Source organism: Silene latifolia, chromosome X, assembly GCF_048544455.1.
Source record: "Silene latifolia isolate original U9 population chromosome X, ASM4854445v1, whole genome shotgun sequence".
Lineage (NCBI taxonomy): Eukaryota > Viridiplantae > Streptophyta > Magnoliopsida > Caryophyllales > Caryophyllaceae > Silene > Silene latifolia.
Genome location: NC_133537.1, coordinates 70,961,796 through 71,033,884, shown reverse-complemented (window position 1 = coordinate 71,033,884; position 72,089 = coordinate 70,961,796). Strand labels below are relative to the sequence as shown.

Below are 72,089 nucleotides of genomic sequence, written 5' to 3'. Positions count from 1 at the left end.
GTCCTGTATGGTGCTAGGACTACTCCAACAATGATCGAAATTAATAAAAATACAAGATAACAAGACACAAACTTCTTTTCATGAAACTTTGAAAGATAAAGAGGAGAGATGAGAAAACTTCACTTAAACTTAGGTGGGTGCCTCTCGCCCGCTCCACCTAGTGATGAAGTAGTCTTCTAGACATCGGCATCATCTCCCTCTATATCGCTATCCCAAATATCCTTGGAAGCATCACTCAAACTTGGGTCCATGAATTCGTCTTCCTCACTCTCAAGCTCCACCGTGTCACCTCCACAAGAATTGCCACTCTCCGCCTCTTGTCTACCGTTCGCCCCTTCATTAGCTCTCTCCGAGTTGGAGAAGAGCAAATCCATTTGAGCCCATGAGGGGAAAGCTCCTTCCTCACTAATCCGTCCTCTTCGAACCATCTCGTGATATTGAGGATAGAGGGCATAGTAAGTGTCCACGGAGGTCTCGTATTGACGGTAGTGTAGGTCTTGTAAGATTCCCGTGACAAAGTCATCACGGGGGAGGATGAAGGGATTTGGATGGTTATACGGTTGGTAGGGAAAGGGGTAGGGAGGCACTTTTACCTTCTCATTTTGAGTTTGTTGTTCTTGTTGTTGTGGTGGTGGATTTGGTGGTGGTGGTGCTTGCCTTGTTTGACTTGGGATGAGGTAGGATGGCATGGGAGACAAGTTTCCTCTTCTTGGGGAGATACGTGGTAGATCGGCCATTGGAAGATAAATCGGATCGCTTTCTTTTGTCAACCACTTTATCCGCTTATCAACCCCCTCAAGGGTTATCCAATGGTGTTGGACGAGAAGGAGATCTTCATTAATTCTCGTTTTCCCGTAAGTGCAGTGTACTCATTGTTCTCATTGAACCTTGGGTTGAAGTGCTTTGCAAGTCTAGTAATGAGTCCTCCATTCACTATGTGCTTCATTCCATCATCATCCCCATTTCTAAACTTTGCCCATTTCTCTAGCAAAACTAGAGGTGCATTGAAGTGGTACCCATTTCTCCCTTGAATGTTGAGGTAGGATTCCATAAACACAAGGTCTAATTGGTTCACGATGGCCGGATCTCGGCGGGCAAGTAGAGTGCCCGAAAGAAATCGATATGTAAGCCTCAAGATCGGGTTTTGGATATGAAAAGCAAGACATTCCTTGGTATGAATGAAATCCCGGCCCGTCATGGCCCTCCACAAAGGTTCAACACTATACTTTTTGGGTTTCGATGTTCGGGTAGGCGAAACATCAAGTCCAAACACATTTGCGAATTCTACAAGGGTCATCATCCTAGAAACATTCTCCAACCTAAACTCTATGCATATCACTTTGTTCAAGGTTGTAATCTTCAAAAAGCTCAAAAATTCAAGCATAAGGGACCGATAGGTTGGTTCATACATGCGAAAAAGGGTTGAAAGACCAAAAACCTCAAAGAGAGCTTCCACTTGGTGATAAATCCCAAGTTTCCTCAAGGTAGCATGACATAAAAACTTAGTGGGAAGAATATTCTTACTTAGAAGCCGGTGGAAGACTATTATTTGCACATCATTGAGAAATTCCACATTTGAGAAGTCATTAAGCCTTGTGAGATCCACAATCTCTTCATGCTCCCTTCTTAAAGTATTGATATGGGAGGTGGAAGAACTTCCCATCATCCTTGGTCTTCTCCCACTCCTAAAGGATGATCTCCTTGGCGCCATTCTTGATTCTTAAGTTGGATTCTTTTGATTTGTGAAAGGGTAAGGATGTTCCTTGTTGATTGAGTGTTGCCTTTGGAAACCCTAGAAAATTGGGGCTTTTTGATTTTGTGGGTTAAGAGAGTGATTTGGATATGTATGGGAGTCATAAGGAGGTGGGTTTTATAGTGCAAGTGGAAGGAGTAGTGATGTGGCACTATATGTGTGGTGGGGTGTAATTTAATTAGGAAAAATCGGGTCAAAACACCGTGGGGGGGACGAGCGGATTCGAGCTGAAGACGCTCGGATTCGTGCTCCTCGGGACGGGTGGATTCAGGGAAATACGCCCGGATTCTGTCACAGCGGAAAATTTCCAAAATTTGACATTTCAAAGACAGGCGTCCCGAGCATGAGACGCTCGGATTCTTGTACAATTGGACGGGCGTCTTCTTCGGAAGACGGACGGATTTCTTTACAGAAATTTTCCTTGAAATGCACAGGTAGAAAGACGGGCGTCTTTCTTCAAATCCGGTCGGGTTCAACAAGACGGGCGTTTTTCCCTCTGGGACGCTCGGATTCGACCTCAGTCCAATAAATCTTCAAATCCTCAGCGTAGCTAGACGGACGGATTCTTCTCAGAACTCCCGGATTCCAGCAAGACGGCCGGATTCAAGAGAATCCGCACGTGTTCGGGCTGTGAATTCTTCCTTTGACTATTTCTCCTCTCTTGGATGCGTCCCCACACTTGAGAATTCGTTTCTTCCTTCATTCAAAATTCATTAGTAACCCTCTCTCACTTACGCTCATGAAAAGAGTTCATGCTATTTATTAAAACAAATGCAACAAAACAATAAATACAAGTTAGAGGGTTAGTATATTTACAAGTGGTGGTTTAGGGAGGACTCCACCAAACTCTCCCTTAGATGGTCCTTTTAAGGGTGAGGAGGCCCGAGGTAGGTGACCTCGACCTCTCCAACAAACGCTCCTTCATAGTATGGCTTCAACCTTTGACCATTTACCTTGAACTTGCTTCCATCTTCCGCCTTGAGTTCGAAATCTCCATATTTTCCAACTTCGGTTATCACATAGGGACCCATCCATCTAGAGTTCAATTTTCCCGGAAAGAGTCGGTAGCGGGAATTGAATAGAAGGACTTTGTCTCCCTTGTGCAAGGCCTTTTGTCTAATTCTCTTATCATGAAGCAATTTCGTTCTTTCTTTGTAAATCTTTGCATTCTCGTAGGATTGTAGTCGGAATTCCTCCAACTCTTGGATTTGAATCATCCTTCTTTGACCGCTCATTGCTCGGATTGCCCAATAAGCTTTGTACTCCAATTCGATTGGCAAATGACATGCTTTTTCATAGACAAGCTTGTAAGGGGAGGCTCCTATGGGAGTCTTATAGGCCGTCCTATAAGCCCAAAGAGCATCATCAAGCTTTGTGCTCCAATCTTTCCGAGTCTTGTTCACAACTTTCTCAAGGATTTGTTTGATCTCTCTATTTGAAATCTCAACTTGACCGCTTGTTTGAGGATGATATCCTAAGCCGGTTCTATATTGGACACCATATTTGGTCAAAAGGGATGCAAGCTTCTTCTCATGGAAATGCGTTCCTCCATCACTAATGATCGCTCTAGGAACTCCAAATCTTGGGAAAATTATCTTCTTGAAAAGCTTGGTGACCGTTTTTGCATCATCATTTGGGGTGGCAATTGCCTCCACCCACTTTGAGACATAATCTACGGCCACAAGGATATACTTATTCCCATTGGATGTCACAAAGGGCCCTTGGTAGTCGATTCCCCAAACATCGAAGATCTCTACCTCTAGAATGCCCCTTTGTGGCATTTTGTTCCTCCACGAGATATTTCTCGTTCTTTGACAAGCGTCGCAATGAATGATGAATTCTCTTGTATCTTGAAACATTGTAGGCCAATAGAAGCCCGATTGGAGAATTTTTTCAACGGTTCTCCTTGCTCCATGGTGCCCACCGTAGGGCGATGAATGACATCCTTCCAAGATTCCTTGGATTTCCCATTGAAGGATGCATCTCCGGTAGAGCCCATCACTACACTCTTTGTAGAGGTTTGGGTCATCCCAAAAGTACCTCTTCACTTCGAATAGGAATCTCTTCCTTTGGTTGTGGTTCAAATTTGGAGGGAGCACTTTTCCAACAATATAGTTAGCATAATCGGCAAACCATGGGGTGATGTGCCTTTCAAGTTGTGTTTGAATGGCCATCAAAATGTCATCGGGAAATGAATCATTGATCGGGGTCTCTCCATTTTCATCATGAAACCGGGTCCTTGACAAGTGATCCGCCACTACATTCTCGGCTCCTTTCTTATCTCTTATTTCCAAGTCAAATTCTTGAAGAAGCAAAATCCATCTCAACAATCTTGGTTTTGCCTCCTTCTTTATCAAGAGATGTCGGAGAGCACGATGATCCGAAAATACAATCACCTTGGATCCAAGCAAGTAGGAACAGAATTTATCCAAAGCATATACAATGGCAAGAAGCTCCTTTTCGGGTGTGTCATAATTCACTTGGGTGGGGTCGAGGGTCTTGCTTATGTAATAGATGGCGTGAAGAGCTCTCCCTACCCGTTGGCCAAGAACCGCTCCAACGGCGTAGTTGCTAGCGTCACACATAATCTCGAAAGGTAACTCCCAATTCGGGGGTTGGATGATTGGTGCCGAGATTAGTGCTTCTTTGATCCTATTAAAAGCTTCAACACACTCATCAGTGAAGAGGAATTGGGCATCTTTAAACAAAAGTTGAGTGAGGGGTTTCGCTATTTTTGAAAAATCCTTTATGAAACGACGATAAAAACCCGCGTGACCGAGAAAACTTCTCACCCCTCTAACATTCACGGGAGGTGGGAGTTTCTCTATCACCTCAACTTTAGCTCTATTGACCTCGATGCCCTTTTCCGAAATCAAATGACCCAAGAAAATTCCTTCATTGACCATGAAGTGACACTTTTCCCAATTTAGAACAAGACTAACATCTTCACACTTTTGCAACACAAGAGAAAGATTATGCAAACATGAGTCAAAGTCCTTTCCATAAACACTAAAATCATCCATAAAGACTTCCATTATGGTCTCTATATAATCGGAGAAGACACTCATCATGCATCTTTGGAAAGTGGCGGGGGCATTACATAAACCAAAAGGCATCCTCCTATATGCAAAAGTGCCATAAGGGCATGTGAAGGTGGTCTTATGCTGGTCATCCGGGTGTATAGGGATTTGGAAGAATCCCGAATACCCGTCAAGGTAACAAAAGAATTTGTTGGAGGCTAACCTCTCAAGCATTTGGTCAATAAATGGTAAGGGGAAGTGATCCTTTCTTGTTGCGGAGTTTAATTTCCGGTAGTCAATGCACATACGCCAACCGGTGATCATTCTTGTGGGTATTAGTTCATTCTTCTCATTTGTCACTACCGTGGTACCTCCTTTCTTAGGTACCACATGGACGGGGCTAACCCACAAAGAATCCGATATGGGATATATGATTCCCGCATCAAGTAATTTCATGACTTCTCCTTTGACAACTTCTTGCATGTGGGGGTTCAATCTTCTTTGGGGTTGAATGGTAGGTCTATAGTCTTCCTCTAGATGAATTCTATGCATGTAAAAGTTGGGACTTATCCCCTTAAGGTCATCTAGACTATACCCTATAGCCTTCTCATGTTGTTTCAACACATCAAGCAATTTTCCCAATTGGTCATCATCAAGTCTATCATTAACAATCACGGGTTTGGTCTTTGATTCATCAAGGTAAGCATATTTCGAATTTGGGGGAAGGGGTTTCAAAGTAGGAGTTTGTACCTTACTTTACTCCTTTGGAGTTTCATTGAGAATTTGCTCCATCTCCATTAGACATTCCATTCTCATAGCATATTCAACTTCATTTTCGACCTCATCATATTCAAATTCCATGATGGGTTCCTCTTGCTCTTGAGTTTGTAAAATCTCTTCTAGGATGGATTGCTCATCCTCTATGGGTTGACATGCTTCCACTAGAATGTTATGCACTAATTCGGATTGTGCACAAGTAAGTTCCTTGTTAGCTAGAGCGGCCTCAAAAAGATCCACCTCCAATTCCCAATACATATTGTTAGCCTCACTTGCTTCCAAGGCTTCCAATGCTTGCATGGGATCCTTGAAGTAAGGTATACTCAAGTGGTCCTCTACAAAACAATCTATAAAATCCATCTCGCACAATATCGAACAACTTGAAAACAATTAGAACAAACCTTGAGGAGTTTTACTTCCCCAAGGCGAAGAAAGACACAACTAATAACAATAAATAGAAATCTAAATCAAACAAACACCGTCCCCGGCAACGGCGCCATTTTTGATCGTTCCGTTTCGTGTTCACAATTAAAGGTGTGGTCGTTGGGTCACGTCCGAATCAAAACACAATTTATAGCTTCACAAACAACTCTACAATTAGTAAAGAGGCAAGTAAAGGTCGGATCCCAAGGGACGGGTATTGAAATGAGATTTCTATTGAAACTAGTGGTGTCTTGGGGGTGTCACAAATTGGGTTGATGTAGAAGGTCACTAACTAAAATAGCAATGAAAATAAACTAGCAAGATGAATTAAAAGGGGTGTAAACAATTGATTAAAAAGCACTAGGGTGTCATGGGATCATAGGGGAATCATGGGAATTGATCATACAAACATGTTCTCAAATTATAAGCAAGCAATTATTGTTGTGATGGATTGAGTTGGGTTATATCTTACAATCCTAGGAAAGTTTGGGTCCCGGAGCCGAATCGATTAGATTGTACAACACCTACAAGTCGACTTAGTCTTCCCTACTCAACAACATGCATGGTCTAATGAGACTCGAGTTGGGTTATGTCTTACAAGTCTCATTGAAAAGATAGGAGATGGTGGTAAATGCAAGGATTCATAGGCTTAGCATTTCATCAAATATAACATGTGCATGAGTTGAGATCAAAACAAGCAAGCAAATAAAACATGAAAGCATATTAATTTAAGCATGAATCATTCCCCATGTTGGTTTCCCCTAATCACCCATTAACCCTAGCTAAAAGACTACTCACTCATTATCATGTTGATCATGCTAGCAAGGTTGTCAATCATACCAACAAAATGAAACATGATGAATAAATGAAAGTAATTAACAATAATTAAAAAGGGATTAAGAGAATTATACCTACTAATGATTCCAATAATAAAGCAAAGATAAAAGAAGTACTTGAATGCTTGATTGAGAGGTTGTCAATCTCCCAACAATAACCTAAATAATCTTCAATTACCCAAAATAAAGGATGAACAAAAGAGAGATTAAGGAAATAAAACTTGTATTAGAACTTGATTAATTGTTGATTACAATACTAAAGAGAGATTTTGATTGATATTAACTACTCTAATTATTGATAAGAAGAACATGCTCTCCTAATTAGACTAATGGGGTATTTATAGTGGAAATTAGGGAGGATGCATTAGGGTTAACTAAGGGCTAAACTAGTAATTACACTTTTTAGATTGAGCAGGGAGGAGCCGGTATTTTCCGAAGGAAGGGCTTCTTTCTTTTTAACTTGGAGAAGACGAAATCGCGCTGTGCTGGAATCCGTGCGTATTGGGGTCGGGACGGGCGGATTCTGGTGGTGCAATCCGAGCGTCTTTGGAGGAAACCGCTCGGATTGTGCTGTGAGGAGACGGGCGGATTCGAGGGAATCCGGGCGGATTATGGCGGTGTAATCCGAGCGTCTTTGGAGGAAACCGCTCGGATTGTGCTGTGAGGAGACGGGCGGATTGGAGACAATCCGCTCGGATTGTAGCTCAGCACAAATTCTTCTTCTTTTCTTCCCTTTTCTTCACGAAATCCTTGGGGACTCAAGGATCCTTTCCCAACATTACTCATCTACTATCATATGTACAAAGGCCTTCTAATCTTGTCTCTCCTTGATGCTTGGTCATTGAATTCGATCAATTTAGTCTTGTTTTGCCATGAAAATGCAAGATTCTTACTCCTTTCTTACCAAGGGATCAAAATCTCAAAGAATATGCAAAACAAAGAACTAAAGATAATAAATGACCCAAATATGCACTAAAAAGCATGGGAACAAGGCTAATTCGGGGGCTAAATATGCGCTAATTATGGTCACATCAGTAAGCTTAACTCACACGAGGTGATATTGCTTGCGGCGTATCTTAACCCCACCCGAGCTCAGAGGGTCTCCTTCAGTGCCCCGGCTATAGTGTGTGCTAGTTTAGCATTGATGGCCTCGTCTGATACCCGTTTCTTGAGTTGTGGTGCCATTGCCACGCGGTTGGCGCAGCGGCTGACCACTTTTGAGGCCTCCTCGGCCTATACACCTTTGACCCCGGCGGTGCCTACCTTGGACCGTGAGTACTTCCTCGACCAGAAATGGTTGAGAACCTTGGAGGGTGGTGAGTTAGCATGGAGAGTTTGGGGGATGAGTTGGATGAAGATACCCGACCCTGAGCACCTTCCCGTGACCGAGGCTTTACCGGCGGTGGTGGTGGCAGCCGATTCTGATGATGAGGAGGAGGTCCCTGAGAGGCAGTTCTACCTCATTGATGCTGACATTTTGGAGGTGATGCATGAGCCGACGAAGAGGGATCAGGCTAGATCCGAGGGTGTACAGCCTAGAGTGAGGAGGGGACCGCGACGGGTGAGAGAGAGGATGGCTGAGACCCAGCCAGAGCAGGTTGTACCTTCACAGCCCCAGGTTTCCAGCTACCCTTCCTTCTACAGCCCTGAGATGAGAGTGAGTGAGCTCACGGAGAGAGTGTCTGCTACCTTAACACTCTGGAACCTCCATGAGATGGCATATGTGTAGGACATTGGGACCGAGGCAGCTCATCCGGTGTGGTGGAGAGGTGTTGGGGATGACAGCGGAGTCTTTCATTCCTTTGGCGTGGAGCAGTCTACTTGGGGGGAGCCTATGAGTTACCCCTGTGGTTGCTTGGCACCATGGCGAGTGGGAGCCGATTCTGGCGTCGGCGGCATCGCGGGTGAGGATGCAGCTGGAGCAGGCACGTCCGGAGGTGGTGGTGGAGATGAGGTGATGGATGAGCAGGCTATCGAGTGATGATGCTCCTTTTTATTTCTATCTTGTTACATGGATTTATAGTCATTGCTACTTGTTTCGTTTCGTACTTTTGTTGGACCTTGGTATGTATTTTGGCCATAAGGCCGCTTTTTGGATGATTTTCAGACTTTTATGCAGGATGTTGGTGTGGGGGATACGTTTCCGACTCATATATTTGTTGCCTTGGACTTACAACGTGACGAATTGGGAGAATATTGACATGTGGCTACTCGATCGAGTGCCCCTCACTCGATCGAGTAATTGCAGGGATGACATATGGGGGGTATTCTAATCTCAGCCAACTCGATCGAGTAACTGATGAACTCGATCGAGTAAGTTCAGCTTGATCGAGTAGCTTACGAACTCGATCGAGTAACCCTGTAACAACTCTATTTCGTTCTAACCCTTGTTGGCATCGTCATGGCGATAATTGTTGTTATAATATTTCTTGCTGTGGGTATATTATATCGTAGTATTATCTCAAAGGTGGTTATACAGTGTGCATATTGGTATGTTTAAAAAAAAAAAAAAAAAAAAAAAAAAAAAAAAAAAAAAAAAACTTTCGGTGATGTTTATATAATTTTGTATCCTAAATCAAATTGTCTCAGGTAACGTCATGTTCAATGGTTATAATCCGCGTCGCATAATTTGAATGATTGTATAAGAACGTAATTGATGTCGTGGCTGCTAGTTGATGATAGTATATCTTGTTGTGTAGTTCACTTTCTCGATGGTTTCATATACATATGAGTCAGATTTGCGTAATGTCAAGAAAGTGTCGTGATTGACATGAGTTAAGGTATGCATTGTGGTTTGTAAGCAATGTCAATGTGGAATAATATGTATCAGCTTGTGTGACAGTAAGGTTGTTTTGTTGGTGAACTTCGGGGATGAAGTTCCTTTTAAGAGGGGAAGAGTAATGTCGCGTGGAAAAATGACGTACTTATAGCAATTTTATAGTATTTTATGATAATTTTGAAGTATTTAAAATGGTTGTTTGGATAATTTTATATTGGTTATTGTATAATTGAGTAGCAATTTATAATTGTTGAATAGAGTAGCACGATGTGATATCTTATTTATAATTAGTTGTCCTCTGTGTTGTAATCAAATTGGATGTTAGTAGCATATAGTAGAGTTGTTGTTAGTAGAATTGTGTTGTGTGGTTAAAGTAATAGAGTGGAATGAAGGATGTGTTGTTGCAAATCAGTAATAGGACCGTCGTTTTGAGTGTTTTGTAACTGATAGTCTGATAGTTGTGTTGGGTTACGTTTGAGTATTAACATGAGATGAGTGCAAGTGATAGTCGAGCTGGTTGTCCTTGTGTACAATGTGTGTTAGGTGATTCAATAGGAAGTTGATGATTCGACGGGGAGTCGTGTTGTGTAATATGTGCTAAGGTAGATGATGATGATGGCTGATAAACATGCATAGCGGGATGGTATTTCTAAATAATTGTGTTGACCTGTGTCGGATAAACAGTGGTGGTTACCTTGGTTCCTTTGTCAGGGTGTCGCGGGGGAGGATGAGTCGAACTTCGGGGATGAAGTTCTTTTAGGAGGGGGGGGAGACTGTAATACCCGTCCTTTAGGGACCCGTTGACCGACGTTGATTGACCTTAGACACCGATCTTGACCTTGGGAAACTTTACGAGTGATGACTTGTGACGTGGTGAGATTTGGTTTGTGTGGTACTCGATATAGCTGAGGCTACTCGATCGAGTAGCTTGGGAGCTCGATCGAGTAGAGGTCACTCGATCGAGTAAGTTAGTTACTCAATCGAGTAACGAGGTTGCAGCGGGGAATTATAAATCGTATATCGTGAACCCCAAATCATTTCCCCACTTCTTTTTCCTAAACCTAGATACCGTCACCTCCTTTCTCCTTCACCATAATCCCTTTCCTTGAGGCCTTTGAGGATGCTTACACTGTGGGGATGGGATGCTTGAGTCGGGTAGCGGTCTTGACGCCGGATTACTTTGTATAGGTATGTTATCGTCATCATCATCATCATCGTTGCTTTCAGTTAGGTTTGTAGTGGTAGTGATAGATGGTTGTACTTTTTGTATAGGTGGTTTGCTTGGTTGATTGGTATCTTGTGATCGGACGCGGAATCGCTGTGGTTTGCTAAAGGTAGGTTCGCCTACTCAGTACTGTTGATTGTCTAGAAAGTCTATTGGTGTTGTTTGGTTGGTGTCGGGTCAGTGTTGTTGTTTGGTTGTGGTAGTTATTAATGTTGTGTTGGTATAGTAGTTGGTGTTTGTTGTTGTACAGCTGATTGTGATTGTTTGTCTGTGGTTCTCGAGGTGCGCCCTCGGCTGAGTGGAGTCACTTACGGGAGTGGCTTCACGCCCTTAGTTCGTCCTCCGTGGAACCCGCCACGGGAGGGGATGTGCACATTAAGGAACGTGAGTTTATCGCTAAGATATATGAGCGGGGCTTAGGTGGGAACGGCTGCGGTCCTCCACTGGCAGGACTGGTCCTTCGGGCAGTCAGTGATGGTGGTTGGTTGGAGGATATGTGGTGTGTGTGTTGTTGTGCCTGTGTTATTTCTGCTTTTGTATGTTTGTCCCCTCAGATGCTGGCCTTGTGTGGTGTTGTTTTGTTGTTTGTTTCTGTTGTGTCTGTCGTGATCCACTATGGTGAGCAGTCGGTCTTAGCAGGTTATTGTTTGGATCTTAGTTGAGTGCTTGGAGGGATGAGTCTTCCACGAGTCACGACAGAAGTAGTCCACATAGTTGATAGTAGTTTGAGTTGTATCTTTCATATCGCCTGTTGTTGTAAATCACTTGTAATATAACTTAAACGTTCTTTTCACTATAACGAAAATGCGGGATACCGACGGAAAATTTAAGGCCATACTGACGGCTTTTCCGTCGGTATTTCCATTTACTGACGGAAATTCGGTCAGGAAACAGGGTCAGCTTATTTCGTCAATAAAAAACCTGTTCTGACGGAATTTCCGTCGGTATTTCAAAACACTGACGGATCACTGACGGGAATTCCGTCTTTATATCTATCTAGGAAGTGACGGATTTTCCGTCATATTTTTAGCATTACTGGCGGAAAATCCGTCGGTATTCCTTGACACGTGGCATTTCATGTGTTTTTCTGAAATCATATTAAAAGAATAGAACTGACGGAATTTCCGTCGTTTTTTTGCATTACTGACGGAAATTCCGTCGGTTTTTGCTGACACATGGCGTTTTCATGTGATTTCCGGAAAAATGGGGAAAATAGGTAGTGACGGAAAATCCGTCAGTTTTTACAAAATACTGACGGAAATTCCGTCGGTTTTAATAAAAACCAGGCCTGGAAACAGCAGCCTGCTGCCCAGCCATGATGCGTTTTTTGCATCGCTTCAAATACAGCCACGATGCCTATTTGGATCGTTTCCAATATAACCAAAACCTGCAAAACACATACAATCGTCGACCGCTAAGCGGGAATCCATTTTCACGTCGACCGCTTATGCGGGAATCCATTTTCACGTCGACCGCTAATGCGGGAATCAATAGACAACAAAAGAGAATTGAACGCAAAATGTTTTACATAAAAAGATAGTCAAATTCGTACATTGTCTTACTAATTAAACACGAAAGAGAATTGTCTTACCATGTTTTCCATACTCCCTACTAGACGACAATACTAACCAAATTAAAGGTTCTAACCTAAAGGCTCTAACTTATTATAGGCTCAATAAAACTACCACTACCTCCAAACCCTTCATCACCACCCCCAAAGTCATCCCGTCTATGTGGAGGAAATTGTGAACACGTGTTTGGGGGTTGAGATGCTTGCATATCAGCCCAAGCCTTTTTCATTGCCGCCATTTGTTCAGCATGTTCACGAACCTGTCTTTCAAGAGCAATTCGAGCGGCTCACTCATCATTCATTTGGGTGGAAAGCTGTGAAATCATGCTAGGAGCATAAGAGAAAGACCGTCGGCCAGCTTTGTTAGGAGGAAGATCATACCATATTTCGGCCCCTTTATCTCCGGTCCCAAACATCCGGTTCTTCTCGCCAAAGCCTCCTACGGCCTTGTAGTACGCCCGAATCTCGTCGGGAGACTGTCCAGGTGGCAATGGTTGACTCATCTCCTGTTGGAAATCACGCTGAAAAAAGAGAAAATCGTCAGAAATGATATATATATATATATATATATATATATATATATATATACCTATATTTATAAGAAAGATATTATCGTTCTTTGTAATAAAAATAAATATTAAATTGAATACAAAAACTTACCTCAATCTCAGCCGCTCGAGGGTTAACCCACTCGCCCTTCTTATTTTTCTTCGTCTTCGTGAACAACTTGTGGGCGGTGGCCTCTTGACCCTGAAATTAGTATGGAAACAAGTAAAATCAAGTATATATTTATCAATCATATATATTAACCACTTTTTAAAAGCAATATAAACAATACATACCAATTCCTTGAAAGCATCAGAGCAACTCTTCCGACCAAGAGTGTGGGTGCCCAATGCTTTCCCATCTTTACCACCCGACTTCCTATTTGCCGTGTTGATTTTCGAATGTTTGGCAAAAGTAGGATCTTGTGGCCTATTCTTAAGTTTCTCCCACCAAGTAACAGGCACCCACTTTGGCGGTTTCTTATTATATTTTAGTCCATTAATAAGAGTGGTAATCCGCCTCGTTACCCTCGACTGCCACTCAGGCACAGGATCATAGCCAGGATCGATGGATCTTACATGAGTCTGTTTCAAAAACAAGTCTGAAATTAGTTATATAAAACTTAAGAAAATTCTTATAAACTCAAGAAAATTCTTATAAACTTAAGAAAATTATTATTGAGATACATAATTACCGCAAAGTAATTCCACATCTTCTGACGTTGTGCGTTACTCGCTTCACCCCACCTAGTGAAGTACTCATCTCCTGTGTTACGGGTGAACGACCAAGTAACATATTTCTTGATTGGTTCGTCATCCCACCTGAAAAACACATAAATATTTGAAATTAAAACTGTAAATGTTAAGTTTTAAAAATAAAAAAAATTAACATAAACTTACCAAAAATGATCTCGCCGAACACGGGCCGATGAGAGAGTCACCTGCATCTCCTCCTGTCTCTGTGATGGAGGATTCGGATCCACCTCATCCTCAACCTCCTCGTCCTCCCGATCATGTTGAGATGCATTACTATTACTCCCAAAATAACGGCGAAAAATATTCGGCATAATCACTGCATGAAAACAATTCAAATTGTTAGTTCAAAGAAAAAATCGTTAGTTCAAAACAACCATTTCTGCAGGGTATATATAAACAATTGAAACAAACACTAACTATGGAAAACTGTGAACTAATTACCACTTGCCTCTTCTTTAATGTATTTTATTGGTTGAATTGAAAGGTTTCTTATAACCAAACCTTGGAAATTGAAACACACTATTGATGTTAAGCTAAAACGACATGTATAAAACAAAAAACCAAATAGGCTAGAACGACAAGTAATAAAAAACGGAGGGCAAATTTTATTGAATGTTTAAACTTTAAACTTTTTTACAAATGTATTAATAATTCTACAATTACAACTAGTCCTCCTCACTATCACTGTCACTACAAATCAAAACAGTTCATCCTCCAAAAAAGCACTCCCTCTCGCTTCCTCTGATTCCTCATTTTCGTATCTAATAAGTTCTTCAACTTCATCTTCATCCCCTTCTTCTCCGACGTCTCTGTCATATTCCCCTTGACCTCTTTCCACTACCACTTCGTACACATCTTCATCCTCTATATCTTCCAACAAAATCGGTGAAATTGAGTGATCATTCACAACCACATCTTCTTGAAAGACACTTTCTTCAATAGGAGCATCAACTTGTGATCTTGCCTTGGTTTTAAAAACCGCGGACCACTGTATACCGTGATTACCTTTCTTAATGGTTGGATAAGGAGCATAACAAACTTGATCGACTTGAAAAGATGCCACAAATGGGTTATGTCCACGAAGTTTCTTTTTCTCGTTTACATCTACAAGTCCATAAACCTTATGGATACTACGTCCTTGTGGGGAATTATCAAGCCAATCACATTTAAACAATATAACCCTATAAACCCTTTGCTCGGCATAATAAGAAAGCTCAATTACTTCATTTAGGGTTCCATAGTAGTCCAACCCTTCAGTTGAATTCACAGAAACCCCATTGCTTAACGTAGACTTCGAAACATCAACTCCCTCCTTAAAAGCTCGAAACTTATAGCCGTTGATGGAATACCGTCTCCAAGACTTGACCATGTTACTAGGACCCAATGCTAAAGCTATTATTAGATGATCCTTCAATCTATGAACCTATAAATAAAAAAATGTTAATTAAGTTGTTATATTTTTTTCAATATCTAATAAGAAATCTAAATGTGTAGTTCAATTTCAAAGAAAATGTATCATCACTTACTTGATTTCGAAACCATTTCGGAAAACTTTTGTCTTGTGATGCCCAAACATCATCAGAGGATGTGACATCAGGAAAATTGTTTTTGATATGTGTCTCAAATTCCCTATAAGTAGGGAAAGCATGTTTTAGTTATGTATTAATTACCTATAAATTCGATCTAATTTGATAATTAAAAAACAATTGAGTAATGATGAAGTGTTAACTTACTTTTCATAAGTCTCTAAAAAGTCTCCACAGTTCCTTAGCACATAAAAATAAGCTTCTTCATACTCTTTCTCAGTTAAGTACCTCTGTATACATTTCCCGGTTGTAGTTCTCATGTCATCATTGAATAACTCAGGTAACTTAGATTTCAACTGGTCATCGGAATTTACACCAACATCTAAGTCTTTTGCTTTTGTGTCAATGTGATCTTCGAAATAAAAAGAACAGAAATTTGAAATTTCCTCTAACAAAAAAGCGTTGCATATTGAACCCTCCAACCGAGCTTTGTTGCCAATCTTTTTTTTTTTAAATGATTAAGAAATCTCTCAAATGGATACATCCATCGATATTGAACAGGTCCTCCAACTTTCGCTTCATAAGGTAGGTGAAGAGGCAAATGCTCCATGGAATTGAAAAAAGACGAGGGAAATATCTTCTCTAACTTGCATATTATCTCCGCAATGTTTGACTCCAGACGTTCCATAGAATCAACTCTAATCGTAAAAGTACACAGGTCTCTAAAAAATTGGCTTATCTCAGTTATTGCATTCCAAGGACCTGTCGGGAGCAACTCTTTCAAGGCAACGAGGAGTAATCGTTCCATAAAAACATGACAATCATGACTTTTCATGGAATGTAACACCATCTTTCTATGGTCAACACACCGACTGAAATCTGAAGCATAACCATCCGGGAATTTTAAATTAGCAACGCAGTCACATAGAGCCTTTTTCTCCGCGGTTGATAAAACAAACCTAGATGATGTGGGCCGTTTATAGCAAAGTTCATTAAAGTCTTCTTTACCCTTAGGGTAAAATTTAGTTTTACCATGTACATCCATGATGGTGTTGATAAGTTGTTCAAAAAAAAATTTCTCAAAGTGCATAAACGTCCAAGTTGTGTCGAATCAACAACGTTTTCCAGTAGGGAAGTTCCCAGAATATGCTTTGTTTCCACCAACCTTCATTCTGATCTTTCAATCTTTTCAATTCTTGATCAGAAGCATCAACTATTTTAGGCAAGTCTTTTACGGATTCCCACACTTCATCACCCGTTAGTTTCGATGCGGCTATGTGATTCTCAGTTTTTCTGTTTTTAAGAAATTGCTTACAATTGTCGCGGAAAGGATGATCAGGTCTTAAGAACTCACGGTGACAATCAAACCAACAAACCTTTTTGCTATTTTTAAGCCAAAAAGATCTATGATCATTTTCTGGACAATAAGGACGGGCACGATATCCACTTGTGGACCAACCAGAAAGCATGCCATATGCCGGGAAATCGTTTTTGCATTTCTTACATGGACACCTCATTTCACCTAAATTCTTGTACTCACTACTTCCTTCCGCGAATTTAATAAACTCTTTCACCCCCTCTGCAAATGCTTTCTTGGGTTTCTTTTTTTCGTCTAATCTTTCATCCATCCATTGCCGTTCTACTCTTTTCATGTTATTATGTATCTACACATTTATATATGTCATTAAAAAATAACCTAACAACAATCAAAATCAAGAATAATACACAATAATTTAACATTTTAACCAATATAAATATTGTATTTCTTTGAATTGGGTCCTTATCACTCAAAGCTAAACCCATCAATGTACGTTTCAAGTCACTAGCAAACATGTACTTGTGATTTATTAATGAGGAAAAAAAATTCGGCAGCAATTCTCATCCGTTCTCCAAATACACAATGTAGAATAAATAATTACTCTACATATCCATTTAGAGAACATTAAAGGAATTGTCACCAAACTCTTTTCTCATTAACAAATCACAAGCACATGTTTACTACCTAAGTGACTTAAAACGTACAAAGACAGTCCCAAAACGGGGACTATTCAAAAATTACTCCTAGTGAGTAATTTTTGAACAGGTACTAGGTCAATATGAACAATAATTTTAACAATATTAAAAACAAAACATACAACAATGACTACTTTTTTCAATTAACATAAACTAACATGATTTATTTTTCATTTTACATATCATCTAGTCTAATTATCATTTTAAAAACTAACATGAATAATTTTTCAATTTACATATCTAGTCTAATTATCATTTTAAAAACATTAACATTTCACAAAATTTAACAATAATCTAATTAACAAAAAAAATTAGATGCATACATTAAAACCGTCACAATCAACATTTAAACAAAATTGGCTTGTATCCTAAGTCAACATGCATCAACATCAACAATAATTCAACAATAATTAAAACAATAACTAATATTCTAATTCAATTAAGATAATTAAACAAAAAAAAAATTAAAAGACAAATACCTAATTAGCTCCATAAAGAAAAAAAATGAAAAAGAAGGATGAGAAAGAGGAAAGGTGACGGCGGCAGGTGTGGCGGCGGCAGGAGGTGGCGGCGGGAGGCTATGGAGAAAAAAAAATAAAAACAATTAAAGGAAAAGGAAAAAGAGAAAGGAGAAAAGAAGAAAAACACAAAAAATTACCTTATAATGATGGCGACCGCGTGGTGGTGTTGTTGGTGGTGGTGGCGGCGCCGGAAATGGAGGAGGGTGGTGGTGGTATCGGGTTTTAAGGTGGTGGAGGAGGGTTTGGCGATTTGTAATTTTGGGGGAAAATTGGTAAAGTGATATTGAATGGATCCCGTGTTTGAGATAAAAGGAAGGACTGACGAAAATCCCGTCGCTTAAATAGATTCTCGACGGAAATTCCGTCGATTTCTAAAAACTCGATGAAATTCCGTCATAGGCGCACTTTACCAGACCAATAATGCATCAATTTTACACGTCATATAATTTAGACTACTGACGGAAATTCCGTCAGTTTTTTCAAAATCCTGACGGAATTTCCGTCACTGGGACAATTATTGTGACAGGTTGTCACGCACCTGTGTTCAAAAAAATAAAACATGTGACGGAAATTCCGTCAGTTTTTGTGTTTTACTGACGAAATTTCCGTCAGTTTTCCCAATTGCCATACACGCTTGTCATGCACATTGGTGGGTGTAAACCAATGACGGAAATTCCGTCAGTTTTTTGGAAATACTGACGGATATTCCGTCACATGTTTTTTAGCGCCATTGACTTTGTCAACGCGCCAATTACTCGTGACGGGGAATCCGTCAGTAATTGATACCGACGGAAATTCCGTCAAAAATCCGTCAGTATCCCGAGTTTTCTGACGGCTTGTTTTTTCCGTCGGTATGACCGTCACTATGCCGCGTTTTTGTTGTAGTGTTTATTGACATTTGATTATTACTGTCCTCGGGCAACCGAGATGGTAACACCCTTATCTGCTAGGGAAGGTCTTGTTAAGGCTCATTGGTAGATGGGGGTGTTACAAAAACACAAACCACAATCATGTTTTTCATAGAAGAAAAATCCTTGAGAGAAAGAAAAAATCCTTGAAAATTTAAATGCTTGATCCAAATCAAGGCCTCCCGCCGGAGGCTACCTCTGTTCCAGATCTGGCTCCTAATGAGCGGTTCCCTGTTGACGGTAATTCTGGATCATCATTCCCTCCACTTCCTAAGAACTCGAAGACAAAGACGATGCATATTAACACTTTTCGCGCTAATACATCGTATAATCCAATTTTGGTCGAATCCCCTCCGTCTGCAGCCAAAAAATGTCCCCTTGGAAAAGCCTCAAAGTTCATTATTCAACTATAAATAGAAAGTTCAAGGGTTTGGATCTGAGTTTGACTCTATGGACGATCTTTCACTTGACGATATTGATATTGATTCAGATGATGATGTTGAAGTTGGGGGAGATGAAGAAGATGCCCTCTGTTCTCGTATCTGTCTTACCAAAAAAGAAAAGGCTATTGTTCGAAAACCATGTCGCAATTCTCTTATCATCAAGATGTTCGATAAAAATATCGGATATCTATCTCTGATGAGAAAAGTAAATGTGAAATGGTCTATTAAGGGCAAGCTTACTTAACCGATTTCACCAACTCGTATTATGTGGCTCGATTCTCTTTCAAGTAAGATTATGATTTTGTCATGACACAGGGTCCTTGGATGATCAATGACCACTATTTAACAATAAGAAAATGGGTGTTAACGACCCGAGCCCGAGCTTGGCCTTGCTCAGCTTGTGCTCAAGAACCAAAACTCGAGTTCGATCCGATCTTAGAGCTTACCCGAGCTTGAAAAAATATGCTCGTTATCAAGTATGCGAATTTTTATGCGAGCTCGAGCTCAAATGGAGCCTATATATAATTGTTAATTTTTTTGATTTTTTTTCTTCCGATATTTTCAATAAGAAGGCTTGAAGGTTGTATGTAAAAATATTTGGCAAATTAGTGAGACATTTGATATGTGTGATACAAATACATAATCATGGTAAAATATTTTATAATATATGAGTAATATCTTATCCAATCACACAAGTTCGAACCGTTTGCGAGCTTTTCGAGTCGAGTCAGCGTTTGCTCGGCTTGACCCGTTAAGCTCTCGAGTCAAGCCTGAGCTCGAGTCAAAGTTGAGCTAGCACGAGCTTTGACTGAGCCGATCTCGAGTTATACTGGGTCGGGTCAAGAATGACTCTTTAGTTTGGATGTCGGGTTGGATACAAGTCGGGTTATTCAAGTCTGATCATTCGAATCGCGACAATTTTACCGGCCTTAAATTCATATTACCCTTTCTCTCAAGAAACCGCATTAAGTAAAATGCAAATGATTTCATAGTCAGCTCTAGGTATCTATTAGTCCCTCTATTACACGTTTGTCAATGCAAATATCTTTAGTTTTACATTATGAGAAAATAGTCAATCTTTAGGATTTGCTTGTATTAAGGGGAAAAGGATGGAAAAAAATAAGAGAGTAATAATTTGGGGTCATTTTAATGAGTTTGGTATGATGGTGATTATTCATATAGGCAACTCATTACTCCTATATAGAGATAATGTATTACCAACCCTCCTCCATGAGTAACTATTGCTGGAGTAATGCACTCATTACACTTGTAACAAACCCGAAAATAGATTACTCCACTAATAATTCTCTTAACGTTCCAAACTTGCAAATAAGTAACATGTTACTCCCCGGCAATTATTTCCCTTAAAACATTAGCCCATTAATTATTTCTTTCATTCCAGGCGAGCCCTAAATATGAATCAATAAGATACTACCTGACCAAATTTTTTCTTATAAATCACGAGAAATTGTAAAATTTCTCTCCAAAAAGAAAAAAAAAAAATTTGTTACTCCGTAGTATTTTTGGATTGAATTGAGAGGGAATAGCAAAAATGATCATTTATGGCTAAAAAGAACCTGCAAAATTGCAGAAAAGAGTAGAAATTGAAAGCAGGAGAGGAGTTCATCGAGTGACTTGAACGAACCAACAATCAATCAATGGCTTTCAACCAATCAGAAAATCAAAACGAAGATAATAATAACTCAATGATTTTTCAAAAAAAAGAACTCATGATTTCTCTTACAGATGATTCAATTCCAACATTTAGAAAAGCTCATTTCCTTAAACCCTTACTTAACACCACAAGTAATCAATCACTCCCAAAACCCCCAATTTCTCTCTTCAAATCCCAACATTTTGGATAAACTCATCCCAAAAATCAATTTCAAAGGTATAAAATGTCCAAGAATGAGTTGGAATACATGGGTAGAGAAATTAGAGAAAACCCATAAAAGCATTTGGAAGAAAGTCGGGATCTTTGATGCAATTAAGGCTTCTACTTACACCATTAACATAGATATTGAGTTAATCATGCATTTAGCTCAAAAATTCTGTGTTGAAACTAACACATTCATTTTTCCATGGGGTGAATGCTCCATAACTTTAGAGGATGTCATGATTTTGGGTGGTTTTTCTATTTTTGGGGATTCTGTTCTTAGTCCTGCAGAAAACAAGAATTCTGAAGAAATTAAAATGTTGGGTATATTGGAAAAAAGTTGTGTTGCAATAAGAAGGAAATGTTTTGGGCAATTAGCTGTGTATGGATGGGTGAGTTACTTTGAGGGAAAGGGTGGTGAATTGGAGCATGTAGCACTTCTTGTTCTGTGGTTGTCTTGGTATGTTTTCCCTACTGATTTAACTGAGATTGATACTAATGTTTTCGCTCTCGCGATTCGTCTAGTTAAGGGCACTAGTATTGCTTTAGCTTCTGCTGTTTTAGCTTCTGTATATAGAGATTTAAGATTGTTGAAAGGAAAAATTGTTGCTGTTAATAATGAGGATGGAGTTCATGGGTCGAGTCTTGATCTTTGGTCACCATTGCAATTTGTTCAGGTTTGGGCTTGGGAGAGGTTTCCAACAATGAGTCCGAAACCCTTGGCTTTAGTCTGTGGTAAGCCAAGAATTGCTCGTTGGCACAATGTACATACACTGAAAAACGATAGCTCGAGATTAAACATGGATTTTGCTGGGGAATTGTTTTTATGGAGACCTTATGGTTTGTACTTGAAAAATTGGGAATTTCCTAAGTTTTATAGTGATGAGGAGTTGTGGGTGGTGATAAATTCTGAAGTAGATGAGGAGGTTTTGTCATTTGCAAGGTGTTTGAGAGATTGTGAATTAGTGGGTCTGGATTGTGTGGAGCCATACCAACCACATAGAGTTGGGATGCAATTTGGATTGGATCAAGACATTCCTGATTTTGTTCTCAGGAAGACTTCGAACTTGGAACTTGAAGGTATTAGGTGTTATGTACCTCCTCGATTACTCGAGGGAGATATCACAGTCCGGTATTTAAAGTGGTGGAGGGGAGCATCAATTTCAGGCGATGAAGCACTGTTGGCTAGTCCTATTCAGAAAAGCCACTTGAATAAACGGAATATATTGTTCAAAGCCATGCGACCTCACATTTATCCATCTCGGCCAGGTCATGAGTCAATGGTGGCTGATTCAATGGGCTATAAGGAGATTTCTAAGGGAGAGTTAGCACCTTTTGAGAACATGGCATCTCAAAGTTATGCAAATTCGATTCCTGAGGATGTGATTGAGGACAGAAGAAACAGGGAACATTATGCTATTAGTGAATGCAGTCCAGTAACAGATGTTAAAAGCGATTGTTTTGAGATTAATCATTCTCATATTAGCTCATTAGTTTTTGTCCAAGATGCTGTTCTAGTGAATGAATTGCTCCCGGGGTCTGAAACTGACAAATTGGCCGAAGTGGTTGTCGCTACAGAAGAGAAGAGTGATGATAATCCAATAGAGTCACTATGTAAGGAGTTTGAAGAAAGGATTAGGCAGCTTGAGAGAATGGTTTTGACACTAATGGCAGCGAAATTCGGGTCCAAGTAAGATGCATTTTCTGTCACATAGTAGTATTGAACACAAGAATGCTGCTTAGCCATAGAAGTATAGATTAGGGCCAGCAGTAGAGATTATGGTTATATTATGGTATTTCAATGTTGAACTGTTGAAGCCATTAACAGTTAAGATGATAATTCATACTAGAATGTTAACTGTGATTGAAACAGGCTTCAACATGTGTTCAATGGTCTACTGGTACATGCTCAGTAAAAATGGCCTCTAAATACACGAGTCAAACTGGTCAAACGATTTTGGTTAAAAAACGAATTGATATCAAACTAGTATAGATCCTGCGCTAATGCGCGGTTTTTAAAGTTCGGTATAATTCAGTTGTAGATATAATATAATGAAACCCAATTACATGATATAATAAAAGCCAATTATATCAAAATTCATTTAGGCGGGAAAATTTTAGAGAGCTCTTATTCTTTTAGTATAAGTTTAGTATAGGAGGGGGATTTGAATCATATTTATGACGTGCAAATATCAAATTTATCAATAATATGATGATTCCATTGGGTCGGATTTCGAGAGGTTTGGGTCGGGTTTCTCTAAGAGGAGAAGGATGATAGAGGATACGTTGGTTGAGAAAGGGAGGACAGACCTCCATGAAGTGCAGATGGCTCTGAAAGGGTGTATAACTCAATGCGCATTTCGAGGCGTTTTCCGATCAATTCTAGGATTTCTGGTGCCCAATTGTGGCTGCTGCCGTTGCTCATGATTTCGCCCTACTTTTCGGATGGATGTTTTTTGCGTAAAACAGTAGTTGTGTGATTTCGCCCTACTTTTCGGATGGATGTTAATCTTATATAGGACTTGAAAGTCAACGTGGACTTGCACTAATTCAGAGTTTTCCGCTTATCTTCTACTACTAGTATAAGACGTACCTGGAGTAAAACAGCCCAATAAAAAGTTACAACCACCCCAATTTCTTAATCTATTATCCTAGTATAAGACGGACCTGGAGTTTTCCGTTATTCTAGTTGTTGAATCCGTAATTGTTCATCTTACCAAATACAACCACCACCTTTGGCATAATTATTTGGGCCAAATTACCAAATTGGTAAAAAAAGTGGAGGGTTGTTGCCAAATTGGTAAAAAAAGTTTCACATGTGACAAATTGGTAAAAAAACTAATAAAATGTGACAAATTGGCCAAAAAAAATTTACTTTTAACACATAATCTATTATTGCAACTAGATTTGACAAAACTACCCTTGTCGAGTTAGTAAACTAAAAAACCATTATCCAAGACTCGTCATTCGCAACTATGACTCAAAACTTAAAATTAACAAACCTAACCCAAATTCGATCTAACGTTGTTAAATACGTTTTTTCTCTTACTTGAATAATTTGAAAAAAAAAAACGATTAGATCCATAATCATTTATATCCATAAATATTTAGATAAAAAAATACTCATAAATATTGATTTTTAATATTTCACCTCAGATAGATATATAAATTAATGAAATATTAAATAAGAAAAATAATCCGATTTTCATTTTCGAGCCTAGTAGGGCTTAGTTTTGGGCCTCAATATTAAAATAGGTCGACCAACAGTCTTCGGGTCGCGTGCGGGTTCTTAAGATGATAGGACGCCCAAACCGCGAAAAAAGTCAAGTTAGTTCGGGTTTACCTTGTAAGTAGACGTGGAAAAACCGACCTGACCCGATTAACTCAACTCGAAAAGGCTAACCCAAAATCCAAAATTGACCCGAACTACAACTCCCAAATTTGACCCAAAGCCCGATTGACCCGACGCGACCCGAACATTGTTGACTAGGAACTGTCCCGACTCGAAATGACCAAATTTGAAACCCCGACCCGAAAATGAGGCGAAAAATTTAACTCTCATTGAACAAATAAATGACTAATTTAAAAGCACACTAATTATAATTTACGTTAAAATAAAGAATTAATTATCAAAATTAAACTAAAAATAAGTAATAATATTAAACGTACTTTTTTTCTCTTAACCATTGACCCAAATATGATTTTGGCCCGAAATATCTCGACCCGCTTGATTTGAAACTTACCCGACCAACATGGTAACATACCCGAAAAGCACCAAAAACAACTCAACTCTACCCAACCCGAACTAACCCGATAATATGATAAGCTGAAATGACCCAACCCGAATTTGTCCGACCCAAACCCGACTCGATTGACCCGTTTATCAGGTCTAGTTGTAAACTTCATTTGGTCATCTATTCTTATGGTTTTCGGTTAGATTTCGTGAGTCGTTGGTTGACTTTAGTAAGGGTATTTTAGTCAAATTGTTCTAGGTATAACAAATTAAATAAAGTAATAGAGTTTTTTTGCCAATTTGTCACATTTCCTTAAGTTTTTTTACCTATTTGTCACAAATGAGACTTTTTTTACCAATTTGACAACTACTCTCCACTTTTTTTACCAATTTGGTTATTTGGCCTAATTATTTGTATGTGTTTTATCGGAATTGGGTTTAAAGTGGAAATTGACATATAATTCCTAACAAATAACGACGTGCGCCAAAGGTCGTTATTTCTATCGTTTTCTCTTTCCATTCAGGTTGTTATTGAATTAAATCTTGAAGCTTGGCTTAGATTGTTCGACGGTTAGGTTGTTTAATCCCGCTTTTAGAATCAAATAATACTACTATTAAGGAGGCAACATTTGGTTTGCATTAATATCTCATAGTCAAATTGAAGGTTTCTCGTCTTTTATTTCTCCCTATGTCAGACTTGATATATTCGGATGTACTATGTATCATTATTATTTTATGTTATAAAAAAGATTTGTTATTCCAAGCAAACACAAACACAAATTCTTGTTTCTTGTTTCCGTTTTAAGTATGGTAAAAACATAAATAGATTGTTATTTCACAACGGTACTCTAGTCCTAATACACAACTGAACCGCCCCATGTTAGGAAAAATCAGTAGTAGAGCCAAAATGAGTGAGAAAGGAAGCACAAAAATGGAGCAATGATTGGGCGTGCTTAATCTTTTAGCTTACTTTTAGCAATGAGATAATCTTTGGTACTTGAAATGTGGACATAAATCCCAAGACACAATCACCATCTTCCCCCTCACTCCTATAAACCATAATCATTCCCTTACAATTTTGAATTTGAACTTCTAGTCTTATACAATGATCATCTATAAAAACCAGCAAGCAGCAAACTTTAATTTATACACAACCCACCAAAATGTCTACATTTCGAAAGATAGGAGTCATCAACTATAGCCCGACTCGAACCCCACTGTCAGGCCACCGGCGTATGACTCTAGCGACGCTCCTACATAATTCCAAAAGCACTGACAGAAAAAAACAACCGGCTCCAAGTTCCCTGAGGCAGCGTATCATTAACAATGAACCGACAGTCGGCAGGAGTACTTTGGTAGATTTGCTATCTTCAAGCTTATTGGATATGAAGAAAAATGATGATGATGATGATCATCATCAACAAGTTTCTTCTGCAAATGCAATAATGAAGGAAAGTAAGAGTAGTGGTAGTAGGAGAGGTAGAAGGGTGGTTAGCAAGGTTTCTGTTTCGCCAGGTGTTCGTTTTCGGTTTATAAAGCGACCATGGCGTCCCATGCTTGTAGCCATTCCTGAAGGAAAACTATTGGAACAATATTAGAACATTTATACATACGACTGATACAATGCTATTTGTGTTATATCCTGTTTTGACTCTTCTGTTGGACCAATTGTTGTTGTTTCAAGCAAAATGCATTTGATTAAACTATGTTGTACTGGCACTATTTCTTTTTTGGTGACACTAGCTATTTTCGGTGGAGTCTAGTCAGTTCGACTTGTGTTTACGCTTTTACCTCGGTTTTGCCATAAGTTTTGGCTTATGTCAAGTGTCAATTTTATTTAGCTTAAGCGATTTATTTTACTTTTATGTTATTTGTGGATCGGTGCTTCCACGTGAGAAATTAGGGTGAATATCCAAATACAACTATACAAGTAGGCAAAGACTACCAACTCAACTGATCGAGTCAACTATCAGGTCCAGATGATAAGTTATGGTCTTGTGGAGTACCTCAAGTCAACTTATCAAAGTCCTAACTATACCTTAAACATTACCCCTCTTACTCTATACATCTTCTTCAATTATATTGTATCTTGTTCCATTTACTAGTTTTAGAAATGATCAGATTATGTTGTTTCTCAAACTGTAATAACTTGATGTTCAAGCTAACATTTTTCTTGCAGCTCAAACTTTACTTTTCTTTATCAGCCAATCATTTTGGAGATTGTATACCCAAAAAATGTGGTAATTTAAATATAAGTTATCCTTTTTATATGATTGATAAGCAATATTCATATTGTGGGTACCCTGGTTTTGAGTGTAGGCGGTATCACTATTACGAAAACAATGAACGGTAAAACTTACAGAACCAGCAGAGATAGAAGTCGTGGCGTGATGAGAATCACTGCCCTAAAGTTGAATTTGCCCCGCTCGATACACACGGCCTCTTGGCAACCAACCCCCAGGGTTACACGACTTCCGAGCCTAAGGTGTACGACAAAGACTCGGATTGAGGAGTAGTAATGTGAACGTTGCCCAAAATCAGCTATGGAATTATATTGTATAGAGACAGATAGAGAGAAGAGAGAAAAGTTGTGTTGTGTGTTCTGAGAAGGTAGAGAAAGGTAGTATATATAGTAGATGTAGGAAGGATCCAGAACCGCATTAAAGTGTCTCGTAAATAGCTTTTCGAAGACTGCAAAATCAGTATTGTAAAGCACGAAAGTCAGCCATAGAAGACTGCACTTTCAGTTTAGAAAAGACGCAAAAATTCTCTAAAAGACTGAGTAATCAATTTCGGAATTAGTGCAAAAATATTATAGAGAATAAGTGATCGTACTTCCAAAAACGGCCTACGGCTCGCACCGCAGGTGCTCTACCAGAGCCCAGAGCCCCGTGCCCGTGCCCGTGCCCGTGCCCGTGCCCGTGCCCGTGCCCGAGCCCGAGCCCGAGCCCGAGCCCGAGCCCGAGCCCGGCCCGGCATGGCGTGGCGTGCGCGCGCGCGTGTGTGGCTGTACGGGCCCTTTACCACTACATATCTAGTAGTCCAATATAACAGATCACTTATAAACTATAATACTCCAACATATTTTATCAATGTGGGATTCTTTTGAAGCATAACTAAGTAATATTTCCAACAATCCCCCACATGATTCAAAAGAAGAAGAAGAGAAATAGCTGATTAGGGCAACGGAACGTAAGTCTTAAGATGACAATGTTCCTGAGGAATTGAATTGTCACCCAGTGCATACAATTACCTGCTACAGCCGTATTGAGTTGCTCTCGGCATTGGACTCTCCACGGTGGTTTGTAACGGATAACTGCGCACAAACCTGCATTCAAATCTGTGTTCGTCCTCGCGAAATGTCATAAAAGGTGCCCCTCACATGCCTGGGTTCTCGTGAACGCTCTAGAGGTCTTAAAGCCTAAAGACCTCATAGGGGGTAGGGCATTTCCCCCACATTCACATAGGTAAGTCCATCAGGTTTAACTGTCACAAACCATCCTTAAACAAGGACTATGGACTTATTAAGAGCTTAGCTCAACCTTCCTCACTTGACAGAAATAATCACAATATAAAAGAATACTACATCACTTTTATTAAAATGGAATGGTAGTAGTATTACAACATGAGATCCTCGTGACTTCGTTTGACCCATTGAACTTGGTAAACCCAAGTGGGGGAGCCCCATCACGATTCACTCCCAATAGGCTTTAGACCCATTCCTCGTGCTGACTCCGGCACTAATTTTCTGCAGAGGCCTTTCGTGAGAGGATCCGCAATATTCCTCTCCGATTTTACATAATCCAGGTGATATCACATTATTTCGATCGATTCCTCACTATAGCATGTCTCAAGCGTATATGCCTCCTCTTTCCGTTGTAAGCTTGATTGCCCGCCACACCAATGGTCGCTTGAGAATCGCAATGCATTGAAACCGATGGAGCCGGTCTCCCCACAATGGAATGTCCGCAACAAAGTTCCTTAGCCACTCGGCTTCGACCGCCAATTCTAAAGCAATAAACTCATATTCCATTGTTGATTTTGCAATACAACTCTGTTTAGAAGATTTCCAAGAGATAGCACCACTAGCCAAAGTAAACACATATCCACTAGTAGAATGAATCTCATCATTATCAGACACCCAATTAGCATCACAATATCCTTCTAAAACACATGGTGATTTGGAATAGTGCAAACCCCAATCCATTGTTCCCCTAAGATATTTTAGAAGTCGATATAAAGCATTCCAGTGTGACTGATTTGGACTATGTGTATACCTGCTAAGACGACTTACCGTATAAGCAATGTCTGGTCTTGTATAATTCATTAAAAACATGACACTGCCAATTATCTTAGCATATTCTTCTTGGTTCACACTGACACCCTCATTCTTTTTTAGGTGTATACTAGGATCATATGGGGTTTTGACTGGTGCACAATCAAAACAAATAAATCTTTTAAGAATTTTCTCAACATAATGTGACTGATCCAGACTCAAACCCCATTTGGTCCTAGAAATTTTTATACCAAGAATAACATTGGCTTCACCTAGGTCTTTCATGTCAAAACGAGAGCTTAAGAAGGCTTTGGTGTCATTGATAACTTTCATATTAGTCCCAAAAATGAGCATGTCATCAACATACGTACACACAATGACACAACCATCTTTGTCACTTTTAGCATATACGCAGGCATCCGAATCATTTACATGAAAACCATAAGATGTAATAGTTTGATGAAATTTGTCATACCATTGCTTCGGAGCTTGCTTTAGACCATATAATGATCTAACCAGTTTACATACCTTGTCTTCTTGTCCTGAAATTACACAACCCTCTGGTTGCTTCATGTATATTTCTTCGTTCAAGTCTCCGTTCAAAAAGTCATCTTAACGTCCATTTGATGCACAAATAGATCATGTATAGAAGCTAGTGCAATTAAAGCCCTAATAGTAGCAACTTTAGTAACAGGAGAATAAGTGTCAAAGAAATCCAAACCTTTGGTTTGTCGATTACCACATACAACCAATCTAGCTTTATATTTGTCGATAGATCCATCGGGATTGAGTTTCTTCTTGAACACCCATTTGTTGCTTAGAGGTTTACACCCTCTAGGCAGATCGGTGAGAATCCAAGTGTTATTACCTTTGATAGAATCTATCTCACTGTTGATAGCTTCCAGCCAGAAAGTAGAATCGATGGAATTCATGGCCTCCTTGTAAGTTCTCGGATCATTTTCTAGAACATAGGCACGAATGTCCTCCTCATCAAGAAATTCTTTTTCTGCCAAACTTGTCTCAAAGTCTGGGCCAAAATCTTTTGCTATTCTAGCCCTCTTGCTTCTTCTAGGTTCAGTCACTGCATCTGCATTAGTTACTGCACTAGTAGAAGCATTATCAACATTATTGGAAACAAGTGGTAAACGAGGTTCAGGGTTAGTTTTCATCGGAAAAATATTCTCAAAAAATACAACATCTCTAGATTCTTTAATAGAACCAAAACCTGAACCATCCTTTAGAATAAACCTGTAGGCCGCGCTGTTGGAAGCATAACCAATGAATATACCGTCGATTGTTTTTGGTCCAATTTTGCTTCTTTGGCATACAGGTATTCCAATTTTTCCCAAGCACCCCCACACTTTGAGGTAGTTAAGATTAGGCTTGTGGCCTTTCCAGAGCTCATAAGGAGTAGTTTCCAATTTTTTGTGTGGAACTCTGTTAGGTACAAAACAAGCAGAAAGAATGGCCTCGCCCCACATGTTAGTAGGCATACCAGAACTAATAAGCATAGCATTCATCATGTCTTTCAAAGACCGATTTTTCCTTTCGGCTATTCCGTTTTGTTGAGGTGTGAATGGGGCGGTGATCTCATGGATAATGCCATTTTCTTCACAATATTTTTTAAGTGGATAACCATCATATTCACCGCCCCTATCAGACCTAACACGTTTGATTTTAAGGTCTAATTGATTCTCAACTTGACTTTATAGATCATGAATTTTTGTTCTGCTTCATCTTTTGTACTTAACAAATACACTTTTGTATATCTAGAAAAATCATCTACAAAGGTGATATAGTAACGCTTACCTCCTCGGCTCATTGTGTTTCTGAAATCCCCCAAGTCCGAATGGATTAATTCAAGAAGAGTTGAGGCACGATGGACTTGTCTATTAAATGGTGTCCTGGAATGTTTAGCCTCTACACATATCTCACATTTGTCAAAAGCCGTATTACTAAAGCTAGGTATAAGGTCAAGATGTTTCAATTTTTTAACATAATCAACATTTATATGACCTAATCTAGCATGCCATAAAGTAATAGACTCAAAGAAGATAAACGAAGTGGTGGAGTTTTTATTAATAGTCACCACATCGAGCACAAAAAGCCCGCCATTACAAAAACCTTTTCCAACAATATTATTGTTTCTAGTGAGTACAAGTTTGTCGGATTCAAAAGTGAGTTTTATACCGGCCTTGTTAAGTAAAGACCCTGAAATAAGGTTCCTACGAATTTCTGGAACGTGAAGAACATTATTAAGTTCAAGAATTTTACCGGAAGTTAGCTTCAGTTGTACCTTTCCCTTACCAATAACGCGTGTAGTGCAAGAATTGCCCATGAACACGCATTGTCCGTTAGTTTCTGGCACATATTCTTTGAATGCTTCTTTGTCACAACATATGTGACTCGTAGCTCCGGTGTCCAAAACCCATTCTCGTGATGTTGCTTACCGATTTACCTCGGATACAACGGCAGCAATGACTTCATCTGTTTCGGTGAGATGAGCTTGATGCTTGTTTTTTGACTTTCCTTGGGATCCTTGCGGACAGAATTTTGCGGAATGACCCGTTTCACCACAAGTGAAGCATTCTCCTTTGAACGGCCTTTTGGGTTTGAAATCTGTTTGCTTTTTCACTCCGTGGATCTGGTTTGGTCCTTTGTTGTTGTGGTTGTTGTTGTTATTACGTCTAGGACCCTTGTTGCGATTTTTTGTCTCAACAAGATTGGCATTGGAAGAGGAATGATCAACTTGTTTACCTCTTAACTGGATTCGATTTTGCTCTTCAATCTTGATGTGTGACACTAACTCAAGAAGAGTGAAATCCTTTTGTTTGTGTTTCATAGAGTGCACATAATTCTGCCAAGACAAAGGAAGTTTCTCGAGTAGACAATTAGCTTGAAAAGTTTCACATATTTTCATACCCTCCGCGATAATGTCAGCACATAAAGTCTCATACTCATGAACTTGATCTAACACAGGTTTATCATCAGTTATACGGAAATTTAACCATCTATTGCAAGCGTATTTTTTAGTGCCAAAATCATCTGTTCCATATTTTATTTTAAGAGCGTCCCAGATGTCTTTAGCGGTTTCAAGCTTGCTATATATTAAAAATAAAGGTTCCGTCATATAGTGCAGTAAAATGCCACGACAAGTTTTACTATCTGCATAGAAAAATCCCGTTCAACATTTTTACGGTGCTTGATTTTGGTTAAAGTATAATCTATCTTTAACTGGCTTAAAAGAAAATCAAGTTTTTCTGACCAAATCCTATAGTTTTTACCATTAAGTAAATCCAATTTTGACATATCAGGGATAAAAACTGTAGGCATAAGAGTCGGATTAAGAGAAGCGGCGAGAAATTGGCATAGCCATATCGCCTACGATAAAAATTTTAACGAGCAAGTAAAAAATTTTTAAAATTCAACTTTAGACTCAGTAGGCGTATCACTATTACGAAAACAATGAACGGTAAAACTTACAGAACCAGCGAGAGATAGAAGCGTGGCGTGATGAGAATCACTGCCCCTAAAGTTGAATTTGCCCCGCTCGATACACACGGCCTCTTGGCAACCAACCCCCAGGGTTACACGACTTCCGAGCCTAAGGTGTACGACAAAGACTCGGATTGAGGAGTAGTAACAGAACGTTGCCCAAAATCAGCTATGGAATTATATTGTATAGAGACAGATAGAGAGAAGAGAGAAAAGTTGTGTTGTGTGTTCTGAGAAGGTAGAGAAAGGTAGTATATATAGTAGATGTAGGAAGGATCCAGAACCGCATTAAAGTGTCTCGTAAATAGCTTTTCGAAGACTGCAAAATCAGTATTGTAAAGCACGAAAGTCAGCCATAGAAGACTGCACTTTCAGTTTAGAAAAGACGCAAAAATTCTCTAAAAGACTGAGTAATCAATTTCGGAATTAGTGCAAAAATATTATAGAGAATAAGTGATCGTACTTCCAAAAACGGCCTACGGCTCGCACCGCAGGTGCTCTACCAGAGCCCAGAGCCCAGAGCCCCGTGCCCGTGCCCGTGCCCGTGCCCGTGCCCGTGCCCGAGCCCGAGCCCGAGCCCGAGCCCGAGCCCAGCCCGGCGTGGCGTGGCGTGCGCGCGCGCGTGTGTGGCTGTACGGGCCCTTTACCACTACATATCTAGTAGTCCAATATAACAGATCACTTATAAACTATAATACTCCAACATATTTTATCAATGTGGGATTCTTTTGAAGCATAACTAAGTAATATTTCCAACAATCCCCCACATGATTCAAAAGAAGAAGAAGAGAAATAGCTGATTAGGGCAACGGAACGTAAGTCTTAAGATGACAATGTTCCTGAGGAATTGAATTGTCACCCAGTGCATACAATTACCTGCTACAGCCGTATTGAGTTGCTCTCGGCATTGGACTCTCCACGGTGGTTTGTAACGGATAACTGCGCACAAACCTGCATTCAAATCTGTGTTCGTCCTCGCGAAATGTCATAAAAGGTGCCCCTCACATGCCTGGGTTCTCGTGAACGCTCTAGAGGTCTTAAAGCCTAAAGACCTCATAGGGGGTAGGGCATTTCCCCCACATTCACATAGGTAAGTCCATCAGGTTTAACTGTCACAAACCATCCTTAAACAAGGACTATGGACTTATTAAGAGCTTAGCTCAACCTTCCTCACTTGACAGAAATAATCACAATATAAAAGAATACTACATCACTTTTATTAAAATGGAATGGTAGTAGTATTACAACATGAGATCCTCGTGACTTCGTTTGACCCATTGAACTTGGTAAACCCAAGTGGGGGAGCCCCATCACGATTCACTCCCAATAGGCTTTAGACCCATTCCTCGTGCTGACTCCAGCACTAATTTTCTGCAGAGGCCTTTCGTGAGAGGATCCGCAATATTCCTCTCCGATTTTACATAATCCAGTGATATCACATTATTTCGATCGATTCCTCACTATAGCATGTCTCAAGCGTATATGCCTCCTCTTTCCGTTGTAAGCTTGATTGCCCTCCACACCAATGGTCGCTTGAGAATCGCAATGCATTGAAACTGATGGAGCCGGTCTCCCCCACAATGGAATGTCTGCTAACAGGTTCCTTAGCCACTCGGCTTCCTGACCTGCCAATTCTAAAGCAATAAACTCAGATTCCATTGTTGATTTTGCAATACAACTCTGTTTAGAAGATTTCCAAGAGATAGCACCACTAGCCAAAGTAAACACATATCCACTAGTAGAATGAATCTCATCATTATCAGACACCCAATTAGCATCACAATATCCTTCTAAAACACATGGTGATTTGGAATAGTGCAAACCTCAATCCATTGTTCCCCTAAGGTATTTTAGAAGTCTATATAAAGCATTCAAGTGTGACTGATTTGGACTATGTGTATACCTGCTAAGACGACTTACCGTATAAGCAATGTCTGGTCTTGTATAATTCATTAAAAACATGACACTGCCAATTATCTTAGCATATTCTTCTTGGTTCACACTGACACCCTCATTCTTTTTTAGGTGTATACTAGGATCATATGGGGTTTTGACTGGTGCACAATCAAAACAGTCAAATCTTTTAAGAATTTTCTCAACATAATGTGACTGATCCAGACTCAAACCCCATTTGGTCCTAGAAATTTTTATACCAAGAATAACATTGGCTTCACCTAGGTCTTTCATGTCAAAACGAGAGCTTAAGAAGGCTTTGGTGTCATTGATAACTTTCATATTAGTCCCAAAAATGAGCATGTCATCAACATACAGACACACAATGACACAACCATCTTTGTCACTTTTAGCATATACGCAGGCATCCGAATCATTTACATGAAAACCATAAGATGTAATAGTTTGATGAAATTTGTCATACCATTGCTTCGGAGCTTGCTTTAGACCATATAATGATCTAACCAGTTTACATACCTTGTCTTCTTGTCCTGAAATTACACAACCCTCTGGTTGCTTCATGTATATTTCTTCGTTCAAGTCTCCGTTCAAAAAAGCTGTCTTAACGTCCATTTGATGCACAAATAGATCATGTATAGAAGCTAGTGCAATTAAAGCCCTAATAGTAGCAACTTTAGTAACAGGAGAATAAGTGTCAAAGAAATCCAAACCTTTGGTTTGTCGATTACCACATACAACCAATCTAGCTTTATATTTGTCGATAGATCCATCGGGATTGAGTTTCTTCTTGAACACCCATTTGTTGCTTAGAGGTTTACACCCTCTAGGCAGATCGGTGAGAATCCAAGTGTTATTACCTTTGATAGAATCTATCTCACTGTTGATAGCTTCCAGCCAGAAAGTAGAATCGATGGAATTCATGGCCTCCTTGTAAGTTCTCGGATCATTTTCTAGAACATAGGCACGAATGTCCTCCTCATCAAGAAATTCTTTTTCTGCCAAACTTGTCTCAAAGTCTGGGCCAAAATCTTTTGCTATTCTAGCCCTCTTGCTTCTTCTAGGTTCAGTCACTGCATCTGCATTAGTTACTGCACTAGTAGAAGCATTATCAACATTATTGGAAACAAGTGGTAAACGAGGTTCAGGGTTAGTTTTCATCGGAAAAATATTCTCAAAAAATACAACATCTCTAGATTCTTTAATAGAACCAAAACCTGAACCATCCTTTAGAATAAACCTGTAGGCCGCGCTGTTGGAAGCATAACCAATGAATATACCGTCGATTGTTTTTGGTCCAATTTTGCTTCTTTGGCATACAGGTATTCCAATTTTTCCCAAGCACCCCCACACTTTGAGGTAGTTAAGATTAGGCTTGTGGCCTTTCCAGAGCTCATAAGGAGTAGTTTCCAATTTTTTGTGTGGAACTCTGTTAGGTACAAAACAAGCAGAAAGAATGGCCTCGCCCCACATGTTAGTAGGCATACCAGAACTAATAAGCATAGCATTCATCATGTCTTTCAAAGACCGATTTTTCCTTTCGGCTATTCCGTTTTGTTGAGGTGTGAATGGGGCGGTGATCTCATGGATAATGCCATTTTCTTCACAATATTTTTTAAGTGGATAACCATCATATTCACCGCCCCTATCAGACCTAACACGTTTGATTTTAAGGTCTAATTGATTCTCAACTTCAGCTTTATAGATCATGAATTTTTGTTCTGCTTCATCTTTTGTACTTAACAAATACACTTTTGTATATCTAGAAAAATCATCTACAAAGGTGATATAGTAACGCTTACCTCCTCGGCTCATTGTGTTTCTGAAATCCCCCAAGTCCGAATGGATTAATTCAAGAAGAGTTGAGGCACGATGGACTTGTCTATTAAATGGTGTCCTGGAATGTTTAGCCTCTACACATATCTCACATTTGTCAAAAGCCGTATTACTAAAGCTAGGTATAAGGTCAAGATGTTTCAATTTTTTAACATAATCAACATTTATATGACCTAATCTAGCATGCCATAAAGTAATAGACTCAAGAAGAGATAAACAGAAGTGGTGGAGTTTTTATTAATAGTCACCACATCGAGCACAAAAAGCCCGCCATTACAAAAACCTTTTCCAACAATATTATTGTTTCTAGTGAGTACAAGTTTGTCGGATTCAAAAGTGAGTTTTATACCGGCCTTGTTAAGTAAAGACCCCAAATAAGGTTCCTACGAATTTCTGGAACGTGAAGAACATTATTAAGTTCAAGAATTTTACCGGAAGTTAGCTTCAGTTGTACCTTTCCCTTACCAATAACGCGTGTAGTGCAAGAATTGCCCATGAACACGCATTGTCCGTTAGTTTCTGGCACATATTCTTTGAATGCTTCTTTGTCACAACATATGTGACTCGTAGCTCCGGTGTCCAAAACCCATTCTGTGATGTTGCTTACCAGATTTACCTCGATACAACGGCAAAGAATGACTTCATCTGTTTCGGTGAGATGAGCTTGATGCTTGTTTTTGACTTTCCTTGGGATCCTTGCGGACGAGAATTGCGGAATGACCCGTTTCACCACAAGTGAAGCATTCTCCTTTGAACGGCCTTTTGGGTTTGAAATCTGTTTGCTTTTTCACTCCGTGGATCTGGTTTGGTCCTTTGTTGTTGTGGTTGTTGTTGTTATTACGTCTAGGACCCTTGTTGCGATTTTTTGTCTCAACAAGATTGGCATTGGAAGAGGAATGATCAACTTGTTTACCTCTTAACTGGATTCGATTTTGCTCTTCAATCTTGATGTGTGACACTAACTCAAGAAGAGTGAAATCCTTTTGTTTGTGTTTCATAGAGTGCACATAATTCTGCCAAGACAAAGGAAGTTTCTCGAGTAGACAATTAGCTTGAAAAGTTTCACATATTTTCATACCCTCCGCGATAATGTCAGCACATAAAGTCTCATACTCATGAACTTGATCTAACACAGGTTTATCATCAGTTATACGGAAATTTAACCATCTATTGCAAGCGTATTTTTTAGTGCCAAAATCATCTGTTCCATATTTTATTTTAAGAGCGTCCCAGATGTCTTTAGCGGTTTCAAGCTTGCTATATATTAAAAATAAAGGTTCCGTCATATAGTGCAGTAAAATGCCACGACAAGTTTTACTATCTGCAGGAAAATCCCGTTCACTGTTTTCTGGTGCTTCAGTTTTGGTTAAAGTATAATCTATCTTTAACTGGCTTAAAAGAAAATCAAGTTTTTCTGACCAAATCCTATAGTTTTTACCATCAAGTAAATCCAATTTTGACATATCAGGGATAAAAACTGTAGGCATAAGAGTCGGATTAAGAGAAGCAGCAGAAATTGGCATAGCCATATCGCCTACGATAAAAATTTTAACGAGCAAGTAAAAAATTTTTAAAATTCAACTTTAGACTGTAGGCGGTATCACTATTACGAAAACAATGAACGGTAAAACTTACAGAACCAGCAGAGATAGAAGTCGTGGCGTGATGAGAATCACTGCCCTAAAGTTGAATTTGCCCCGCTCGATACACACGGCCTCTTGGCAACCAACCCCCAGGGTTACACGACTTCCGAGCCTAAGGTGTACGACAAAGACTCGGATTGAGGAGTAGTAACAGAACGTTGCCCAAAATCAGCTATGGAATTATATTGTATAGAGACAGATAGAGAGAAGAGAGAAAAGTTGTGTTGTGTGTTCTGAGAAGGTAGAGAAAGGTAGTATATATAGTAGATGTAGGAAGGATCCAGAACCGCATTAAAGTGTCTCGTAAATAGCTTTTCGAAGACTGCAAAATCAGTATTGTAAAGCACGAAAGTCAGCCATAGAAGACTGCACTTTCAGTTTAGAAAAGACGCAAAAATTCTCTAAAAGACTGAGTAATCAATTTCGGAATTAGTGCAAAAATATTATAGAGAATAAGTGATCGTACTTCCAAAAACGGCCTACGGCTCGCACCGCAGGTGCTCTACCAGAGCCCAGAGCCCGTGCCCGTGCCCGTGCCCGTGCCCGTGCCCGTGCCCGTGCCCGTGCCCGTGCCCGTGCCCGTGCCCGTGCCCGTGCCCGTGCCCGTGCCCGTGCCCGTGCCCGTGCCCGTGCCCGTGCCCGGCCCGGCGTGGCGTGGCGTGCGCGCGCGCGTGTGTGGCTGTACGGGCCCTTTACCACTACATATCTAGTAGTCCAATATAACAGATCACTTATAAACTATAATACTCCAACATATTTTATCAATGTGGGATTCTTTTGAAGCATAACTAAGTAATATTTCCAACATTGAGGTCTCTTGTAAAGATGACAACTTTCCATATATCAACATTTCTGCAGGAGAATTCGCCGAATTGGGTGCTTTGTGAAGCTGTAGGAGTGTATCAGAATGAGTCAAGATTGAAAGATTTGAAAGGGAAGTGTAATGGGGTGGTTTCAGTACCTTATGAAAGTGAAGGAATGAAATTTGGAAAGCTAAACGACATGTTAAATGAGGGTTTTTCTCTGAAATGGATGGCTAATAATTGCAGTGCTTGTCATGAGTCAGGAGGGCAGTGTGGTTATGATCACACTATCAGTGAGTTTAGTTGCTTTTGCCCTGATAGGACTCCTGCTCATATGTGTCTTCCTCCTACAGTCAAAAAGAGTAAGTTTCTTATTTATCTTGATCGATTTCGCAGTCTTTTAATTGATTATTATTGCTGTTGTGGAAGGTCTTAATATGAAGATTGTCACTATATGGAGATTGAATGTCCTAATTTGAGTTATTATTAATTTATGTGAAGGGAGCGACAAGGGTAATTGATATATTGATATGTAAAAACTAGGTTGTCGTTATTACTAGAATTAACTATCAAATTAACAATTTATAAAACCAAACTCAACTCTACACTATGCAATTAAGAATAGTAGTATAGCATAAGTAAGGGTCGAACCCAAGAGAAGGTCTAATAACTAAAACTTGAATGGTAGACTACTTAAGACACTAATGACAATTTAGACTAAACAAATTAAGATAATCACAAACAATGGATATTAACAATGTTCAACTTATAGGAAACATAGATGGAAAAGGCATTTGATTGGAAACAAGCATAACAAAACTAAAGATGTGAACTTTTCTAAGAGACAAATCAACAAACACTTGATATGCAAAGATTCAATATTAGGGAGAACTTGGTGTAACTTGGTCAAACACTACTCCTTAAGCCACAAAGACACCCTTTTTCTTTCTTCAATAACCACCCAATACTACTTTCATAAGATGGTAAGAATATCCTTCCTAAGCTAGAAGAAAACAATTCTACTCATGTATTTTCCCAAATGAAGACCACACAAAGGATAACACATAAGAGCATTAAGAACAAAGCCAAATGAAAGAGCTAAGATTAACTTGTGAAAGTTTAAAACAACTAACCCAAGGCTAACTTTCAAACCTTACTCACAAAGTTACAAACTTTACAACAACTTCATAACAAAACAAGTTTGCTTCATATATTTCTAGAGATGTGAAAACAAAACTAGAAATTGCAATAGTTAGATGAATAACATGCAAGGTTAGCTACTCCCAACACACAAACATCAAACATAAACAAGTAAACAAAAGGAAATGAAATAATTATTGAAGAAAGATTAAGGAGTTCTTACAAAACTTAAAGGAAGTACAGAATTCCAAATTACACCAAGCTTAAAGGTCTAGCCTTCCATAACCATAGATGAATCCAAGGTTAATAGAAAGATTGACATCAAAATCCAACCAAAGATTACAATTTTCCCCAAAATACTAAGTCTTTCTTTCATACAAGTTTTTGAGATTATTCAATAATGAGATGATAATTTAGGTCTTCATAACATGAACTATATATAGGGCTGCACTCCCCTCTAGGTTAAATATGATTTTGGGCTTCCACGAAATGATTAAAGAGGGATGATCAATGCTCCAAGGCTGAGGAGGACGCAGGCTGCGTCATCCACCGCAGGCCTGCGTCATACGGCGCAGGCTGCGTCAACAGAAGCAGGCTGCGTCGTGGACTGATCTCCGCTCCAAAATTGCTTCTTCTTTTCACAATCCTTTCATCATTTGGCCTCCATGCTTTTCACCAAGGGATGTCAACTCCTATGCTAGCTCGTGTGGAACCGTCTTCACTTGATTGCTTTCTTAGGAGTGTGGCTAGAGGCTCTTGCTCGGGATTCCGAACTCTCCTCTCAAAACAATACTCCACACATGCATTAAAACTCATTAATCATGACAAACAATGGGACGGGAAGACTAGCTCATTATTCTGACAAAAAGACCCTTAAATTAAACCAAACTAGGCCTAAGAAGGCCTTATTAACTCGACACTTTTGACTCTATCAAACTCCCCCACACTTAGACTTTTGCTCGTCCCGAGTAAAACTCAAGGAAGGCATTTGGGTAAGTCTAAAGGTGAGTATAGGGGTGAACGATCACTCTTCCCTTTCCACATCCAACTTATGTCTCCCTCATACACAATCCACCAATTAAATGAAAATCTAGACTCAAAGTTTTTGACACTCACTCTTCACTCACTCCCCCTTCTTATATCTCCCTAATACAAAGACACAATATTCCACCAACTCCGACTCATTCCAACTCCACCCTTCTTATGTCACCAACAAGAGAAGGCCACTCTCACCTTATCCCAAGGTGATACCAAAGTATCCTAGACAACTCCTAACTCATCACATTACTCCACTTATATCGCCCCCTTATCACTCTAAGCAAAGTGTGATCATGCTACTTGGTTGGCCACACACCTACAAAAATCAACAACACAAGTAGCCAAAGCAAAATCCACCAATTTAGAATAAGTTATTGTGACTCAAAAATAAATTAAATCCTAATCTAGCCTCCTTCCAAGACCCTCCTTATCACTCCCTTCTTATCCCTCCATCTTTTTGGTGTTACATTTTCTCAATTTTTTAATTTTTTTGTTGAAAATTTTGCCTAAGGTGCCATTTTGGGTTTTCACCTTAGCTTTCATTTCCTCTCATGGTGGCTCACAACTCTATTTTTCATTTTACCCGGAATGCCCTTTCGGGTTTTTATTCCGTCCTCGACCACCTTCCCAATCTTGCCTTAGGCGCCCACCCTTGTGGGTTTTCACCTAGCCGGAATTTTCGTTTTTTTTTCAATGCATCAAAGACTAAGTATATACAATCATCTCACTCCCCCACACATTGTCCTCAATGTGGAGGAGTACCATCACCTTCTCAAGCTTAATTGTTGAAGGGACCCGAGCCTTCTCCTTGCTCATATGTCCCTTGGTTCCTTCTTCTTCTCTCCCTTGCTTCTCTTACTCTTCTTGCCCTCTCATAGCCTTCATCAACTTGTTGCTCATTAATGGTGGGTTGGTAGTTGGGATCATTGTGGTGGAGTGTCATGCCAAAGAGGCCTCGGATGAGGCCAAAGGAATCTTCTTGTGTTTGGGCATCTTGGTAGGAGTCCTCAATGTATTGGTGGTGCCTTTCATTTTGCACCCCAAATTGGTGGCTCACTTGCTCTCTCCATTCATTTTGAGCCTTCCACAAGGCTTGATTATCTTCCTATTGCTTGGCTTGTTGTTGTTGCCAAGCATAGGATTCCTCTTGTCGTTTTGCAATTCCTTCAAGCATTCTCATTTGAGCCAATTTGGATTCATCATCAAAAGCATTCTTGCTTCCATTGTTCTAAGCTCTCCAACCTTGGCCCATGTTGTTGTTGCCAAGTGTGTGAGCTCTCAACCCTCCCACTAATAACTTGTAAAGTTCCCGGGTGTCCTCAAAGTACTTGAATATTTGATGTTGCCAAGGTTCCAAGGTTTGAGTGGTGGAACCTCCGGCTTCATGCATAGGAGTGTCATGCACAAAAGTGGAGTGCACACCCGAAATTCTTCCAGTTTTTTTGGCCCCAGATTGGTCAGTTGGTTACGTCGGCTCTTCTTCGCTTCCTTAATACGGGTGTTATGTTGAAAGAATGGAATAATACCCAAATTATTCTTATTCCTAAAGTGGAGAAACCAGAGCTGATCTCTCAGTATCGTCCTATTAGTCTATGCAATGTCGTCTACCGCCTGGCTTCCAAGTGCCTTGCCAATCGACTCAAACTTGTTATCTCTTCTGTGGTTTCGGACTCCCAGCAGGCTTTTGTTCCTTCACGGCTTATGTCGGTGTTGGAGCTGTGTCCTCCAGTTAGTGCGGATAACGTCATTGCACATACACTTGTACGGACAAGTGGGAGCTTGTTGGGGCTGGTGTCCTTAACAGTTAGTGCAATGACTTATAAATCTCTAAAAGGATCAAAGGGCATACTTTTGGTATTATTATCAGTTGATCCACGTTTATCAATAACGGTTGGCTTGCTAGATAAGTTTGACGTTATTGTCATACAGATGGCGGTGATCAACTGGTCCCTAAAAGTCACACCTATAGGATACGTTTGAGAGATGTGACAAAGATGAAAATACAAATCATGTTGATGCCAATTTTGACTAACCAGTTAGTCCGAGTTATTGACTAGTAATTAGTCAAACGTGATGTTGAGATATTTTATTTAATACGGATTAAATAAAATGGGCTAAGGCGAATTAAGCAGTTAATTCGTAAATTGAATGTAAACGATTTATATTCGATTAATGTATATTGAATAAATTAATTATACAATATCGTCTTTGTCGGACATGTATTATTACTTCAACTAACCCGTGTTATTAGTTGACATTTTAATAGCCGATAACCGATGACGATTTATAATAAAAACCGCGTCATATACATTTTAGCGAGACGAGTCGGATCACGAGTTAAATGAGGAGAAAGTGGAAAGCCCACTCCCTCCTCTAGTGACCCGCGGACCGAGGCAACAAAAGGAGAGCCTTCTCTCCTTTTGAAACCTAATTCATTTTGACAACAAAATTAGGGTTTTGGAGATCATTTTCTCTCCGAAACCTAGATCTCACATCCGTAAAAACTCACATCAAGTTCTCTCAATATTGCAAGGCAATTAGAGAACACATTTCTAGCACAAGGGCATATTCTCAGACGTTCTTGGGTGCAACAATTAGAAGGAGGTCTACTTTGATCTCTCATTGCCGAATTGCACTAGGACCGAAGGTTAATTCTTGTGCTTTATCGTTTTTCATTGTTTTTCGTTTATGACCATATTTCACATGTTAAATTTACGTTATAGTCCTAAATTTAAAGGGTCTTATACGGATATTACCCCACAAGTGGTATCAGAGCGAGGCCACGTAAATTTTCATTGTGATTTCTCATAAAACGATTTTGAAACGATTGTTTTGTCTCGAAAACCGTGCCATGTATACACGGGTGTTTCGTTTTTTTATTGAAACCGTGACATGTTTTTACACGGTTGATTTATCTTATTTTCGATTTGTTCTTTTACATAATGTTATTTTATACGGAGATTATAGCAATATGTCAAGTTTTGTCAGATTGTAAATTTGTTTTGATGCGGTTTTGATCAAAATTGAGATGTTTTTGTTTCGTCAAAACTGTCTTTACGAGGGTTTCATGTTTTCAGAATGTTTTTGCCCTCGATCGAGCATGTTTCTACTCGATCGAGAGCCCTTCCTTGTTGTTTTTGCTCGATCGAGTAATTGCGATACTCGATCGACCTGCTTTTAAAACCCCCCGCTCGATCGAGAAGTCCTCGTACTCGATCGAGCGATTTGCTTGATAAAAGCCCTCGATCGACCTCCAGATCGTCGATCGAGTACTTTCGATTAGCATACCTCTCGATCGACTAGCGATTCACCGATCGAGCCCTTTGTTCCTCGATCGAGCACTTTTGTCCCCGGATCGAGGGATTTTTGTTCGCACTTTGAAAATTTATTCTTTTTGTTTTAAATTTTCTTTTGGCCTTAATATGTACTTTATACGGATATTGTACACTCGCTATGATTGTGAAACGGTTCACACACGTACCATTGAGTTATTTTAAAGCGTATTTAAAGTAACGGATTGTAATAGATTAAAATTAAACTGATAGAAGCAGTTTTATCACATAAATTTTAATCGTTAAAAGGTGGTTTGGATAAATTTAACATAATTACGGAATTATGTCACGAATAAATTTGTTTTAGTTGATGCATTTTATTTATCGTTAATTTTGAATGCTTTTATTACGTATTTATTTATTTTACAATCGGTTGTAACATAGTGTGGCCTTAGTAGAACGTGTTACCGTAATGATGGAACACGGTCTTGGTTGTATTTTGAGATCTCGTATCTCCGTTTTGGATTTTTCACTTGTAATTACAGTTTTTTTGTATTTAGAATGTAAATAGGTTTATATTTGTAAATTTTAATTGTAATTTTGAGAAGACCAAAGATGGAGATCGGATGCTCACTCCTGCTGCAAGGTTAAAGATGGAACATCAAGACAAGCTTTTCGGGTCCAACGGTGGATTCCAAAGTTGTATTATGTTTTTTTTTCTAGGATAGGCCACACTAGGAATTTTATTTACGTATTGCATTCTTTTATTTATTTTTCGTAACGATAATTTGCATCATATTCCGCCTAAAACCAAACCACCTAATTATTGCATGAAAACTGACACATATAGAGGTCACGAGTTAGTTTTCTTTGACATTCTCATGTCACACGATCTATGCTAAGCCATCACCTAAATTAATTCATTCACGCAGACGCTAGTTATTTGTTCACTTAAAATGAATTAAAATTAAGTTGATGGGATCTTCCTCGTACAAACAAAATTGAGAACGGTCTTTATAGGTCAAACTCCAATGAGTCCCTTCTTCGTCGGTAGGCATAATATGACCCCTTCTACGTCGGGTAAGTTGGAACCGATTGACCTATTTTATCTCAACACTATGGTCACTCGTACGATCCCGTGATCATGGTGGACTATAGATAGGATTTACGTAAATCTATCGACCAAGAGTTCTTACGGAAGAATTAGCTAAACAGTTGGCTTATCAATTTACGGAAATTGAGTCTTGGGATCACTTGTATCATTCTTGAGGAAGATCAATTATGCAAGTGCTTGAGTCTACACGTTAAAATACATTTTAAATAGACTTAAATCACCTCGATGAGTTGCTTATTTCGTTTTTGTTTTTCTTTCTTTTTCATTGTAGAACACGAATTTTTAAACTGCTATAACGAAATGGCTGGTCCAACTAACGACCCAATGCCAAGTGCCACATTGGACCGTGAGTCCTGGCTTCGGATCTTCATGAATCGGATGAATCGTCTACTCGATCAAGAATGATGGATCAAACTTCGCGGACCGGGAGGCGGCATTACGGAATGCTGCGCGCCGGCGACGGAAGCTCAAATATCTAATTGAGCCCATCCCGCCAAACCCAGGTCCCACGGCTAGAGCTAATGAGATCGCCAAGTTTAACGATTTCTGTATGGAAGCGGGTGCGATTAAAAACGTACTCATTTTTGCAATGGAACCCAATTTGCAGAAACGCTTCATAGCCCAAGGTGCAAACAAGATTTTCACCACGCTCACTAAGGAATTCTCGAAAGCACCGAGAATCGTGACCTATGAGCATAAAGTGGTGGAGCTGGGGGGGCTAGCAGGGGCGGTCGCCCCCCTTGGCGGATGAAATTTTCGAAATTTTTAGTTAAATTTTTCGAAAACTTTTCGGGAGTGCCTTATGAAATTAGTCGTTCGCCCCCCCTAAAATTTTTCGCCCCCCCTAAGTTCAAATCCTGGCTCCGCCACTGTGAGCATACCACTCGCTTCTTTGATGCGAGACTCCAGAAGGGCCAACCAGTTAGCCCACACATTCTCAGCATGATTGAGAATGTCGAGAAGCTGGAGACGCTTGATTGTAAGATCAGCGAGAACATTGTTATTGACCGCATGCTTCATTCACTCCACGATGGTTTTGCGCTCTTTAGAGCGAATTACTATATGAATGATTTGAAGAAAAGTCCCCATGAACTGCACTCTCTTCTCGTACAGACCGAGAAGGACATGAAGTTCAGTGGGAGCATGAAACAGGATGTTCTCGTTGTGTCAAACAAGGGCAAGGGTAAGGGCAAAGTTAAAGCAGACCTAGCAGTAGGTAAGGCGAAGTTTAAGAAGTCAGGTTCAGGCAAGAGTGGGCCTGGTGAGTCGAACACCTCATCAGGCGCGACAAAGAGCAAGAATGAAAACATGGAATGGACCGTTGGGGTTGAAGAGGGAGTTGGGATCGACAACGTCGCCGACCTGGACCTTGCCTTTGATGTTCTCTTCGGCACGCCCCCGAGAACCCGTGCTTGAGCCGCCGCCTGATCCAGTGCCTTCAGCTGCTTGTCCATAAGTTCGTTGGGGGCCAATCTACGATCATGCGCGTCAGCCTGAGGGTGCCGCTCAACGACGTTCCCGTCCTTATCAAGCCCTAACCTCTTCAAGGTCTCCTCAGACAGATCCTGGCCAAACCGGTCTGCAAGAAACCAGACAAGAGTTATATAAAAGAAGTAAAACAAAGCTCTAAAAACAGGAGCGTAATAGGCAAAGATGGGCCTCACACCGACCTTACTCACCCTGGTTGAGGGCCGGTATGTCTTCTTCTTCTACTTTTATTCATATGATTGAGATTAACCACGCAAGTTACGGAACTAGGATACTAGATACTGGTTGTGGTTCTCATCTGTGTAATCATGTGCAGGGGCTCCGAAACATCGAACCCCTCGTAAAGGGTGAGGTGGAACTGCGTGTCGGGAATGGAGCACGAGTGGCTGCCGTCTCGAGGGGAACATATGTGATCCAGCTTCCTAGCGGATTTGAGTTATCTTTATATAACTGCTATTATGTACCCAGTCTTTCTAAAAACATTATTTCAGTTTCTGCACTTGACAAACTTGGTTTTTCATTTGTAATAGAGAATAATTCTTGCATTTTCTCATTACACAATATGATTTATGGCAAGGCAGTCTCCATGAACGGAATTTATGTTTTAGATCAGACCACCGAAATATTACACGTAATGAATAAAAAGTTAAAGGTTGGTGACAAAGATCAAACATATCTATGGCACTGCCGTATGGGACACATTAATGAGAAACGCGTAAAACAGCTCATCAAAAATGGAGCTATCTCGGCCTTTGATTTTCAATCATTTGGCACGTGTGAATCATGTCTCATCGGTAAGATGACTCGGATTTCCTTCAAAGGTGTTGGAATGCGCGCTGCTGACCTATTAGGACTCATACATACGGATGTGTGTGGGCCTATGTCAATCACCGCACGAGAAGGCTATAGGTATTTCATCACTTTCACGGACGATTTAAGTAGATATGGCTATGTCTACTTAATGAAGCACAAAAGTGAATCCTTTGAGAAATTCAAGGAATACCGGGGTGGGTACGTAACCTCACCGGGTAGAAAGATTAAAACACTGCGTTCAGATCGTGGTGGCGAGTATCTTTCTCACGAGTTTGATCAACACCTTAAGGACTGTGGGATTGCCTTACAGTTAACTCCACCTGGAACACCTCAGTTGAATGGTGTGTCCGAACGGAGAAATCGAACTCTACTTGATATGGTTCGATCCATGATGAGTCACACGGTATTACCTGATTCATTATGGGGTTATGCTCTTCTCGTCACCGCTTTGCTCTAATACTTAACCGAAGTCCGTCTAAAGCTGTTGACAAGACTCCATATGAACTATGGAAGGGAACGGTCCCTAACTTGTCCTTTATATGGGTTTGGGGCTGCGAGGCTTATGTCAAGTGGAGACACGAGGATAAGCTCGGCCCGCGATCGGTCAAGACATACTTTATAGGTTATCCTAAAGGAACACTTGGTCATTACTTCTATTCGCCAACCGAACAACGTGTTTTTGTTGCGGCTAGTGCGACATTCTTAGAGAAGGAATTTCTCGAGAATGCAAAGAGTGATAGAACCTTCGAGCTATTGGAGGTTCCAGAACCAAATACCGAGCAACCATTGGAGGAACCAATTCCTTCAATCCCGGCTGCGGTTAATATTCCTGAGGAACCTAGGAGGTCGGGAAGAGTCTCTATTCCTCCGGACAGATACATTGGTATGGTCGAGGAACATGACATAGATGACATTCTACTCTTAATGAGTAGTGAACCCGCAACCTATAAAGGTGCCATGACTAGTTCTGACTCAAAGCTATGGCTTGAGGCCATGCAATCCGAAATGGACTCCATGTATAAGAACAACGTGTGGGATCTTGTTGACTTACCTGCCAAGGTTCGTCCCCTTCAATGCAAATGGCTTTACAAGATAAAGCATTCTGTGGAAGGTCAACAAGATATCTATAAAGCACGACTAGTTGCTAAAGGTTTCACCCAAGTGCCAGGTTTGCACTATGATGAGATCTTTGCACCCGTAGTCATGCTGCGTTCCATTCGGATTATCTTAGCGATTGCCGCTTTTCATGACTATGAAATTTGGCAAATGGACGTGAAAACCGCCTTCTTAAACGGTTTTTTGGAGGAAGAGTTGTACATGGTACAATCCGAAGGTTTCATCGATCCACAACATCCTAAGAAAGTGTGCAAGCTTAAGCGTTCCATTTATGGACTTAAGCAAGCATCTCGGAGTTGGAATCATCGCTTCGACCAAGTGATAAAAAAAAATGGATTCATTCGATCGGTCGAGGAACCATGTCTGTATATCAAGTCGAGTGGGAGCAAGATTGTCTTTCTAATATTGTATGTTGACGACATACTCCTGATTGGGAATGTCATACCTCTCTTAACTTCGGTGAAAGTATGGTTGAAAAACCATTTCCAGATGAAAGATCTGGGTGAGGCACAAAGAATTTTGGGCATCCGTATCTATCGAGATAGATCACGTCGGATGTTATCTCTCGGCCAGAGTCTTACATAGACAAGATCCTAGAGAGATTCAGCATGACTAACTCCAAAAGGAGTTTCTTCCTATGGCTCCGGGGTGCATTTGAGCAAGTCTCGGCACCGAGACACCGGAAGAGAAAGAGCGCATGACACGGATTCCTTATGCCTCGGCTATAGGATCAATCATGTATGCCATGATATGCACACGTCCGGACGTGGCATATGCATTGAGTATGACAAGTCGATTCCAACAAAGATCCAGGTGAATCACATTGGCTGGTCATCAAGAACATTATTAAGTACCTACGGAGGACTAAAGATTGGGCATTGACTTATGGAGGCCCTCAAAAGCTATGCGCAACCGGTTCTGCAGATGCTAGCTTCCAAACGGATCGAGATGACTCGAAATCTCGGTCCGGATTCGTTTTTACTCTTAATGGCGCTGCAGATCACCGGAAGAGTTCCAAACAAACTGTTATTGCAGATTCTACGACCGAGTCCGAGTACTATGCCGCGTCTGAAGCTACAAAGGAAGCGATATGGATGCGTCAATTCTTACATGGACTATCCGTAGTGCCTAGTTCGAATGACCCGATCACCATCTATTGCGACAATAGTGGTGCCATCTTCCAAGCTAAGGAGCCAAAGTCTAGCAACAAGTCTAGACATGTACAACGGAAAGCTCATCTAATCCGAGATTACGTGGAGCAAAAGGAAGTAGTGATAGAAAAGATTGCTACAGATGATAACATAGACGATCCTCTCACTAAACCATTACGACAAGATAAGCATGAAGGGCACGTTAATTCCATGGGAATTAAACGTGTTCCTAAGTTGTAGTACTCTTTTATGGATTAGATTCATTCCCTTATGTACTCTATACGACATCATCGTTTTGATATTTATATATTTTGTTTTTCATGTGGAATTTGTACGACAATTTTGAACACCACAAAGTGAACTGAACAAACATTATATTTTTGGTCCTTAATTGCCCATAAGAGCTGATAACTCTGGCAATTATTTTGTGACGTTGGTTGATGGTGGGTTCAACAAGCCATAAGTCAAACGGTTTCGACCAATCACGAGAGGCGAGTTATACGGATATCTCGTAGGACACAATTGTGACATCGACGTGGAGTCCTAAATGTTTTATAACATTCGGTGCCAGGTCGTGGATAGGACCTCCATGGTGATCCTAAGAGTCGATTCTTTTGACTATCGACTGTCTCTTGAGACTAAGGCAGATTTTGGGTGACTTTGGTTTCTTTCTCACGGTCATCCGTAACAGGGGGCCAAGTAGATTTTTTCTGGGTCATTTCATGCCGTGCTTAGATCGGAAGGAGTCGAGTTGAAGGAAATATTCAGCCTTTATCGTACTCGATATTTCTCGGGGCCACTCGAGGAGTCAGAATCGAAATGCATGGCCATGCTCGGATACGGATTCGTTTTATCAGTTAAGTTACTCTCTAGTCGGGGAAACCACTCATGATACAGATCGATTGTAAAATACGACCTTTGTGGATCCGGATCTGCAAATTGTTTTACATTGAGTGGGAGAAATTTTAAATGAATATGAGAATCGGTTATCGCACATACACTTGTACGGATAAGTGGGAGTTTGTTGGAGCTGTGTCCTCCAGTTAGTGCGGATAACGTCATTGCACATACACTTGTACGGACAAGTGGGAGCTTGTTGGGGCTGGTGTCCTTAACAGTTAGTGCAAGGACTTATAAATCTCTAAAAGGATCAAAGGGCATACTTTTGGTATTATTATCAGTTGATCCACGTTTATCAATAACGGTTGGCTTGCTAGATAAGTTTGACGTTATTGTCATACAGATGGCGGTGATCAACTGGTCCCTAAAAGTCACACCTATAGGATACGTTTGAGAGATGTGACAGTATGAAAATACAGTCATGTTGATGCCAATTTTGACTAACCAGTTAGTCCGAGTTATTGACTAGTAATTAGTCAAACGTGATGTTGAGATATTTTATTTAATACGGATTAAATAAAATGGGCTAAGGCGAATTAAGCAGTTAATTCGTAAATTGAATGTAAATGATTTATATTCGATTAATGTATATTGAATAAATTAATTATACAATATCGTCTTTGTCGGACATGTATTATTACTTCAACTAACCCGTGTTATTAGTTGACATTTTAATAGCCGATAACCGATGACGATTTATAATAAAAACCGCGTCATATACATTTTAGCGAGACGAGTCGGATCACGAGTTAAATGAGGAGAAAGTGGAAAGCCCACTCCCTCCTCTAGTGACCCGCGGACCGAGGCAACAAAAGGAGAGCCTTCTCTCCTTTTGAAACCTAATTCATTTTGACAACAAAATTAGGGTTTTGGAGATCATTTTCTCTCTGAAACCTAGATCTCACATCTGGTAAAAACTCACATCAAGTTCTCTCAATATTGCAAGGCAATTAGAGAACACATTTCTAGCACAAGGGCATATTCTCAGACGTTCTTGGGTGCAACAATTAGGAGGAGGTCTACTTTGATCTCTCATTGCCGAATTGCACTAGGACCGAAGGTTAATTCTTGTGCTTTATCGTTTTTCATTGTTTTTCGTTTATGACCATATTTCACATGTTAAATTTACGTTATAGTCCTAAATTTAAAGGATCTTATACGGATATTACCCCACAGTCGGATGGTTGTCTTATTACACATGAAATTATGCACTATCTGAATAAGACCAAGAAAGGCACTGTTTCTTATGCTGCTCTGAAACTTGACATGCACAAAGCGTTTGACCGCGTTTCCTGGCCTTTCCTCATTGTTGTTTTGAAGAAATTTGGTTTCCCTATCTTTTGGCAGAATATTATCTGGGAATGCATATCCACGGTTACTTACAATATCCTGATTAATGGCGAACCATCTGCTACCTTTCGACCTTCTTGCGGCCTGAGGCAGGGTGATCCGCTTTCCCCTTATTTGTTTATTTTGTGTATGGAGATTTTGTCCAGCCAACTGCGCGCCGCTGCCAAGGCTGGATCTATACATGGTATCAAGATTTCGCGATATGCTCCTCATATCACTCACCTTTTCTATGTCGACGATGTCTTTATTTGCTGTAAAGCTACTCCTGGTTCTTTTGAGGTTCTCCGGGATTTGTTTCGTTTCTTCGAACTTGCCTCTGGCCAGATGATAAATCTTGATAAATCATTTATTAAATTCAGTCCAAATGCACCGCCTGATTTCAAATCACATATGGCTTCTATACTCAAGATAAAGACTTCTACTTGTTTTGGGAATTATTTAGGTGTCCCTGTCGATCTTCCCTCAAAGAAGTCTGTTGTGTTTCAGCCTCTTGTGGACAAGATGACAACTCGTATTATTGCCTGGTCTTCTCTTCATCTCAGTCAGCCTTGTAAACTGCTCATCATCAACTCCATTCTTCTGGGTTCAATCTGATATTTGATGACTTCTATCCCTTTTCCAATTGGGATTTGTATGAACATTGACTCTTTGATTGCAGCCTTTTGGTGGCGTAAAGATATTCGCCATCGTTCTATTCACTGGCTTTCTAGAGACTCTTTACAGCTTCCTCGGGAGAATGGTGGACTTGATGTCAAGTCTGTCTCACTGTTGAGTCAAGCTTCTCTTATGAAGAATTTTTGGCGTATTCATCATCAACCCTCTGGTTTATTGGCAAAGTTTATGATCCCCAAGTACAAGAAGGATTTACCAATTCCCGCTTTGAGATCTAAAGTCTTTCATCCTTCGTTTTTATGGGCTGGCTTATGTCGTGCAGCTTCTGCTTTTTCTCCTGCTTTGTCTTGGAAACTGGGCAATGGTGTCTCAGTTGATTTGCTCAGAAGTCGCTGGATTAATGGGAACATTCCTTCTGTTCGCCCATCTTTTTCTGCTGCCTCTCCAGTGCTCTCTACTTTGCTCACTTCGTCAGGTAATTGGAATCATAGTGCAGTTTTTCACGTTTTTGAGTCTCCATGTGCCAAGATTATTATTTCTATGGAACCGCCTCATATTGATATCGACGATTTCCTCTACTGGAAATTCACTAAGGATGGAGTTTACACAGTTCGATCAGGTAATTCATTTTTACTGTCACGTCAATCCTTTTCCTACTCACCCTCGTTTTATTCGCTTTTTCCTTGGAAAGTTCTTTGGGGTATTCAGTGCTCTCCCAAGTTACCTCTGCTTGTTTGGCGCATTGTACATAATATCCTTCCCTCTTTAGATAATCTTTCTCTGCGTGGTATTCAGGTTAGTATTTCTTGTGTTTTTTGTCACTCTTTTACTGAGTCTTTAGATCATTTATTCCGCTCTTGTACTGTTGCTCGACATGTTGCTTTCTTCAGCTCTTGGTCTTAATTTTGTGGCTAACCTAGCAGTTTCCTTGCAGCGATGGCTTGCAGATCATATTGTGTATTTTCACAGGCTCAAGGATAATTCCGATTGTTGTCTTCTTCACTTTCTTTGTGTTATTAAGGCCATTTGGATGGTCCGTAACTCCGTCGTCTTTGAGGACTGCAATGTTAACCCAGTTCAGATTTTATATTTGTCAGACTACCTTCTTGCCACTCACCCTCACCGCACACTTTTGCCACTTCGATTCTGAGTCGGCGTTTTACTTCATCCGATATATGACCATGTTCTGCCTGTCTCTGATGTTTCTTATTCTATTATGGTTCACAGGTCAACTCCTAGGGATCAGTTCATCATTTCTACATCAGATTCTCTCACGGCCGCTCCTTTTGTGCATTTCTAGGGCTGTCAATGATATGAGCCGGCTCGTTGAGCCCTCGGAATCGGCTCGGTCAAAGCTCGGCTCGTGCTCGGTCAAAACGAGCTCGAGCTCGAGCCGAGCTTGGCTAAATACGAGCCGAGCCCGAGCTCAGCAAGGCTCGGCTCGGAAGCTCGTTTGGGCTCGTTTATAAATTTTTTTGTATAATCTTTATATTGTAGTATTATTTTTATTTCAAATTATATGTTATTTAGACATTTTTATAAGTATATCATGATATAATATTTTTTACTATTTTATAATTTAGTTATTTTTCAAAAATATTTATATTTAGTTAGATTTAAAAAGTGAGAAAGGGAAAATATATAATGACAAAACGAGCTCGATTCGAACTCGAGCCGAGCTCGAGCTTTTCCCGAGCCGAGCTCGAGCTTCAATTTTTTAGGCTCGACGAGTTTCGAGCCGAGCCCGAGCTCGAGCTAAAAAATTCGAGCCGAGCCCGAACCCACCCGAGCTCGAGCTCAGCTCGGCTCGTTTACACCCCTATGCATTTCGTTCGTGCATCCTCTTTCTTTGCGGCAACAACGAAAGGGCTTCTTCTCACCATGTACAGAGCTCAATCTGCTTCATTACCTTCCGTTTCCTTCCGGGTTACGTCTAAAAAATTATCAGCTGTTCTGGCTTCCTCAAAGCCAGTCCCAATAGAATTGCGTCACTCCTTGTCCGCAATTCAAAATTTCCTTCGTTTGTTTGTTCACTGGTCAGTTCGCCTTGCTACGGGCTGATATGTTTTCTTATGTATTAACACTTCTATTTGTTTCTTTGCTTTAATATATAAAGTTCATTAATGTCAAAAAAAAAAAAAAAATATTATGAAGGAATAAAAAATGGACATAATTTTGCAATTAAGATCCTCTCCATTTCTTTCTCTCCATTTCCTCTCACAAACCATTTAATAATATTTTCCCCTCTACACCCTATTAAACCTTTATTTTCTTGCATAAATCGTGAACCGTTTGATATTAACAAGATGCAATCCGGTCCGTTGATAGGAAATGGCCTCTCCATTTCTTTTTAGGAAATGGAGAGGATCTTGACTCATAATTTTGGTAGTTAAGTGCAGTGAATAGGCCACCCTCATCCGTCCTCCGTAACGTTACCGTTACTGAGCCCCAACAAATGATAGTATTAAATTCCACCATGTTCCACCTGACCTCATTTGTCCTTCATTACTCTCTCTCCATCCTCCCCACTTCCCAAACACACTCTCACACTCACTCCCAACGATGTCACCCTTCTTCATCCTCCCCCTACTCATCTCCATCTCCATCTCCATCTCCATCTCCCTCCCCCTCCCCACATACAACCACACCACCCCACAATCCCTCTGCACCCACCCAACCATCACCTGCAACACCCACTCCCAAATCACCAAACTCCTCCTTCAAAACCTCTCCTTAACCGGCCCCTTCCCCCTCACCCTCCTCAACACCCTCCCACTCTCCTCCCTCCGCGTACTCTCCCTTTCTCACAACTCCTTCTCCGGCCCCCTCCCTTCCTCCCTCCCTCTCCCTCTCCCCTCCCTCAAACTCCTCTTCCTCTCCCATAACCGCTTCTCCGGTCCCATTCCCGCTTCCCTCTCCTCTCTCCCGCTTCTCCTTCGCCTCGACCTCTCTCACAACTCTCTCTCCGGTCCCCTCCCCGTTGACCAACTTAACCGTATCACCCACCTACTCACCCTACGTCTCGAGGGTAACAACCTTACTGGTAACATCGCCGGCCTCCAACTCCCTGACCTGCAGGAACTCAATATCAGTGCTAATAGCTTTACTGGACAAATTCCAAGGGTTTTTGCTGGTTTTCCTGCCACGTCGTTTTATGGTAATGCTGCTCTCTGTGGTCCCCCTCTTGCTCCCTGCAAACAGACAGAAACTGACCCGACCAAACCCGGAAACCTAAACCCCGGCCCGAATCAAAACCAAAACCCGACTGTGACGATATCGTCTACTCCGAGCGCGTTACCCGGGAAGCTATACCCGAAGAAACCCGGGAATGGTAATGGGCGTGGAAAGATGAGTTTGTGGGCGATAATAGCGATTATTGTCGGTGATGTATTGCTATTGGCTTTGATTTCCGCATTGTTGTATTGTTATTTCTGGAGGAAGAAGAAGGGTGGAAGCGTCATTTCAGGTGGGGAGAAGATTGTCTATTCCTCCAGTCCCTACAGAGGTAGTGGTGGTGGTATTCATGGTGGCGGTGTTGGAACTGGGGGTGGGAGGATGGTTTTCTCGGAAGGAGTGAGGAGGTTTGAACTGGAGGATTTATTGAGGGCGTCGGCTGAGATGTTGGGGAAAGGGGTATTTGGGACTGCGTATAAGGCTGTGTTGGATGACGGGACGGTTGTCGCGGTTAAGAGGTTGAAGGAAGCCAATGTGGGTGGTAGCGGTGGTGGGAAGAAGGAGTTTGAGCAGTTGATGGAGGTTTTAGGGAAATTAAGGCATCCTAATTTGGTGACTCTTAAAGCGTATTATTTTGCAAGGGATGAGAAATTGTTGGTGTTTGATTACTTGCCTAATGGTAGCTTATTCTGGCTTCTTCATGGTAATCATCATATTCTATTGTTCCTCTATTTTTCCTTTCTCGTTTATCTTTATTGCATTTCGGAAAACAACCTCCTCTTTGTGTTGCGTACATCCTCCGAGTATCCGATCCTGCCAATTTGCGGAAGCCATTGAGGCAGGCACTGGGATAATTTTGTTATTACTGCTCTCTGTCTTATTGCACAAAATTTCTGCAAAATGGATTATGCAATGTACCATGATAAGTTGGTAAATTCTCTAATCCATAGTCATTTGTTAGCTAAACATGAAAAGAGTGGTAGTATACTATAGTCTATAGTAGTAGTGCAGAGGTTGAAAAAGAAATTAGTGAATAATTTATTGAACTAGTAGTATTAACATCAGCATTAATAAACTAATTAAAGCTTCTTGAGAGTAGGAATATGGAAGGTGTAATGAATATTTCCAGGCTTAAAAGATGGAATGTGGAAGTTAACCGCTGAGGCTTAATGAGATACTGAAAGGTTATTTATGAGGAAGCTTAGGTAATAGCGTTATGCCAGAGTTTGCATGTGATGTGGGGTTAATGTTCATCAGATGTTTCTTTCTTATACAGTAAACATTTGGCGGTGTAGGTATGAGGGAATGAGGGATGGGTTACATACTCAAATGTAGTGCTGTGAGGCGTGAGCATAGTATTAAATCTTGGTTTCGATAACTTCCCAAATCTCTACTTTGTGTCACGGCCAATATTTTAAACCTTCCGTGTAAGTGTGATGATCATACACTCATGAAACGCTAAATATCTAATCCTAAAAACCACGCGTAGCATTGACTCATAAATGTGTGACAATGGCCTGTAGCGATAGACACAAGGTGTGAAGTTAGACATGCACAGGCATTGCATGAACAAAAGACGCACTGCTTTTGTTGAACGAGAACTATTGTATTAACACTAGACGCACGGCTTTTGTTGAACGAGAACTATTGTATTAAGCCTTTAATTAATTTACTAAACTGTAACAGTGGATTATAAGCAGCTATTAACATCATTGCTCGTTTTGGGGAAAGGAGAGAAAGCGATATGAGAAAGATATCAGTATCTATCATCTATGTACTGTAATATGTATATGAGGAGGCCTGGTCCATGATAGAAGTGTTAACGTTCACTTTAACTTTTTTGTTTCTTTTCATGACTTATATTGGAATTTTATATGAAAAGAGACCCCCACCCTCACCCTACAAATTCTGCTTATGTCCAACCAATTATGTGACCCACTTATTAATATAGTACTCCGTATTACAATCCACAAACCTACCTGCTCATTTTCCAGCCTTCAGTCAATGTAATAAGCCTTTGTCTTGACCTGCTCTTCTTACATTTGTTTGTACTCCCTCTTTTTGTCTTTGTTTTCTCTTTTGGAATTTTTGGTTGTGCTTTTGTCATTTTTATGCTTAATCAAGGAGATATATTATGATAATAAAAAAAAGTTGTGAAACGCTTTTTAAAGTTATTAACTATGATTAAATTTTTAAAAATGAATTAGGCTAATTCTATGTTGCTCAGACTCTTTTAGAAGTATCCGAGACGGGTGTGTGTCAAGTGTTGGACTCGGGCCATTTTTATGGAAAATATGCATACTTTGACTTAAAATGAGGTGTCAAAGTGTCATACCCTTGTCCAAGTGTCGAGTGTCGGACACGGGTACGGGTACGTGGGGAAATCAGAAGAGTTGGAGTAACATAGGGCTAATTGCCTATGAAACACTACAACAACAACAACAACATTACCCCAGTGCCTCAATGGCTCCCGCAAATTGCGGGGTAAGGGGGGGTCGGATGTACGCAGCCTTACCCTTGTGTTAGCAACACAAAGAGGCTGTTTCCGAATGACCCAAGATGAAAATTGCGCCGAAAACTACATCGAAGGACCGCTGCTTCACAAAGGAAAGAAGCGCAGCCACTTTAGTGAGCCATTTTGATTTATTCCATTATAATCCATAACCAAAGAGTAATGAATCTTTGGCTCCATTGGAAATATGGAAAATAATTGCCTATGAAACACTAAGGGGACAAAAATTACACGGGTATTTGGATAAACTTTCATTTACGTCTCTACGATTATTTACCTGAATTGTTTGCTCATGAGGTCATAGATGGATTGTTTAGAATAACAAGTCTACATAACGGTGCTTGCTTGTACCTTTCCTGGTAGTTTATGCCATTAGGTCATCACTACAATTATTATTGTGTAGTAAATCAGGATACAGTCTAGTAATTTTGAAAGTTATTAGCAGTGTGGACGGACAAATTTTTATCGTTTATTGTGTCATTCTGAATATATTTTATCCAATTTTTGAGCTATAAAATGAAATGGTCTAGAGCTCTAGATCTAGTGGTCTTCACAATTCACTAGTTAGATCAAAAATAGATTGTAAATGAAAGTGGATTGAAAGACTTGCTCTAAGGACCATATATTTGTCTGTTGCAGGGAATAGAGGACCTGGACGTACCCCTTTGGAGTGGACAGTAAGGTTGAAGATAGCAGCAGGAGCAGCTAGAGGAGTGGCATTTATCCATAACTCTTGTAGGGAACTCAAGCTTATCCATGGCAATATCAAATCAACAAACATCCTCATTGATAAAGCCGGCGATGCATGTGTCTCTGACTTTGGCCTCTCCAGCTTTTCCCCGTTGTCGGCTAACAACTGCAAATCCAATGGGTACCGTGCTCCTGAATCTCGGGATGGTCGTAGACTCACACAAAAAGCCGATGTCTACTCATTTGGAGTCTTTTTGCTTGAGTTGCTAACAGGCAAGTGAACAAATCCCACGTGTAATCCTTGTACATGTGCTTCATAACTACCTAGTGCAGAATTTGGTTAAGAGACAATTGACCTCAGCTTTCTGAAAATCACAAAGATTGGCTATTCTGTCCATTAATAATTATCACATACCCCTTCTAAAAGGCAGAGAATACACGTCTAAGACTCTAAGTACTGCTGTCTATTTACGTGTAGGTTTTACATAATAAACCTTCTTGCCATAGTTTATTTTTCATGAGAGCAAAATCTAACAATGTATGATAACCGGAATGTCAGGAGCACCATAGCTGTACCTATAGCTTCTAAAATCCGTATCTTAGGGCACTAAGCCTTACTCTCCCTTCCCATCCCATTTCCTTGCTTAAGAGACAATTACAGTGGACTCAAAAGGCACATCTTGACTAAATAGAAGGTTGATTAATCCCTCCATATAATAGTTTCTTTCTATTTTTCAAAATAATAGGGGGTAATTCTGAAAAATGTATACTATCAATTGGAATGGTGGGGAGTAGGGCTATTTAAATAATGTCTTGGATACATGCATATTAGTTATTACTAGTACTTTCAGAACAAAAGAGACTGCTTATTTCAGGGGGAGTATTTGATTGTATCGGAAAATATAAATGATTTGGTGCAAGTTGGTCACATTTCAGGTGCTTTGTAATCCTCACAAGTTCATGGTCTTATCCTCCATATTCTTACAGGGAAATATCCATCAGTTGTGGAAGGAAGTGGGCCTTACGGCACAGTTGGAGTTGGCGGAGTGGTGGATCTTCCAAAGTGGGTCCAGTCAGTGGTAAGAGAAGAGTGGACAGCCGAGGTGTTTGATCTCGAGTTGATGAGGTACAAGGACATTGAGGAAGAGATGGTGGGTTTGTTACAAATTGCCATGGCTTGTACGTCCATGTCTTCTGATCAACGGCCTAGGATGAGCCAAGTTGTCCAGATGATTGAGGAGATTCGTGGTGTAGAAGCATCACCTGCACATGATAACTTTGACTCCGACTCACCGTGCGTCTCTGATGATACTGGAGGTGTTAGCCAATGATGATCAATAACAGATGCTAGCAGTGTGAGTAATGTACATGAACTGCTGGTATGTCGTTGTATGTTCTTTTGATCCTTGAACAAACTAATGTACGATTGTAGATTATTTATCTTGATATTTAAGCTTGGAATTTGGATGCCTCTAAATTTTGCTTCTTCCGATCATATGGGCTCCAAATGACCAGGTCGTTTGACTCGTTTCCCTTCCTTCTCTTTAGCATTTTTTGTTTGAAACAGTTGAAATAGTACCCTCTCCCTGTCTCTCTACTCTTTTTCCTATGCAAAAATTCCTGAAAATTAGACCTTTTGTGTCACTTGCACACGATACTACTTAGCATTACCAGAATCCGACCCGAATTTACCAGAGAAAGCCCTATCATGTTAGAATAACTCCCTTCGTCTCCATCATTTATTCACCTTTGATTAAAGTATCCCTTATAAAAAATAAAAATGTATAAAGGATTAGGACCAATAGAGTAGTTTTGAGCTCGTGTATTCTTGACATATAAAAATGAATACAGCAATTGGGAGTAATATTTCCCAGGGCTTAGTTTTTCCAGTCCGTCTCATTATAGACGGATAGTGGCCCTCTCACAAAATTAAAGTGGGAGGGCAAGTGGGGGTATCCATTTCCAACCCACTTGTACTAGCCACTTTTATTTGTGAGAGGGACATTATCCGTCTATAGCGTCTATAATGAGAATTTGTGTAGTTTTTGATAAAAGAATGTTATCATCAATTCGAGTCGCTAATGTACTACGATGTACAAGGATCAATGGAGCCTTTTCTAGAGCTGTGTGTCTATGTACTAGGCAGTATTAAATACATGTACACTCATATCTAAAACCTTACTTTTGCCATCATCAAAAACTCAGAACTTGAGGTGCCAATGTCAGTAACTTGTCCAACGTATTAGGCGCAAACTTCCTTGCGAACAGGTAACATATATTGCTGGTCATGCCATTATAGACGCACGTCTGGTTACTCCTTAGCTTCTCTAATAGTTCAGCTGTTATGTTTACATTCATGTACATAGCTGGGTGTGCCCCACCCGCAGACCAATCTGCCCACGTCAAGCTGCGGTTTGAGTTTCTCGCTCTGTAATGAATGTCAACCCAAGTGGGTAAGTAGTGCTCATCCGCACAGCAAGGATACCATGAAGATTCACATACTCCCTTGAACAAATTGAAGTAACTTTGATCAGAGATCACCTTGACGGCCAATTCTCGATCCATCTCAAACCATTGGGACCCTTTTCGCCATTGTCGGAGGGTGACATTTGGATAAAGTCCTCTTTTGTACCGACCTCTTCCTACATGACCTACTAAATCATATGCATCGACATAGGTTTTGGTCGAGTTCATAAGGTAGGAATAGATGGCAGTGAAGTTGAAGAGAGGAATGCAGGATTCGGAGAGGAGGACGAAACGTTGGTTGGAGATATCAAGGAGTGCATTTGCTGTTAGGCGTAATTCTGCTTCAACCATGCTGAACTTTGCCCATTCAACTTCCTACATACATATGTGTGAGGACGAGTAATTAAATAGAGTTTAGAAAACATTATATGCATAGTTTCTCTGAATTAAAATTTTCTAGTATGAAGATATTTATCCTGTTTATTTTGGGATTGAAGTTGGGTTAAACACAAGCAGTGCAGTAGTTACGTACCTTACTTGGAATTGTGCGGCCACGAAAAACCCCCGTCTCGAGCTCACGAAAATAGTTGTAAGCAGAAGCATCAGAATGAACATAGATGGAGTAGAACCCTTGATGCCCTTTAAAAAACTCTTCCCAAAGGGGTGCCAATGGAAGTGAACCCTTGATCAAGAACAAGAATGCGATTTTGGGTACCGTCTTAGGTACTGTTTTCTCCGTTTCTGGAATCATTGATGCCGCCCTTCTCATCAATTCTTCATCACTCATTATCCCTTGCATTTCATCTGATTGAATCAAATAATCACTTGACCTTATATTATTGGCTAGAACCGGTAATCTTCCATTCGAAATAATGGATGGTTTGGTGAGAGCATGTAGTTGTTTTGGTGGTGTTAAAGTAAGATTGAATGAGGAGAATCTATGAACACCAAAAGCAAGAACAATTGCTAAAGTCATTAAGGTGGTGGCTAATAGAAGGTAATAGGAAAATAGTTTAAGGGAATTCAAATGAGCATACATGACCTTCATTTTCAATCGGTCGAGTGTAGTATACAACATTTTAAAATCGAATGAGGGATTCGAAGCTGGTCTTATGTAATATATACCTGATGCTTAACAATATTGGGTTGAAGATTTCGGAAAGTCAATGATATTAATTAATATCCTTACTTTGTGAACTCCATAATTTGGGTTGTATCCGGAAGATCAACAAATAGTTGAGGATGAAAGAGTTGAACCTGAAAGGTGGTTGTTTACTTTGATGTTTCGCTTCAATTGTCAACTTATATAATTCAAATAATATGGTCGACGGAGACTAGGAAAACCAGAAGACGCTTCTTTGGAAGACAATCATAGTTGAACACGTTGAACAATCAAATATTGGTAACAAATCAGAAATAACTATATAGATAGAAACATATGTTGTAATCTGATACTAGTCATACTACTATATTAAGACTATTCAATTAATGTGTACGCTGTTTCAGACAAAATCGTGATTCTCTTGAATACGCCAACTACGCTACATAAAGTATGTGTGCTCATGATTGACAAATGACATAGGTTCACATGTGCGTACAACTGCCTTTTTTTTTTTTTTTCTTTCTATGATTACACCTCATCCTATAAAATACTTGATTGTACACTTATTCGAATATAGCCTAAGTTTTGTGTTTGAATGCTTGCAAGTATAATGCAAAGAATATGGGAAACAAGATCTTTCCTATCCAATATGTGCAAGAAACTAATCTAGAAGAATTACGTTTCCTAAATACAATATACGATTACCTAAATACAAGATACTAAGATTATTTACAAGATATAGAATCATGGGAGGCGTGCAAACCCCTAAGTTCACCTTGACTTTCCATTACATTTTCGTTCTCCCTTTTTGTTCTTCATCTTCCCTTTTTTTATTCGCATTTTGAGGCGTGCGTTCACCCATGGACGGTTCGAAAGGATGATTCATGTCAGCCGACCCCAAATCATTTTGGGATTAAGGCTCTGATGTTGTTGTTGTATATAGAATCATGGGAGGAAGTATCCTTTACACGCTCACGCAAGAAAGTCGGTCGAAAAGTAAGACCAGTCTTGGACAACAATGTAGTAAAATGAGACCGAGAAAGTGGCTTGGTAAAGACATCATCGATTTGATCAGATCCATTAATATGTTGGACACGAAGACTACCATTTTGGACTTGTTCGCGAACAAAATGAAATGAGAGGGGCGAGATGTTTCATACGTGAGTGGAATATCGGATTAGCGGAGTAGTGTGACACTCCCAAGTTGTCACAATAGACGGTTGGAACATGGGAAAAAGACACACCAAATTCGGATAAAAGAGCACGAAGCCAAAGGTTATCAGTAGTGGAGTCGGATACAGCTTTGAACTCAGCTTCAGTCGAGGAACGGGACAAAGCTCGCTGCTTTTTAGCAGACCAAGACACGGGGTTCGAGCCAAGAAATATAACATAACCACCAGTAGAGATATAATCATCTTTATTGCCCGCCCAGTCAGCATCACAAAAGGCACATGAAGAAGCAGCGAAGATGAGCGATTTAAATGAATACCAAGATGAAGCGTGCCTTTGAAATATCGAAGTAGACGTTTAAGAGCCATTCAATGTAAGGCGGTCGGATGCGTAAGAAATTGAGCAAGTTTATTAACCGTGAATGATATGTTAGGCCGAGTAAGCGAGAGATAATGAAGATTGCCTACTAGAGCATGGTATTGAGACTCGTCATGCACGGGAACATTAGGATGTCGAACTAGAGCGAACTCAGTGGACATCGGGGTAGAGACAGGGCGACAGTCCGCCATATTATACTTTTGTAAAATGTCCGATATATATTTAGATTTATTAAGTTGCAAATCACGATTCGTCTTAGTTGCCTCAATATCAAGGAAATAAAACAGAGGCCCCAAATATTTTAGAGAAAACCGTCGCGAAATGTCAGCAATAAAGTCGTTAATAGCAACATTAGAAGAGCTAGTAACAATGATGCCGTCCACGTATGTGAGAACATAGAGACGGACAATACCCTTGGTAAAAATAAATAAAGAAGAGTCGGAAATAGAATTGACAAACCCATAAGATGTAAGAAAATTGCGGAGTTCAGTGAACCACGTCTGAGGGGCTTGCTTGAGACCATATACTGCTTTCGATAACATACATATATGAGTCGGGTGAGCGGTATCCACAAAGCCAGGGGCTGAACCATGTAGACATCGTCCGACAAGGTACCTTATCACAAAGCATTATTATTAATGTCAATTTGCCGATATGACCAATTTTTCTAGATAGCAAGACTGAGCATTAAACGAACTGTTGTGGGCTTGATGACGGGACTTAAAGTCTCAGAGTAGTCAAAACCAGGACGTTGATTAAAACCTTTAGCTACAAGGCGAGCTTTATACTGCTTAATCGGACCATCCGTGTTGTATTTAATTCCAAAAATCCATTTGTAACCAATAACATTGCGATTAGCATCGGGGGTAGCAAGTGTCTAAGTTTTGTTGCGTGTAAGGGCATCATGTTTAGCCAGCATAGCTTCACGCCAGCAAGGGTCGACAAGGGACTGTTTAATCATAGTAGGGGTGATATATGGGGTATGAAGGGCGGCTGTATGGGCATATTTTCGAGGGGGATTGAAGTAACGAGGATTTGGCTTAACGATGTTGTGGGATAGGCGAGTGGCTGGGTGCGGAGGTGGTGGTGGTGGTGGTGGTGGTGGGGGGGGGGGGGGGGGGGATGAAAAGAGGGAGTGGAAATGGCAGGGGAAGAGTGTAACACCCCCATCTACGCGGCCAAGGTATTTGGGAGCGTTACCGTCTCGGTTTCTCGAGGCACTGAGATCGGAATTACAATTAAGAAACATTTATAAAAATAACATGTTTAGTGAATTACAAATGAATAAATAAATAACAACTGTGAACTATACATTATACAAATCAACCATTAACTATGTCGTCTACCATCTAGCTATGCAACCCGACTCCAAGTGTCCATGACTTGTCACGTTTCCCGCGTGACACCAAAGCCAAACCTATACTCAGACTGCTCCCCATATGATCGGAAATATCATATGTATCAACACAGGCCACCCCGAAAATAGGTGACAATTTCCACACAACCAACACACGTAAGTTTCGATAATATAAATACTTCATACACGAGACCAGTATGTAAAGATGCCACATGATAAAGGAATGCACATACACGACTCTGCAACCAACACAAAACCGCTACCACCACACCGGTACCAGGGACACACCCACGGTACCAACGACTCGGTGACGGCATCGCAGCACCGCCCACCAAACAGCTGGACCACAGTCCGTAAAACAGGTACTCAAGACGCACCCGTGGTACCGAGCCTGGGCGCTAACCGGACCCCTGCCAGACGTCGTGCCTAAACCACACGCATCCCTCCATAACTCAAGTCATTAATGCTCACATCCCTCTTGGAGTGGGAAGCTCCAAGAGGCTACCCAAGCATAAGACGGTCTCCCAACCGCCTTACGTCTCCTCAACAACCAAGCACCACCGCCACCACTCTATCGTATCCTCCAACATTCACCACAAACATGTATCACAATATTCACACAAATGCCAAGCATAAAGCTTTCACATGAATTACGATTACCAAACATGCCTCATGATACAATTCCCCCGTTAACATAGTATAATGCAATACAATAACCACATGAGACCAACACCAACGACCCCTTTTATCGAGTCATGATGAAATCCATACAATGATAACACCAACCATAATTATCGGCTAATCATGTTATAATACAATCTAATTATCATGTTTAACCAACAACAACAAGAATGTCATATATAACACATGAATACCACATTCATGTTACCGAAGCCGAGTGGGAAAAACATACCTTTTAGCAATTCTCCAATTAGCACAAGCAAGCACACTAATCCTCCTCTAACAAGCCACATCCTAAAATTAATGAAGTAACTTCTATCACAAATATACTCTACAACAATAAATTACTCTTAATTCCTTAACTAAACCATTTAGTTACCCCAAACCCTAATTAAATCCTCATAAGACAAAACCCCCAAAAATCTAGGATTATTAATAATAAATAAGAAGAGGAAAAGAGTGAATAACAACTTACAAAAGGTAAATAAGTGAAGAGGTTGAAGCTTGAACACCAAATTTTCAAGGTAAGGTAGAATTTTCAAAGGATAAGGTGTAATACCCGCCGTATTAGGGACCCGTTGACTGACCGATTGACCATATGAGACCCTTATTAAAGATGGAAGAGGGAGTTATATCTCATTCTTTACTGAATACTTGACCTAGTAAGGGTCACTCGGCCGATAGCGTTGGTACTCGACCGAGTGCAGTGTACTCGGCCGAGTATGTTCCATACTCGACCGAGTACGCATTCTGACAGCGTGTTATTATATAACACGGAGGTTATGACTTATTTCTTTTTACACGAAACATTTTATCTTTTCTAAACCTAAGTCTCTTCCTCTCTCAGAGTTCTCTCATCTCTTACTCCCAATCATGAATTTCTCTAGGCCGAGTAGCTTATGCATGGAGTGAATGAGTCAGGTCGTCGCCGCCGTCGGCATCTAATTGTTCTTCAAGGTAAGTTTGTGGATATTTGATTATCGTTAGTGTGGACACGGGGGCCCACTAGGGTGCTTGGGAAACAAGCATTTTCATTTGTGGAGTCGCCACCAATTTATTGTGGAAAATTGAAAACCGTTCGAATACTTCGCGTCATGTTAAGACACAAAGTAGTGACATAGACACTAAGAACTCGTTACCCTTAGCATTCTATGTTTAGAATGACTCTCGTGGATGCCAATGAACACAGATGTTCACAGAGATCTGGAGTAAGAGGTGAGGGTACATATTAGAAAGTCCTTTTACTTGAACACCTAACCCTGCCCGCCTCGATAGCGGCCTCTACTAATGATTAGGGAAGTTATTCATACTCGATATGCTATCGATTATATGCATGCAATGCAACATCCACAGATTAATCCTAACATGTGAATTAATACTAAGTCGGTGAACATATAATTAGCAAACAATTATGTCGAAGTAGGGTTTAGAATTAATTACAAGTGAAAACAAATAAATAAATCATACAATAAATAAATAAATAAATGCAATAATTAAAAATTACAATGGTTTAATTGATTTACGTCAAAAATATATTTAAGACGGATAATTTGAGAAAAACAAAAGAAAATAAATAGGGTAGAAAATACGGACAGATTAGAGTGAGATTACGATTAATAGTCAATTAATACGTAAACTAATGAATTAGGTCAAAGCAAGAACGGAAGTTCAGAGACAGAAATCAACCTGGAACAGGCGCAACAATGCTGCGTCTCTTGGAAGAGGCGCAGTGGTCACTGCGTCTGTTCCTGAGGTGAGTTCTGGCTGTGATGTCAGAACTGCGAATTGTTAATGTTCGTTGGTGTGTTTAATGGTTGATTATTGATACTTGACTCGGATAAAAGTGATTTATCGCATTATTTACATAGGAAATCGTCATAAAAGCGATAAAAACAAATGAATTAAAATGAATTAAAAATGGATTAAGACTAATTAGAAATTAATTACAAATTAATTAGGGTTACTTATAGAGACGAAACGAATTAGACAAACGTGATAAACTGATGGAAGCATATACAAAAGTCGAATTCCAGAGACTTGATATGAACAAATCGAATCTCCAAAATACGGGTTTGATTTAATGACGAAAACCCGCAAATATTGATTATAAGGGATTTAAGTCGGAATTAAAGCGATATATTTATTATGAATACATATTAAAGTTATTATATAAGAATGAATAAGAAGAAAACAAAAAGAGCAAAGGAAAAGGAACGAACTAACAAAGAGGCGAGGAAGAAGAAGAAAAGCAGGAACTGCGGCAGCCTCTGGAAGAGGCGCAGCAGATGCTGCGTTTCTTCTCGACGCCTGCCTACTGTTAATCCGTAAAAATAGTTTAACAAAAGGGTTTTAGAAATCGGTTTTAAGTATACTTTTCACGTAAATCTTACATTAGTTAGTACAAAAAATAAAATACAATAATAAAAGATGGGATTTACACCCTCAGACTTACATGTTTGACGAAACGAGATTAACTAAGTACATTTAGTGATTGGTTGACTCGAATGTATGAAGAAAGTTCCCTCGTAAGAGGATTTAGATTAAATTGATTAATTAATTGAGGTGTAGTTGGTCAAAATGGCCGGTCATGCAACGTGACTGGTACTCAGAAGGATCCGAGCTTATGTGGTCGATTGATCAAGCACGTAGATGTCAATAAGCTTAGAGCACGGTCTTAGTGTGACACCCTCACTTATCGCGGAAAAGTAAACACGTAATTCTACAGAAAAACTGACAGGATATGTTTGTAATAGGTTCAATTGGGTAAAAACCTGTAATTTTTAAAACCTGAACCTGTTATAAAGATATCCAAAAGGGAAGGTGTCAAACATGCAAGGTCCAAAATAAATCTCAAGAATGAAACATCGCTAAAGTCGCGAAAAGAAAGTTATACAAACCAAATATGAGAAAGGGAGACATATGTCCCTAAAATGTATGTGACATAAAAAGGGTTTAAGGGTCACAATGAAATAAAACCAGTCTAGGTTCCAAGGTTACTTTGCTCGCTAGCTCGTCCATGTACCCCATATATGCATCACCTACCTGTCATTCGCATTTTATACAAATACGAAAGCCACAGTCAGTGGGGAGTAACTCCGAGTTCTCCCAGCCACGAAATGTCATAATTAATATAACATGTAAACATAAGAATATGAATATGAATAACACATAGCCTTAGCATATAAATGCTAGACAATCGTGCTTATCATGTGAACAACAATATAACAACACATAGTCCTAGCATGTGAATACTAGACCGACTCAAGCTACACTATCATGTGAGTCAAATAACACACGGGAATCCAAACTCTATCAATCATAGCCGGCTTGCATCTCACCTTCTATGATTCATAGAATCACCATACAAGAAAGGGCAATATATCAAAGACAGGCATAAGTTCTTAGTACGGTCAATAGTCACTTTGTAACTCGAGTCTATACCACGAGGTAGGGAAGGTAATCGAACCGGTATCTTGGCTCAGCGGTTACTATTAAGAAAACATGGCCAAGAGACAACACAACCCTAGCCTAAAATCTGCGCAGACCTAGACATGCGGATACACACCACCGCACCCAAGACCCACAACTTTTTTTAAAACAAAGTGAAGTGAGTACCCTAAGGACACCACCGAAGGGTTGGCTAGTACTTAAGCTGACCCCATACTATCAAAATAAGTACCTGAGGTCATGCCCCAACTTGGATATAAATCCACTAGTCAGGAACACAAAGGCTATCAAGCAGTGAACATATACTCGTCAGAGACTATAAAGACCTATCTATGATGAAGGCCGAAATACTCACCTAGGACCTAGTCCCAGCTAGTCCCAGCTTGAATACTTTAGCCCACACCACCCACGACTCACCACACAAGTCAATTAAGACACCCACTTAACCATAAGAGGGCAAAAAGTCCCACTTACCAACATGAATTCTAACATTCTATCATGTGAAAGGCTATATAATTGTCTATTCAAAGATACAAATCCAACAGTGTCCTCAATAAGAATTCAATACCAATTTCCAATTCTAACAATATTAACCATATTAAAGGTTTCGGGGAATCTAGGGCCGTTTCTACAATATAAGAAGCTACTTAAATCAATTAACTACACATGTGAAATAAAAATATAATAAATGGCCTAAAACAAGAAAAAGGCCGATTATCTAATTCATTCAAAATTTCATCCAACCAAATTTTTACCCGCAACCCCAGCCCTGCGACAGTGCACGGTTAAATTATGCGGTGACCAATCACACAATTGACCGACATCGAATCGAATCACAAAGGGACCAAGGCTCGATTTTTCGGCATAATCATCCAACATTACAATTATCGCTATATTATTCTCATGCTATTTCTAATTTCTATCATGTGAAAAACGAAAGTAACACATTATCAATCCCTAAACACTTAACAAACAACAAGCACAACATTAACTACTAATGTGACATTTATTCGTCGAGTAACTCGGAATAGTTACCTTAAACTAGCAAAGAGATAAGCAATAAACTTGAGAAAGCTTCTAAAACCCAAAATTACTCTTCATCTTCAACCACATATGAGTCACCTAAAATAATTATGTGAAAGGACGATATTAACGAATTATCATTATATAAAATATGAGTCGGAAATATAATTATTTCAAATGAACTAAACTAGGCGCCTAAAGAAATCCATAACCACGACTCAAGGACCGTTTGGGCAGCCCTATTTCCGCCTCAACAGCCACCTATGGCTAAGGCTGCACTCACCCAAGCCACTGCCTAGGCCAGCAATCACGCCTTGATCCCCAAACAGCCACCATTATAACCCAAAATCAGCTGTGACCAACCAGTCCATAGGACGGGTTTATAACTTCAAACACAACTCAGCCCATTGAAAAGAAAACATGTAAACAGCTGGGGAAAGATCAATCGTATACAAAGGGATAGCTGTTTAAGCCAAATTTAATAATACAAAGCGATATCTTTCCGAGCGATAGTAGTAATTCAGTAATTTCTAATATTAAATGCGACATGGAGTAATTTGTTCACTATTCTCAAACCTGGAAGAGTTGGGAGCGTGAGACGTCGACACTTAAATAATTGTTAATACTTATCAGACCCATCAAAACAGAGACCAGTTCAGTCCCTTTAACGGCTCCAAAGCCGAGTTCAAAACAGTCGAATTTCCCACCCAGAAAATCGTGTTATACCAGTCACTCTTACGCCCCAAAAACAGTCCCGAAAGGCACCATTTTATCAGCAAAAATTGACTCAAAACAGTCCACTTTCCGTCTTAAAACAGTCCCGAAACTTACACCCAAATACTCTTAGCTGGGTTCCGATATGAAGCTTGGAAAACAACCCACCAAACGCAAGATAATCAACAGCTATTTTGAATATGTACTCCAACATTCATGTGACTATATATGACACTAAATAATCTTATCACCAAATATCACTTTCTGTCAACTTGGGCACTCCATTAAACGAAACTAAGCCCCCTGTCTCGCCATAAAATCGTTTAGGAGTAGAACATATAAAAGCTAGTATTATAAATAACAAATAAACATATAACCCCGAATAATAATAAAAATACTAGGATCGGTAAAATCGTGTTACCTTAAACGCCCCTTATTTTTCGAATAAATGGTCCACAAGGCACGAGCCTCACCCCGGGTCTTCGAATCCTTCATAAAAGGGCAAGAAAACGGAATAAAGAAGCTAAAAGACGACACTTTTATAAGACGGCGAAAGACGAAACCACTACAAAAAGGAGACTTTCTTACCTTAAAAGGAGGAGGAAGGAAAGGGGAAGAGAATGGTACAAAAATTACGGAATTTGGTTGAGAAATGGGCCGGGATCTGAGGTTTGAAGTGACGAAAATGGTGGATGTTGATGTCGTTTTTGGTT

At 40.1% G+C, this 72,089-nt stretch overlaps 4 protein-coding genes and 1 long non-coding RNA gene across 6 annotated transcripts in view; 2 read left to right on the top strand and 3 right to left on the bottom strand.

Annotated features, from left to right (window-relative positions):
• Nucleotides 1-29,579: 29,579 nt before the first annotated feature.
• Nucleotides 29,580-36,750, bottom strand: LOC141617597 (uncharacterized). The gene is made up of 6 exons (XM_074434778.1): nucleotides 36,677-36,750; nucleotides 35,100-36,400; nucleotides 33,937-34,100; nucleotides 32,246-32,361; nucleotides 31,431-32,081; nucleotides 29,580-30,642 (listed from the first exon to the last, which is right to left on the bottom strand). The coding sequence occupies exons 1-6, from the start codon at nucleotides 36,748-36,750 to the stop codon at nucleotides 29,580-29,582; spliced, it is 3,369 nt and encodes a 1,122-aa protein (XP_074290879.1).
• Nucleotides 36,751-51,906: 15,156 nt separating this feature from the next.
• On the top strand, nucleotides 51,907-53,962 carry LOC141617596 (uncharacterized). The gene is made up of 4 exons (XM_074434777.1): nucleotides 51,907-52,600; nucleotides 52,709-53,457; nucleotides 53,504-53,754; nucleotides 53,890-53,962. Exons 1-4 carry the CDS (start codon nucleotides 51,907-51,909, stop codon nucleotides 53,960-53,962), a joined length of 1,767 nt encoding a protein of 588 aa, XP_074290878.1.
• A 1,183-nt stretch (nucleotides 53,963-55,145) lies between these two features.
• Nucleotides 55,146-60,521, top strand: LOC141623402 (putative leucine-rich repeat receptor-like protein kinase At1g68400). Its single transcript, XM_074439518.1, has 3 exons — nucleotides 55,146-56,539; nucleotides 58,988-59,311; nucleotides 60,026-60,521. The coding sequence occupies exons 1-3, from the start codon at nucleotides 55,225-55,227 to the stop codon at nucleotides 60,367-60,369; spliced, it is 1,983 nt and encodes a 660-aa protein (XP_074295619.1). The 5' UTR covers nucleotides 55,146-55,224; the 3' UTR covers nucleotides 60,370-60,521.
• A 559-nt stretch (nucleotides 60,522-61,080) lies between these two features.
• On the bottom strand, nucleotides 61,081-62,884 carry LOC141623403 (glycosyltransferase BC10-like). Its single transcript, XM_074439519.1, has 2 exons — nucleotides 62,037-62,884; nucleotides 61,081-61,879 (listed from the first exon to the last, which is right to left on the bottom strand). Exons 1-2 carry the CDS (start codon nucleotides 62,580-62,582, stop codon nucleotides 61,232-61,234), a joined length of 1,194 nt encoding a protein of 397 aa, XP_074295620.1. The 5' UTR covers nucleotides 62,583-62,884; the 3' UTR covers nucleotides 61,081-61,231.
• A 6,152-nt stretch (nucleotides 62,885-69,036) lies between these two features.
• LOC141621441 (uncharacterized) overlaps nucleotides 69,037-72,089 on the bottom strand; it is a 3,121-nt gene continuing 68 nt past the window's right edge. The window contains exons 1-4 of one of the 2 annotated variants that reach the window (XR_012532330.1): nucleotides 71,965-72,089; nucleotides 71,798-71,865; nucleotides 70,675-70,761; nucleotides 69,037-69,234 (exon numbers count right to left, since the gene is read on the bottom strand). The exon at nucleotides 71,965-72,089 is cut by the window's right edge and continues 68 nt beyond it. This is a non-coding gene — a long non-coding RNA (uncharacterized LOC141621441). The remainder of the gene's footprint in view (nucleotides 69,235-70,674; nucleotides 70,762-71,797; nucleotides 71,866-71,964) is intronic. The other variant, XR_012532331.1, reaches the window with a different exon arrangement.

Coding starts and splice junctions, on each gene's coding strand:
- LOC141617597 (XM_074434778.1), bottom strand. CDS start 36,750: ATGTGCCAGAAACTAACGGACAATGCGTGTTCATGGGCAATTCTTGCA. Junction 32,362..33,936: donor TACGCTTGAGACATGCTATA/GTGAGGAATCGA, acceptor TTTTTATCGTAG/GCGATATGGCTATGCCAATT. Junction 32,082..32,245: donor GGTAAAAACTATAGGATTTG/GTCAGAAAAACT, acceptor TTTAATATATAG/CAAGCTTGAAACCGCTAAAG.
- LOC141617596 (XM_074434777.1), top strand. CDS start 51,907: ATGCACTATCTGAATAAGACCAAGAAAGGCACTGTTTCTTATGCTGCT. Junction 52,601..52,708: donor TCTTCATCTCAGTCAGCCTT/GTAAACTGCTCA, acceptor CTTTGATTGCAG/CCTTTTGGTGGCGTAAAGAT. Junction 53,458..53,503: donor TTTCTCTGCGTGGTATTCAG/GTTAGTATTTCT, acceptor CTGAGTCTTTAG/ATCATTTATTCCGCTCTTGT.
- LOC141623402 (XM_074439518.1), top strand. CDS start 55,225: ATGTCACCCTTCTTCATCCTCCCCCTACTCATCTCCATCTCCATCTCC. Junction 56,540..58,987: donor CTTATTCTGGCTTCTTCATG/GTAATCATCATA, acceptor TGTCTGTTGCAG/GGAATAGAGGACCTGGACGT. Junction 59,312..60,025: donor TTTGCTTGAGTTGCTAACAG/GCAAGTGAACAA, acceptor ATATTCTTACAG/GGAAATATCCATCAGTTGTG.
- LOC141623403 (XM_074439519.1), bottom strand. CDS start 62,582: ATGTTGTATACTACACTCGACCGATTGAAAATGAAGGTCATGTATGCT. Junction 61,880..62,036: donor GCCGCACAATTCCAAGTAAG/GTACGTAACTAC, acceptor ATATGTATGTAG/GAAGTTGAATGGGCAAAGTT.